Below are 72,089 nucleotides of genomic sequence, written 5' to 3'. Positions count from 1 at the left end.
TCTTGGTTAAATCCAAGTAAATTCCCTACTGCCACATCAAGATGGTTACTAAAACCCCAAATATCGTAGCATGTAAACAATCAATAAACCATCAAGAGAAAGGGGGCTCAATAAATCATCTCTAATATTGTATGTACATGTGCAAATCAATGCATTATAGCAGCGAAAGTTAAAGTGCAATAAGTGTATAAAAAAGTGCATAAGTGAAGGAATATTCTAAAAGGTACAATATATATATATAGTGTGACTAGTAATTTTTGACTCTCCACTATCCAAAATGATCCCTACTGTTGCACTCACTGGAGTGGGATAGTAATTTTTACCCCTCCGCTATCCAACACTTTCCTTACTGTTGCACTCACTGGAGTGGGAATAGTACATTTTACCCTTCTGCTAACCAACACTTTCCCTACTGTTGTACTCTCTGGAGTGGGAATAGTATTTTTCCCCTCTGCTATCCAACACTTTCACTACTGTTGCACTCACTGGAGTAGAAACATTTTACCCCTCAGCTATCCAACACTTTCCCTACTGTTGCACTTACTGGAGTGGAAATAGTAAATGTTACCCCTCCGCTATCCAACACTTTCCCTACTGTTGCACTCACTGGAGTGGAAATAGTAATGTTTGCCTCTCCGCTATCCAACACTTTCCCTACTGTTGCACTGACTGTATTGTGTAATATAGGTTTGAATATTTTTTAATAGTTTAATGTTTTAATTTATTATAGATATTTGTTTTTTCTTTTTTAAATCATTGATATATATTTAATTATTTATATAATTGTAAATTTTTATATAAATTAAAAATAATAGTTTAACTGTTTTAAAGTAAATATATATGTATAAACAATTTTGTTTGTGTGTTTATACTTTTTAATTAACTGTGTTATATTTTATTTAAATGTATTTTATTTCCTTCAAATTTAATTTAATATTTAATATATATTATTTTATTTTATATTTATATAAACGTCAATATTTTATATATTTATATTTTTCACATCAATATTTTTTAGTCAATACTTTTGTCCTTACCTGTTTTTGTTACATCAATATTTATTAAATCAATGTGTCAGTGAACCCCACTGCCCTTTGAAGAAGACTACCATCACTGTTACACTGCAATCATGAGAGAAACATTATGCACATTAACACTCTGGAAGGAAAGTGACGAATGGACAACTTGAAAAAAACATGAAATTATGTGTGACTAAAAATTGCTTATTCCCCCGCTCTAGCCCCTTCACTGTGTATCCAGTGCATGATTCCCTCAGCTCGAGCTCCCTCCCCTCACCGCACACCTAGGAGCGTGTGCGTCATGGCAGTGTGGAACAAAAGTTCTCTGTTGGGATTCACCCTTGACATCACTGAGGTATCGGGCGCACCACAGTGAAGTCATCACGCACAGTCAATCTGCCATTTTGGGTGAGGAACGGAGCAAGCAAATGGGCTGAGTATCACAACTCCATTACGAAGACATTGAACGTACTGCATTGTCATGGGACGTCAGTCTGCTATTTTTGTTTGTGCAAGCAAGAGAGGCCAAATACCACATTGCCATAGCATTTTAAATGATGATTGCCGCATTGGCTGCAGTAGTCATCCGCTGATTTTGAATTACTTTGACGTTGAGTGCCACCAAGAGCCGCCATCCTGGTGTGCTTTAAACAATTTTACCAGTTTCACTTCCACAGCAGTTCTCCGACACACCAAGGTACAGTACTTAACAGGAGATTTGTACTAAGATCTTTATCTTAACACAAGGCTAAATTAAAGGTAGTAGAACAACTTATCATGGAACTTTTCGTTTTAAAGTATTTCTTCCTATATAAATGGCAAGGTGTGCAGCATGTGATGAGTACTGTCTCATCGAATGAGCTTGTATACTTTTGAGACTTACACAACCAGGGCAGAAGTCTTCATTTTAGTTGTTATCAATACTGCACTGAACTGACATATTCCAAAAATGGCAGTAGGCAGAATGCCCCTGCCACCAGCTTCCCTATCAAAAAAGGGAGAACACATTTTTCCATGAAAAAAACATTTCAATTCTTACCTATTGACAATAGGTGGTGAGAAATTTTCAGCAGCAACAAAACAGGGAGTCATACTACACAATGTACTTGTGGAATGAAGAAACATGTATGACAGTTAGGAACCCATACCTATTGGTGATGCAGATAGAGAACCAAGACACATATATGAAATGTGTGTAACAATTTTAGCTAACCATTTCAATTCCAGATTGAATGTGGTTCTGGAAAGACACTTTTTGTTTGTAAGAACTCAAGACAAAACTGAAAGTGTTGGAAACTCTATTGCATATTTGCGTACACTTGCGTGCACATGCGATTTTGATTAACTTTCTGACTCTTTGATTAGGCATCAATTGATGCACTTCACCAACATCAGTCATGTACAGGAAAAACTTTTCGCGAAAAACCCTGATCTAAAAGCGGCTGTTGCCATAGTGGAAAACACGGGGAGTACCAATAATTGGATATGGGAAATTAGTTGAAGTAGTTCACGGGACAGTTCACATTCACTTACCATGGAAAAAGTGAATGAATGTGAGGCTGTACATAAGGTGAATGTGGAAAGCAAACCACCTGTGACTTTGAGAGACAAAGATATGAAGGTTTCTAAAATAAAGTGCTGTAGTTGTGGCAACCCTGGACATTCTGTGAATAGTCCTAACTTTTATGTTAGAAACTCAGCATGCAGAAAATGTAGAAAGAAGGACCAGTATGCCTGTGTTTGCAAGGACAATAAACTTCATGCTGTGGAAGCTGTGCCTGAGGGGATGAGCAACAAGGCTTTCAATGTCATGTCTAATGGTTGTAATGGCAAATCCTCTACATGTGTGGTTGACGGAGGTCCTATCCAAATACCCAGGTACCACATTGAATTGGTTGATAGATCAATTAAAGTCTTAGCAGACTCAGATTCCCCATACACATTGGTTGGAGATAAGAACTCAGAAATAGTGTTTGGAGATGCTGGGATTTCTGAATTGCCACCTGACAGCAATTCAGTGAGTTATGGTGGCACTAAAATGTATGTTCTTGGATACAAGGGTATGAGGATACAGTTTCAAGGCTACAATACAATTGGGAAGGTTTATGTTGCCAAGCATGGAAACAATATGTTGGGCTGGTACCATCATCATGATATGGGTATCATGTTGAACCCAAGTCTCTGCACCAAGTCATGGTAGTGAACAGCAAATCCGAACATGAGGATATTTATGATCAATTTCTCATAGCTTTCAGTAGCATTTTAGGTCTACTAAAACATTTTGAATGCAAAATCATATTTGAAAAATGCTATCACGTGTGTTCACAAAGTGAGGATGGTTCCTAACGTGATGTTGGAACCCCTCACAAAGGAGTTGCACAAGTTATTAGAGACAGGTGTCGTCGAGGAAATCGAGTCCCTGGAGTGGCTGGCACCAGCAGTTTTAGCACCAAGGATGGGGAAAACAAATCAGGGTGTGTGTAGATCATAGATATCTCAATAGACATATTTGGGTGGATTGCCAGCCTCTGCCTAACATTGCTGAAACTTTGTCAGGGCTAGGTCGGGAGAAGTATTTTAGTGTCATGGACCTATCTTCCTTATATCATCAAGTCATGTCACATGTTGAGTCTACGCAAGTTGCCATCTTTGAATCATCTTTGTGAAGCTGTGAAAAGGGAGGGTCACGGCGCTGTTTTGCACACATTCAAGGCAGTTAAAGCTCAAAATTAATCTATTTAAAATGGAAGCTGTGCATTCACTATTATGCATTTTGACATGTTGAGTCTAGTCATGTTGAATCCTTTGTCTCGCCTCTAGGAGCTTATTGGTTTTTTAAGAATGCTGTTTCGACTAGCATCTGCAGCAGCCTGCTTCCAGGGGATCATGATGGAGACGGTTTATGGTGTCGCAAATGTACTTTTCTTCCAGGATGACATATTTGACTTTGGGAATGACTTTAAGGTACACTACAGCACCCTGAGAGTAGTATCGAGTAGGTTGGCATCATTTGGTCTAATGTTATAAAAGGAGAACTGTAGATCCACAGCACCTCAGTCGCCTCCTACTTGGGGCATACCACCTCAGAACAGGGCACTAAACCAAAGCTAGAATTGGTTGACTCTTTAGTCAAAGGGCCGGAACCAAGGGACAAGGAAAGTCAGGTCATTCATAGGTTTGCAGAGTACTATTCAAAGTTCATTGCACATTTTTCTACTGTTGTGTAACCACCAAGGTCCTTACTAAAAGGGGTGGTAATTTTGATTGGACAAGTCAATGTATCTCTGTACATTCTGCCCCAAAGATATTGGGGCCCACTGCATTTATATTTGGCCAATCATAATGATTAGCAATGATGAAGTGCACTTTCTGATGATTGATTGTATTGTGCTGCCCGGGGACTGTACAATGGTGCATTTATGTCAGTCGAACTGTATAGAAAATATGAAAGAGCATGAACATGTAACCTGATGTTAAATTATGCTACTGTGAAGAAACATACTAATGATTGCTTGTAACACACTGATTGTACTTGCATTGGCTGGTTATAAATGAACACGAAAAAGGAGAAAGTGATTTTAAAACATCACTCATCCCAAATGAAGCTCGACTAGCGTATTGGTTGGTTTTTGTGATTTAGTTGCATAGAGAGGCTATGTAAATGGAAAACTTGAACTCTGTAAATGGCAGCATACTACCACGCTATGCTTTGGACGCAAATTTGGGAAATGTGCTCCTAACAATGTCCCACTGTACATCTGTTATTCCCCACCATTCTCCCGCCCAGAAGTGGTTCAGTTGTTGCAATTTTACTATGCAACATCGGATTTTTCACAATTCCTATGACTTTTGTGACATAACGTTGATGGGCAGCACCCCCACTTGGAAATTGTTCCATCACCACTGGGTCGAGGGCATCTGTCTCCAGCTCCCGGGATTTATGGTAGCATGCACTACAGGCAAGGGAGAGACAGAATGAGAGAGGTTGGATAGAAAGAGAAACTTTGGAAGAGAGAGGGGGCTGGTTTGAACATTTTAGCCCCTACGCCTTTTGGTTCTCATTCCGGCCTTGTTTTTGATTGGAAGAGGTAAAGAGAGTGAAAACTCCAAAGTGTCAGCTTGTGTTGGGGCTTAAGCAATGCATTATCGGTGCTTTAACCGGGCCAGTACTGTCAGGTACTAGACCATGTGCTTCTTTTATTTGAAAGACAGACATCTCGAATTTCTCGGCATGGTTACAAGTCTGTTACTTAGACACTTCCTGCACTCTTGCTATGATGCATGTAGCATCAAGAGAGTGAATATTTGCACTTTACTATTTCTATTTCATGGCCTCCACATGGGATAGCTTTCTCTTCAAACAGAATTTTAGAAAGGAGACAACTATTGAGAGTTTCGAGGGTAAAGTGCACTCTTTCTTGACCTTGGTATGTTTCTATCCTACCTCCAGTGCTTAATTTGAGCCAGTGATTTCCGGTGCTCAGCACTGGCACTTAATCATCAACATCGACGCTTTTCATAAGCCTTCATTTTATGGTAGGTACCAAAGAGTAGGTGATTTGCACAAAATCACCGTATGTTGAGCCAACGCAGAGACTCAAACCTGGTTCCCCAGCTCTGACCAATGCAACATATCCTCTACCCACTTTCATGGTTAGCAGTTGGTTCTGTTTTAGGTGGTGCTACCAGGAAAAATGGACTGGTGCAAGCTTCACCCTGACCAGAGCCCCGGCACTTATTTTTTTTATTTTTACAAATTAACCACTGCCTACCTCTAAACTCTCCCTTTTGAAGACTTAACACCCGGACTCATTTTTATCACCAGTAAAGTAAAATGCCTCCCACAGATTTCACTGGAATCCCCCTTCCCCTGAACACATTCCCTCTCTAAAACATATTTAATTACCCTCGGCCAACGTCTCTCTGCCTGTATGCTGGAAGTAAGATGCACAGTTTATGTTGTTTGATTATCGGCTGGATCTTCCCTTTTTCAAGTGCTTTTTTGCTATCACCAGTATGGAATTGGAAAATGTGTATTTATCAAGCTGCTTATGTATTCCAGGTATCTTTCTTCTTCACCGACTGAAGGGCAGTGTGATCATCTAAGTGGCATTCCTTTAGGAACAGTGTGAATGGTAAATAGAGCGTGTGGAATTCCATTCATGACCTCAAAGCTCATCTTTGACCTTTCCTCGAGTAATTTGTGCGCAAATCATGGTTGGATCCAGGTACAGCGTGGACCAATTACCGTGTTTACTTGAATGTAGCTTACTCTGAGTGGCCAGGTAAGGGTGTGCAATAATGAAAGGTGACGCCATGTCAGGTACTAATTGGCACAAGCGGGAAACGCCACCCTTAGCATCGCGTGTGCGGCATCCGTCATGACCACGAGATGCCATTTAAGAAAGCAGCGATTGATCCGTTCATTCAAAATAACATTCCAAAAAGCAATGATTTGGCCGTCTTGTACTTAACTAAGCCTCACTCATTTTTTTCTGGAGAAAGGAACAAAGAGAAATAAAAATTCGAACGTTCAAAATCTGCAGCACCGCCATTATGCAAGATGCTCTGTGTATCATTACATCATTCCTCGCAGGTTATTTTTAGTCAGTGAGATCAAAGGAGGCTATACTTAGCACTGACAAACCCCAAGTATCATCCTGCAGATAAAAGTCGCATACATTGAGCTAGATTTAATATTAACTTCAGCTTGTACAGTGCATGCACTTGGTAAGGTTTCCATGGAAACCGAGGCGCGCTGCTCGCACCGAGGTAGAAAGTGATCAGTCAAGAAGAAAACTTCTCAGTTCGTCCAAATAATTCGTGCTGTGCATGGATACTGCAATCATTGTTACACAGGGTTTATTGGAATGCATGTTTAAAAAACGAATATGCAGTTTAGGTTAATCACGTGTTCATTAAGTGCCGAAAAATGTGCGCGTGATCAAGTGCGTTTACAAGGGAGCAAGTAGCTTGCTATGAAAAGCTACTTACCTTTACACGACCCAACACCTATTCTCAAGGCACAGCTGATAAGAGGCAGGCTCCTCGCTGTACTGTAAATATATAAATAGCACACAAAAAAGTGAAATAGTTCAAATGTTATGACAGCACGATAGTCACTAATGGATAGTGAAAATTGCGACATTACGTTGACATAGCTGCAATGTTTTCATTTTGCTTATGTGTTTACGATCCTTAGGTGTGATATTTCAAAGCCTTTTGTACGACACTTCGAGTGACACTTTATGGCAGGCAGAACAAGGCAGTCATATACATGAAATGAAATGCGAAACAGAAATAACAACGTTCTGTACAATGTAGGGGGGGGGGGTTAGAAGTAGCTTTAAACATTTGAAAGACACCTATATTAATTATAAACAATCGCTAATCAAAATCCCTTTACACATGTTCACTCAGACATTTTCACATGCAAATATATATATTTAAAAAAAATGTATTTGTACTAAATACTCAGAAAAGGACCTGCAAAGGCGTGATTCTGGAATTATGGTTTCATTTATTTGTTTTTTTGGGAACTCTTTCATCACCTTTCTGTTCTCACTTTAAAATGTTATAGTAGTATTACATTGCTGGCTGGTTCATGCCTTATAAAACAGCGGGGTGGGTGGAATTCGCAGAGTTTAATTCTGTGGAATTCAGCTAATCTACATACGAATTCTGTGAGATCCTGCAATGGGGCAAAGTTGGCATTTGAGGCTATTTTATTAGAGGAAAATGCAACCTCGCATCCAAAATTGGATACGAGGAAGCCTTTTGCACTAAGAAATAGTGCAGACAAATACCAACTACACTGCAGAGCATACTCCTCAGCAGGCATAAGCCCTTTAAAAAGAAGTGGGGGGAGACTGACAAGTTAGGCAGCATGCAGGTGACATCATTGCGTGCCATCACAGCACATGATGTCACGACGCATTACATTCCACGTGGCATCACAGGAAGTGACCTCACTGGAAGTGACATCACTAGAAGTGGCATCAGATACTAAGTTCCCCATTAGGATGGCGGGCGGATCGCCCCCGCCATGCCAGCGGTAGCCACCGCCGGCCTGGCGGGTTCGATCCGCCCGCCATCCGTGCCAGAATGACCCCCTGCCATATTATTATGGCTGGGGAGTCGGCGACGGACAGAATGACCGTCCACCGCTTTTTCGCGACTGGGCGTAAAAGGGTTCTGTATGGTGGCGGTGTCTATTTTTTATTTGATTCTGCTTTGGGGGCCCGTTGTGGGCCCGAGGGACTCTGGGGTGGTGGGGGGTGCACATGGGGGGTACCTATGGTACCCCCCAGCATTTCAAAGAACAACGTGGCAGGCACCGCGCGGTGCCTGTCACGTTGTGCTTGTAATGCCCAACATATATTTTTACCATTGCGGCGGGCAGTGCTTTCAGTACCGCCCACCACAATGTTAAAAATACAGGATGCACCCGCCACTGTGGCGGGCGCAGCCTAATTTCCCCCACGGGACTCTGCCCTCCTGGCGGGCAGTCCCTTTCTACGATGGGATGGTGGGCGGGCAAAGTCCGCCCGCCATCCTAATGGGGGCCTAAGATCTCATACATATATTTATCTGGTGTATCATGAGTACATTTAAGTGCATTAGGATAATTAACAAATGAGATTTGGAGTTGGAGTGGTGCCATAAAAGTGACACAATCCTGGTGCAAAATCTGGGCCTCAACTAATAATTTTTTTTAAACCCTTCCGTAGAGAAATTTGGAACAAGGACAAACATGGTAGTAGATCTGTTCTGTTTAATTGGTTGCAAAGTCTGCATTATAAAATATTTTATGGAGTTAAGGAATATCTCTGGACGTTACACCTTTGTTGGAGAGATCTGTGTTTCGTGTGGGTCTCAAATTTGAATCAAAGATGTATAGAACATTAGTTTGTCTCCTGCAAAACATAATCACCCACTGTTCTGGGGGGTTGGAGGCGGGACGGGTTTGAGGATTGTTGAACCTTTATTTTGTTGCTACCTTCTTCGGGTTGGTTACTCAAAATATCGCAACACACATGGTGTGCATCTTATACAATGTTTTGAGCATAAATGTACCAGTTAATTATGCAATAATGCTCTGATATGTGTATGTTATAACATATGGCAACGGAAAATGCAATAAAACATTTTCTTTAAAGTTGTCTCCTGCAAAGCACATCATGTAACATGCAGATCACACATTTTTATTTTATGTAGATAGGTAAGTGGATTACTGCTTTAAACACAGAGATACTTTTGTTACTTGCTGTTCATAAATTGTAATCCTTGTAGTAGACCACAGTGAGCTATGAAGGGCATTTGACTCCTACACCTTGCAACCCTGACTGTCTCATGTAACACATCTTGAATATTGATTTGCACACTTACATGATTTATTTTGAATGTATAACATGTGTGCTAAGTAAAGCACTCTAACACTCTGTATTGGAATGAGTAGCGCTAATAAAGAAATAAAATAGTGCTATTTAAATTGTTATTTGCGTAAATACTGGGACAGACAAGCCTATCTTACATTCTTACAGGGCATGCACCTATATACAGGACAGAACAAAGTAAAAAGCATGCATCTCCTAATTACCTTTGAAGAGATAACAAGCTGTGTGCTTTTGTTTCCACTCCCTTGCATTTTCATTTAAGTGTGAGGTTCCAGGCCTCCTCGAGTCAGATACAAGATGAAAAGGAGGCCTGATGGCCCCTTAACTTCTGCCTTTGTCTTTCACCTAGCTGGAGGTGAAAAGAGAGCCCCCACCTGCCTGCACGTTGCTGCTGGTAATGGAAAGCAGTCAACGTGCAGGAGCTGTTGAATGTGTCCTGTGTCTGAAATTAAACTGGGCCAAGTTCAACATATTTCTGTGGGGCCCAACTTCTTGGCAGGGTGGACGTCCACCCTGTAAAAACAGTGGATGGACGCCGTGTACCAGTGTGTACCCCCGACTCATGTCCTGCTCTTCAGCTTCCTTACATACGCTGCAGTGATTACTGCAAAGTATGTAGAGCGCTGAGGGGTATGTACTGCTGTGTAGCGGTTTCTAAACAGGGTTGGAAGAGGGAGCAGACCCTCTATGTTTAAAAAACACTGCAGGTTAAAAGTAAAATAAATATAATTTAAAAATTAGTTAAGAAATTAAATAAGAAATTGAACAATTTACAATTCAATGAAATATCTCAAAATTAGGTTTAAAAGCCCATTTGAGATTAAAAATATTCCTCAAACTCACACATACCTCAGACAAATCTAATGCTGTTTTTTGTTTTACAAATTTAAAATATCTAACTACTCAAATATTTTTATTTGCAAAGAACCCACCCATTCCAATACAGTGCACAACCCATTGAAATAATTACATACACAAATATGTTTAATTATAATATTAATTAAAAAGAAAGGCAATTAAGTCCCAATTAAAAATGTGCACAAATAATACACTCTTCACTATTCATTTATAAATATATATTCACTGAAAAATCCAAAGGTTATAGGGCTGTTATAGTTAGACTGACCTTTCACTCATACAAAACCAGAGACATTCAGCAGTTATAGTTAGCTGAGCTATCTATAACTTGTTCCCCCAAAGCACTGCTTATGACCTCACATATTACATCACTCATTACATGGTCACTGACATCACTCATGGCATTACTGATGGCATTTGAAGTGACCTCACTGATTACATCATCCAGTGACTGAGTGGTTTTTTAAAAATATTTTTTATTTTATTTAAATTTTCACAGCGACAATACACAAAAACATTACAATAGAAGAAGCATAGATAATCATTCAAAAAAAATAAAAAAAAAGCCCAAGAGTGCAGCATACATGATATTGTTCGATTACATTTACAATAATCTTACAGAGGTAGTATACAAGAAAAGATGGGATACACAAGGAAAAATAAAAAAAAATGCATGAGTTGAGTAGAAATTGAACAAAAGGAAGCATTTTGTTCAATTTCTACTCAACTCATGCATTTTTTTGAAAATATTAATCCTCATAATAATCACGGAAGACTCCCCAGATTTTCACACCCAATTGTCTCTTCCTAGACTACTTTACAGAAAAAGCCCCCATTCCAACTTATATAAATTATACATTTTTGCTCGCCACATTTGAAAAGCAGGTGGATTTTCCTGTAACCATTCAGTTGCAATACACAGACGTGCTAACGTCATAGAAAAAAAATTGAAATACCTATGTTGATATAATACATCTGGCGAACTGTTTGTGGGTATTTTGCCCAATAGCAGCATGGCAGGGGTAATAACTAAAGGCGTCTTCATAACCATTGTCATAAACTTTTAAATGTCTGCAATAAAACTCTGCAATTTAACACACCACAAAAAAATATGTAAGCTATCAGCATCATCCTCCCTGCAACGAAAACATTTACCGTCAAACCCACCCCCCCATTTTGCCATTCGTACCGGGGTGTAGTATAGATCAAATAAGGTTTTAAAAAATTGTGCTTTTAAATTTGCAGACATTAAAGACTCTCTCGCCATATTAAGGATATATCCAACTTCGATATCGGCCTCCCCTAAAACAGTCACCCACTTCAGTCTAACCTTATTTAGATCATCTGGCCTACCCAAAAGAAGCATTTGATATAAAGTTCCAATTCTAACCTGCCTTCTTACCCCTTCCACCACCATATTTGTTTGTATAACGGCATTACGGTGGGCTAAAAAGTCACGAATTTGTAAAAATGAAAAAAATATGTGCTAGGAAAGGAAAACTGGGTCTTCAACTCATCAAAAGATTTACAAATCCCGTTGTCCATACATATATCACCCAAGTACCTAACCCCTTTCCTCTGCCAACCTAATGCTATACCGTCTGAAAATATACCTGGTAACACCTTGTATGCTTTAAAAGGGATATAGTATGTTATCTTCCCCATTCCAATTAATATTGAAGTCCATTTCCATACTTTAAATGCACTAATCAATACTTTAAAATGAGTATGTTTAAAGTAACTCACGTCCACTTCTATTACTAGGCACTGCTTAGCAATTGGTCCTAATAAAATTCCCAAAATTGTAGGAGCAGTGGCAGTGTTAGGGGCAGTCTCCCCGGTGATGATAACCCTCATTTTTAGCAAAAAACATATGACATAATACAGAAAGAAATCAGGCACCGCCATCCCCCCCCTATCCAGAGGAAGAGTCATGAGTTTCATAGCCCATCTAGGTCTCCCTGGACTCCATATAAATTTGCCACAAATCGATTGTAAGTGCTGTATACTCTTATTAGGTATTTCCAATGGTATTGACCGGAATATGTAGAGAGCTTTCGGTAAAACATTAATTTTGGCAATATTACATCTGACAATAATTGAACAATACAATCGTTCCCACCTATCCAATGAAGTTTTAACTCTAGTGATCAACGCTTTCCAATTAACATCCACAAGCTCATTCATACTTGCTCTAATTTGTATCCCTAAATACGTGACTTCTTTTACCACCCTATCATCCTGCCATACTAAGGTATCTGAGCATAAAATTTGCGTCTTAGATTCATTAAGCTTATAGCCCGTTACCCTGCCATATTCCTTAGCCAGCCTCTCTATTTCTATAATGGCAAGTGCGGGATTCTCTGTAACCACCGCGATGTCATCGGCGTATGCAAAAACAGAAAAACAATAATCAAAAGAACAAAATGGTGAAATAAGTGTGCTCTGTATTAATTGTTCAATAAAGGGATTAATATATAAAGCAAACAGAAGAGGGGAACAGGGGCACCCCTGCCGAGTTCCCTGTGTTATACACAAAGAGTCAAAAAGCATTCCCATGGCAGATATCTTAGGCTTAGGGGTTACATATAGCGACTGTAAAGCAACAATACGTTTCTGACCAAACCCCATTTTATCCATAAGTTGCCACATGCAGTCTCACTGAACACGGTCGAACGCTTTCTCTACGTCCAATAAGATAAGCGCTAACTCTCTTTTTTCCACCCCTGCAAGATCGAATAAAGTTATTACTTTGTTTACATGTTGCACCGTTCCTCATTTGGGTATGAACCCATGCTGGCATTGAGACACTTAGGGCGTTATCACTGTAGACAATCGGTTGGCCAAAATCTTAGAATATATTTTATTATCACTATTCAATAATGATATTGGACGGTAAGATCCAACCAAATCTGGAGATTTGCCCTTTTTACAAAATACCGCAATCGTGGCATCCAACCACGATTGAGGAGGATAACCTGTTCGCATTACCTTAAGCAGCTCATGCTTAATAATATTAAAAAACTGCCTATACACCTATCCAGGAATTCTATCAGGCCCTGCCGCCTTTCCTAGAGCCAAACTTTTCAGAGCGTTTTCCAATTCCAACATAGTTATCGGTGTATCCAATTCTTCTGATTCAACGGGGTCTAGTTGTTTCAAGCCCTCATCAGGTATTCCCATCGCATCTCCTTCCCCCTCTGCAGGGCTCTGCTCAATGTACAACTCAGAATAAAACTGCTTAAAAATTTGAAGAATCTGGAAAAGGTCAATGCCTGGATGTTCCTAGCAGGCTCTTTCATCCGCAATCGTACCGCCAGCCGTTTCCCAATACTTTCACCAAATTCATGGCTTTGCATCTTAGAAATTAAATATTTTCTAGCAATCTCTGTACTCCAGAAACCCAGAATATTTGCTCGCCCTTTTGCCACCTTATTCTCAAATATTATCCGTGCCTGCTGCTGTCTCCCTAGTTAAAGAAGTTTCTGCCTGACTTAGCTGCTCATAAAGCGTTGCTAATTCTTTTTTAGATTTCCTTTGTTGCCATGAACTAAAACTGATGCATTCACCCCGAAAACAGGCTTTAAAAGTGTCCCACACTGTACTGACAGATGCAGTCCCGTTATTGTTCCCAAAAAAAAACCCTGAATCCAACTATCCATATACTCCTTAAATTCCTTATTCAAAACTAATTTTCGATCAAATGTAAAATTAAGACATTTAGGTCTACTTAAAGACCCAACTAATTCAAGCACAATTGGAGCATGATCCGAAGTGATCCCTACGAGAGAGCTTAGAGTGACGACCGGTGCACCGACGGAGAGTGCGGTGCATCCACTACCTGAGCTCGTGCCAGGTGAGGTGGAGCTGTTCCTTCCCATCACGTGGGATGAGAAGATGATTATACATACACTTTCAGGTGATATGGTTTACGTTATTTTGATCTAGCAGTAGCACTAATGGTCCTGAAGAAGCAGCAGGAGATCTCTAGACTCCGTTTGTCTGCAGAAACATGTCGACCTTACATCTTTTTTAGTGGTCATTTGTTATACCACTTTTGCACTGTTTTTATTGATTTAGGAGTGTGAGGGTGTTTATTAAAATTGTTTTCCCGATCACTACCTAATTTTAGAGCCTTCTTCTTTTTCTTTTCACAACACACACTTTTTCAAAGCACTGCTATTCAGTTCTCCACCAGACACGCCATTCTTTTCACATCTGCAACAACACTGTGGTTTTTCCTGCGCATGGCGTATCCATCTGCCAGCACAGGTTTTTACCCCTGAATGTGATAGATATATGCACAAGAGATCCCAGATGATGAAGGGCGGTCTCGATGGTAGACTGATGGGAACTCGTTTATGTTAAAACTACTCCCTGTTGTTCTTGTATATTTGGGTACATTGTTTGTTTTTGGACTCACTGTTAATTTTAGGTTGGTGTCAATTCTGTTCAGGGGGCTTAACAGTTAGGGTCGATAAACTTACCCCTGGGACCTCCTTTGTGTTTGGTAATCCTTGGAAACAACCAAATTGTTGCCCCCTCTAATAATGAGACAGGTGAGAAAAAATAATCAAGTCTTACAAATTTTTTGTGGGGATAAGAATAGAAGGTAAAACCACTATCATGTTCTCTAATATTACCCCGCACATCCACTAGTCCTTGATCCCTAACTAGACTATAAAGTGCATTAAAGACTCTAGGTTTTCGCCCCCTGTACTTATCAGGGCCATCCTGCAGTGCTTGATTCGTCAAATTTATATTACTATCTCCGCACACTACCACCGGTTGTGGCCAGGTAGTCAGTTCAGAATTTATTTCATTCAAAACCCCCGCATTGTCCAAGTCAGATCCATATACCGTACAGAGCGTGACCTTTTGTCCCTCAAAATTACACTCTGCTATAGCCCACCGCCCGTTCTTATCCATAACTTTACGATCTACTTTAACAAAATTTCGTCTAGCCAAGATGGCTACCCCTCGTATCATACTGGTTTGGCCTGTTGCAATAATTAAAGAAAGCCCTAACTCCTTTAATACACCCCTCTTTAACCATGGAATATGAGTTTCCTGAATACATACTAAATCTGGGCGAATATATCTTAATTCTGCTGCCACCTTTTGTCTTTTTAAGACATTATTCAGCCCAGACACATTCAATGAACAAATTCTAACTCTTGTGGTTAACATTCTAATTCAAAAAATCCTAAAACAGAAAATCCTACCATCAAAAAAGTCAAATCTGCTGCTTAACTCACAAAACACAAGCTGCCCTCTAACATATGTACCAAGCTGATTTCTTTGTCGCTGTGAAATATTTTTCCCCATTTTTCACCCCGCCTAAGTGCAACCCACCTCCCCCATACCCAACCAATTCTTCCCTACCCCAGTCCCCTCCCTCTTACCCTCCCCAGACCCCCAACCTCCCATCACTGAGGCTTTAGGACCGCTGGTCCTGTAGATGCAAACTTAAATCTAGTCCTTTTGCGTTCCTCAATTGAGTCCTTACCTAAACACTTTTAAGACTGCTTAGAATGTACACAAAAGGACAGAGGGGTAGTGACCCATACTAATACCCCAGGAGAAGGAGCACAGAAAAGAAAAATACCGGTCTACTCACAGTAATTAATCTCAACATATATATCTCAACATATTTCAACATCATCATAATCTTGTGCTGCTCCGTAGCCCACTGACCTAGATTGAATGTACAAATTCAGTAGCTGAGGCAATGTTCGTAAAAAACCTGGTTTGATCCTTAGCTACAATTTTCAATTTAGCCGGGAACATCAAGAAAGCTGATGCCCCCTTTGCCTGGCACTCAGGAATTAGTTGACAAAATTGCCATCTCAATTCTACTGACTTCTGACATAAGTCTGGGCGGACAAAGAATTCAACATCACCAGCCTTCCCCTTTTTATCTGGTCTCGCAAGCTTAAACACCTCGTCTCGTGCCAGAAAGCTGTTAAATGCAACTTATATTGCCCTGGGCTTATTTTCTTGTACTTGACCAGGCCTTAACCGTATGTTAAAGGAGAATCTGTGCGCCAGTTCAACCTCACGTTCCCAGTCCCACTGAGTTACACCAGGAAATGCTGTTTTAAATAACCCAACCACAAAACCCCTTGGGTCTTACCCCTCTTTCCCTTCCGGAATTTGAAGCGCCCGCAAGTTATTGGGCCTGGCACGATTCTCATTGTCAGCGAGTTTCCACACCACATCTTCCTTTATCGAAAGGCTCTGCTCCACTACTGCCTTCTGCTGCCCAAAATTGTCTTCCAAACTCGATACCCTGGTTTCCATTTCATTAATTCTAACCAAAGAGTCCCCATGTGACTTCACCAAGCGTCTCACAGAGTTTTGTAATTTACAACATATATTTTGGACTCTTAAACTTTCTTCCTTGGTTTCTTCTTGGTGCTGCATGATAGATTTATAAATTAGCTCCAAGGAGACCTCTGCCCCACCAGCATCGCTCAAAACCCTTTGTACCTCTTGAGGCTGATTCTTAGCAGTAGCGCCATTCTCATGATTTCCTTGGCTCAAACCCAAGTCACGTTTTCTCACAGTTTGTAACTGTCCTTCCACCAATGCCTCAGGATCATCAATAATTGAGCTACCATCATCACTACAGTCAATCAGAGAGAGCTGTGCCGAGTATTGCTCAGCCAAATCCTCACAGGAAGTACCAGAATGCTCTGACATTGAATAGAAATCACCACACTCTTCTGTACTAGCCTCTACAGCCCCACCCTCGTTAGGAGCTGTCCCACTTCGAGTCCGGAGCTACTAGCAATGCCTTGCATAGAAAGTTCACCCCCGTCTAACAGTAGTGAGACCTCACCATCTTTATTCTTCCTCTTCTCCCTTTCTTTCTGCCTCTCCGCGGTTGCAGTGAAAAGCGCGGGTATTTTCTTACTACCTTCGACGCCCGTGAATTTCCCCTTCTCCAAACGAGCATCATCTCTCCTTTTTTGGGATTTATTCACGGCTGCACTTCCTTCAGCCCCCTGTGCAGCCCTTCCCTCCTCACCAGCCTCTCCAGGGACTTCAGCCGGTCCTTCTTCAATCCCTTTTTTATTTCATGTGCCCTTGGCGGCATCGTGCAGTCCTACACACAGCTAGGCTCCCTCTGTCCGTAGGGAAAATTCACATCTTCCACAGCCGCTTACTGGCGCTTACTGGCGGCCTCCTTACTCCTCGCTCCACTGTTAGCAGGACCGCAGCTGCGTTCTATACAAGTCGCCTCACGTTCACCGTATAACAATATATCGGCGTCTTCCAGCAAACACGTAAGCTGATACACTTTTCAAAGCGCCGCCTCCCGTCTCCACAGCCGTCCGCGATTTACTCGCACAGCCAGCCGCCACGGCTCCGCACCACTCCACTCGATGAGCTCCGCGAGCACATGGCACACGACACCTCCACCAGCTTTACTCCACTTTCTCGGCCCAAAATCATCACCTGTAATCAGCTGCTTTCTCGAGCCTTCGTTCCTTATCTCCTCGCGTTTCCACCGCGATCACCACAGCCTCCGTCCACCACTCTGGGCTCAACACATCAGGGTCCGGCAAGAGAGGTAAAGCTTACGCGTCCTGCACTGGCGCCATCTTGCCTCTTTCCGCTACACAGAGTGACTGAGTGTTTTAAAAGAGTTTATGAGTGTTAGATATATATACCAAGGTGTATTGGTGAATCAGTGGGTGTATAAGTGCCTGCATGGATGATTCAGTGGGTGTATAACTGACAGTGTAAGTGAGTGAATAGTTGTCTCAGTGAATATATGGGTGAGTGACTAGGTTGTGCAAATATCTTTATAAGTCTGTCAGTTGGTGTCTACATGGCTGTATGGGTTGGTGAGTGGGTACAGGAGTGGCTTTATGGGTGTTTGATTGGTTGTCTGAATACTTGTTATGAGTGTCTGTGTGAGTGGGTGAGAAGATGTGTGGCTGCCTGAGTGGATGAGTAAGTGGGTGCATCAGTGGCGTTATGGGTTAGTGAGTGCATCTGTGAGTGGCTGCATGGGTGACTGAGTCTGTGCATAGATGTGTCATTGAGTGAATGGATGTGTTGGTAGTATATGGTTGAGTAACTGCATAAATGAAAGACAGTATAGGTGAGTGTTGGAGTATATAAGTGACTGTATGTATGACTGAGTGATTGCATGAGTGGCCGTATGGGTGAGTTTGTGCTTGTGCCAGTGTCTGTATAGGTGAGTGAGTGTGTGTTAGTATCTCTGAATAAGTGAGTGGGTGTGTATATAACTGTATAGGTGAGTAAGTGGCTGTGTAATTGACTATATGTGAGTGAATATGTGTGCAAGTAGCTCTATGGCCCATAGACTATGGGTGACTGACAATGTGTGAGTGGCTGTGTGGGTGAATGAGTGGATATATCAGTGGCTGCATTGGTCAGTGAGTTAGTTATGAGTGGCTGTATGGGTAAGTGTGTGCTAGTGTGTGCTAGTGTCAGTGACTGTATATGTGAGTATGTGTTAGTATCTGTATGAATAAGTGTGTGTGTGTGTGTGTGTGTGTGCATAACTGTGTAGGCGAGTAAGTGGCTGTATAATTGACTTTATGGGTGAGTGAGTAGATGTGTCAGTAAGCCCTATGGGTGACTGACAGTGTGTGAGTGGCTGTAAGGGTGTATGGATAGATATATCAGTGGCTGTATTAGTGAGTGAGTTGGTGTATGTGTGGTTTCATGGTTGACTGAGGGGATGTGTGTGTTGACCTATGAATCAGTAGGTGGGTGTGTCAATGATTTTGAGAATGGTAGTGCGGAATTTGGAGTGGATGTATTGAAGGTTATATTGGGTTATGAGTAGGTGTGTCAGAGATTCTGTGGATGATGTCATCAGTGAAGTCATTTGAGAAGTCATCAGTGATGTCACTGACCATTTCATGAGTGATGTAATATGTGAGGTCATAAACAGCGCATTGCATGGGCGGGAGTTATAGTTAGCTCGGCTAACTATAACCGCTGAGTTTGTATAGGTTTGTATGAGTAAAATGTCAACCTAACTATAACGTCTATGTAACCTTTGTTTTTGTTTTCAGTGAATTTCTAAGGTTTTTGAAAATTATTTTTCAAACTATAATATCCCTGTAATCTTTGTTTTTGTTCAGTGAATTTCGAAGGTTTCTTAAATGCTAATTCCTAACTATAACACCCCTGTAACCTTTGTTTTGTCAGTGAATTTGCATGGTTTTAAAGTAGAAGTCATGTTTGCAGAGTGATGGAGAAAGGGAGAGGGTCCTCTGACCAGCTCTCAGGGATTCCACTGTGTAGGACTTACAGGAGGTACCAGGAAGGATTCCTGTCCCCCAAGGTCTCTCAGGAGTAAAGTGGACTTCATTCCCCAACCAATAGTGCACCAGGAGCCTTGGGGGACAATTACCCCTCCTGTTACTTCCATTAAGTTCCACACAGCAGGATTGCTGGAAAGTTGTCAGAGGCCATGCCCCTTTCCTCTGCATTCTGCGAACAAGCCTCCCGGTGGATTAGTAGTTGGGGGATGAAGTCCCCCTGGCTCTTCAGGGTCCTTGGGGGCCAACAAGCCATCCTGGTACCTTCAGTAAGACTCACACAGCTGCATTGCTTAGAGATCATCAGAAGCCATGCACCCTTTTTCCACACTCTGCAAACGAGGCTCCTAGTGCACTACTGCTTTGGGTGTGAAGTCCAATTTAGTCCTGAGGCCCACAGGGGACAAGAGGACCTCATCCCCTTCCAGCAGTGCACCGAGAGGTGCATTTGCAGAGTGGTGGAGAAAGGGGGCATGGCCTACGACCCCCTCTCAGAAATCCCACTGTGTGGAGCATACTGGAGGTAATAGGAGGTTTTCTTGTCTCCTAAGGACCCTCAGCAGCCAAGGGGACTACATCCCCCAACCATGAGCTCTCCAGTAGGTGCATTTGCAGAGTAGTGGTACACCTTTTTGTCAAACTCTTTTTTATTTTACACACTGAACTACATTTCCCATAATGCCTCATTAAGGGCTTAATGGGTGTTTATGTATAAACAGATGTAGGAAGGTGGATATCTGACTATGGTTACCCCCAAACTTTTTGCCTGGTGTTTAGCTGGTTTTTTGACATAGTTGGCCTGGGATCCTGCTATTCAGGGCCCTAGGCTGATTGCTCTCTCCTTAAAATGGACTCCATGTACCTTAGGTACATACACAATTGGAACTGGTTCACCTTATTGGCCCCTGTAACAGTGTACCCAGGTACCCAGGGCATAGGTGCTTCCAAGGCCTACCAGGGGCTGCAGCACGTATTGTGCCACCCCTGGCCTGGCCTCCACATTTGGCACAACTGGCTGATCACTCAGCTGGGGTAAGTCGGTGTAACCACCCCTTACTTAGGTGTAGTATGCCTATACCTAACCTAAAATGGACACATATGTTCCTATCAGCCACTCCTATGGAAGGCCTCACCAATCCTGGAGGCAGAGTGCTTGGGAATATGTGAGATAGTGCTCTGGCATGAACTGAGCCTGTCTGCAGCTTTCGGAACCATGTCCTTTAGCTGTTTCATGATACTGCCATACCATATACTCTTAAGTGCATTATGAACCGCGCGGTTAAATGCTATCTTTGGTTTGGCTTTATCAAAACATGTCGAGTAAGGTGTCATACGAATTGGAATACTACCCCCTCGCCAGTTCTGGCGACGGGGGTAGCATTCCACCCTTCTAGAGGGACACGACATGTACCTAACCTGAACCCCGGTTAAAGTTAAACAGAGCCTCAGCATCACAAAATGGATGCTGCCACCACAGACACAAGTCTGACCTCCTGCTGCTGGGAGTCCTTCCAGCGAGGGCAGTTTGGACAAAGGGTTTCCTGCCTTGGGAGGTGCTAGCAACACCCCAGACAGGATTTTGTGTATTGGGTAGGACAGGGCTGAATAGAATCAGACATGCCTGGGGCACACAAGGTGTCCCTGTGCATAGGCCAGTTCAAACCGGTGCTGGGGCCTTCCAGCCCCAGCCCTGGCACGAAACTGGACAAAGGAAAGGGGGTATAACCACTCCCCTTCCTGGTCCCACCCAGAGGAGGGACCTAGTAGGTGATCCGGCCCCCCAGATTCGAATAAGAGTGGGAGCTGTGTCCTGAGACTTCAGATCATCCTGAATCAACTTGAAACTAAGAAGACGACTGGACTTCGACATTCTGCTGCACAGAAGACTGAAGAGCATCTCCCTTGTGGCCTAGGAGTGGCCACCCTGTGAACACAGGCACCATCCAGCAACTCGACGTCTGCTTTGCCGCCACCTCCCGCCGGAACCCGAGCCCAGAGCCTGACAAGACCCAGACTCCCAGACTTTTCACAGCCCGATCCACAGTCCCTGCAAAGAAGGGACCCGTGGAGGCACCGAGAGACGTGGGGCCGGACCTCTTGGAAGACCCCCGAGAAGCTGACTGCGCAGCATCCGAGGCACTGTCGACGCTGTGCTTTGGGGTTTGAGAAGCCCCAACCTCGAGCAGCCCTTGCACCGAAGATCAGCCCCCCAGCATCTCCACGATCTGCGTGGGGCCCTTTTGCACTGTGCCACTAGACGCGCCATCCCAGCCATTTGCCACGTGGCTAGCGGCCATCTTGGCGACAAAAACGACAAACTACACCACTGGTCTGGTTGCTCCAGACTGGCCCTTGCTCCCCTAAAAAGGAGCACCCGCTCTGACCTTGCTGGTCCGAGTGAGAAGCTTGAATCACTTCCTGCGTGGCTTGCTTTAGCCAAGGCCTGTTTGCTTCAATCAAGTCGCCGACACCGCCATCAGCGAGAGCCTACGTGGGACAGCTCGTGACTGACTCCTGGACGTCCTTGACCTCTTCGTGTCCACGTGGCTGCAGAGACAATCTTCACGACATCACCTGTTTGCACCCGACATCGCCTGGTTCCTTCCTGGTTCCACGGTAGTCACTGGCTAGTGACTTTGAACATTGTCCCCTCTGCTTTCAGGTCTTCACCTCTTCAGATCCACCCTTGGATCCACCAGAACTCTTCACATCGAGCCGCCTGCACTATCTTCAGCTCCAAGCACCATCGACCTGCGTGACGAAACCCGACACTACTTCGACCCTGTGCACCCGCTTCCTGTGGGTGAGGTAACTCAGCAACTCCGGTGTTCCCACACTGGTATACACCTCTAGTGTCTGTGTCTAAAGTTTCATCCTTCTAGGTCACTCGGAAGGTTCCTTAATAACTAACTTTGTAACTTTTACGCACCATTGACATTGCATTGGTATTGCGTGCACTTTCCGCACTGCACCCGAGTCCCGCGGGCCTTTCCCGACTTCTTCACTGCTAGTCCCGAACAGCTCCAGCGATTCCCCAGGCCCTAGACCTCTTCACTTTCCCCATAGTGGTTCTTATACCACTATTTTAGTATATGGTTTAGGTGGCCCCTAGGGCTCATCCATAATTGTGCAACTTGTGTATATTTAAACTGTGTTTTGTTTTAACGCATTTGCTTCTGTGCTCATAAAGAGTATCAGGGTTATTTGTAGAAATAAATCTATATATATTTTCAATATATATCTGTGTGGTGTCCTTTCATTTGGTATTCAAGGGATTGTGTATGGTAAAACAGCTTGCTTCACATGCCTTTACAGAGTTTAGCCTAAGACTGCTTAGTCCATGCTACCCCTAGGATAGCTTGTCTATAAGGTTGACTTTACAACCTGCACCATAAGGGTTGCTTGGCATGGTACAAGGTGATCACTAGAACTAGTGAGCATCATATACCAGGCCAACTTCTCACATTGGTGAGCAGCGGATTGGGATTTGAGCTTGCTGTTGTTTTACCATTACAATCTTTGAGAGTATCATTTGACAGATCATACAGGTACCTGATAGGTACACTAAAACAAGACTAGTATACTTAAGTTCTACTGAACTTAGTGGTTGTAGAGGATAGGGAGTAGCACACCCTGACTACAACTACTAGATAGGTTTTGTAGGAAAACACAAGTGTAGGTAGATTGCAACACATCCACCACACTAGAGCAATGTCTGGAGCAGAGGGATCCACTGGACCCATCTCTGTTGAGAGTGACCCTCCAAGGGCACCATCCAAATTTGCTATCTTTCCTTTTAAGGAACTGAGGCAACTGTGTTACGTGAGAGGAATCAAAACAGGTCCTACTCCTACAGCAGGACACCTCAGAGAGCTTTTAGACCAGTCTGAAGCTCTAAAGAACTCTAAACCAGGCCCCTCAGGGACTGGTGATGGATGTTCTCCTTCTGAAGACGAAAACACTGATGCCCCTGCCCCTGTTATCCACATAGATGAGGAAGACCAGGTCACCTGAGATACTCAGCCAGAGGATGAGGAAGAAGAGGAGGAGGAGGAAGAAAGTGGGTCTGATGATGAGAGAAATAGCCAGGTGTTAGTCAGCAGGCTTAACCAGGCTAACTTAAGCTTATTTGGGACTGAAGGTGGGTCCAACCCATTCAGACCCCCAAGTGGACTTAACCAGGAGCATAGGAGGAGGAGGAATCACTCAGGTGAATCCAATACTTCCCATGTTTCTAGAGGTTCTCATGGCAACTCCAGAAGGGGGTTGACTAGCCCTCAGAGAAGGGAACATGAGGCCAAAATGAGAGAGGCTGAACTTAGGATCCAGAAGCAAGAATTAGAAGTTGCCCTGGCCAAAGAGAAACTTGCTAGAGCAAGGCAGCCTAGAGAGAGTGGATTAGGATCCACTGGTGGCAGCACTATCCCTAAGGATAAAGACAGGTCCTATGACAATAGAAACCTGAGTAAGATTGTCCCCCCTTACAAGAGTGGGGATGACATCCACAAATGGATGACTGCACTTGAGAGAGCTTGCAAAGTACAGCAGGTCCCTCAGGATCACTGGGCAGCAATCTTGTGGCTCTCCTTTGAAGGTAGAGGCCGAGACAGACTCCTCACAGTTAGTGATGGGGATTCTAGAAACTACCTGGTCCTGAAGAGTGCTCTGATTGATGGGTTAGGCTTAACCGCTGAACAGTACAGCTTAATGTTCAGAGATACCCAGAAGACACAGACTCAGGACTGGTCTGAATTTGTTGAATGTGCCACTAAGGCTCTGGAGGGCTTGTTGCTGGGAAGTAAGGTTACAGACTATACAGGATTGTATAATTTAATTATGAGAGATTAAATCTTAAGTAATTGTCAAAATCAGCTTCTACATCAGCACCTGGTGGACTCTGATCTGACCTCTCCACAAGAATTGGGTAAGAGGGCAGACAAATGGGTCAGAACCAGGATCAGGCCTAAGAACCAGGGTGGTGATCAAAAGAAAGAGACTACCAAGCCTCAAGAGAAAGGTGGGGATAAAACCAAAGAGGAAACTTCCCCAGGGCCCCAAAACTCCAAGGATGGGGGTGGGTCCCAAGGCACTTCCTCTACACAGAAAAAGCCTTACTGCCATAACTGTAAACAGGTTGGTCATTGGAAAACAGACAGCTGTTGTCCAATGAATGGTAATAAGGGAAACATACCTCCAGGTAAAGCTCCAACACCTCCTGTCACTGTTAGCAGTGGTCCCCCAGGTGGTGGGAGCACCCCCAAGAATTTGGGTGGGTTTACCTTTGGAGCTCAGGTGGATTCTGGCCTAACCAGGTCCCCTACCTCAGATACTCTTGTCTATGAGACTGGCATGGGGTTTGCCAATTTCACTGATTGCCCAAATACTTTGAGCAAGTATAGACAAGAACCCCTCATCAATGGGTTGAAAGTTGAGGCCTACAGAGACACAGGGGCTAGTATCACCATGGTGACTGAGAATCTAGTCCCCTCTAGGCAACTTTTACCTGGTGCCACATACCAGGTGACAAACATTGATGGAGTTCAGAAAAATCATCCCATAGCAGTGGTAAATCTCAGCTGGGGAGGAGTCACTGGCCCAAAGAGAGTGGCAGTGTCCTCAAACTTGCCTGTAGATTGTCTACTGGGGAATGATTTGGAAATTCAGCCTGGGCTGAGGTTGAACAACAAACCCATTCTAGAATGGTAAATCTCCATGGAAAGGTTAGTGGGGCTGTGATGGCTACAGCCCCAATCCAAGATGTCCTTCCTGAAAAGGTTGGTAGGGCTGAGCAAACCTCAGCCCCATCTTTAGCTAACTTCCCTCATGAAAAGATTAGCAGGGCTGTGATGGTAACAGCCCATACCCAAACTGAGTCCCTTCCTGAAAAGGTTGGTGGGGATGTGATGGCCACAGCCCAAACTCAAACTGATACATGTGTTGTGAAGCCTGAAAAGATGGATCACTCCACACAAACAGAGAGCATTGAGGAGGAAGAGAAATCTCCCTCCCACCAGACTTTAGGAAAGGATCAGCCTCCTCAGGGAACTGATCTTACCCCTGGTGAAGGAACTGCCCCAGAGGTGGTTAGGCCTAGCCTGACAGAGCCCCTGATGTCAGTGGACCCTTCTCAGGTGGGACCCAGTCTGGAGCAGGTAACCTGCCCCTCTCTACCTTGCCTTAGTCAGCCCAGGGCTGCAGATGTCAAGAAGGACAGTGAGCCCCAAAGGGCCCCCTGCCAAATGAAGCACCCCCATCAGCAGATCAGGGGCACCAAAGCTAGCAGCCCTAGCCAGGTGAAAACTTTAAAACCTCCTGAGGGATCCCCCTTAAAATTAGTTAGGGACCTCCCACAGATGGATTCTGTTGGGCACAGCCAAACCTGGGACCCAAAGGGCCCAAACCTGAACTGTCCCTCCAGTAAGCCAACCAAAGGGACCCAGCCTCCAGCTTTAGGTAGCCAGAGGTTGACCCTGAGAGCACAGTGCTACTCAGTCAAAGAAAGAAAGGCCTACATGGTGGAGAGTGATTGGAGGAAGCTGAGTCCTAGAGAGGAATCTCACTTCAGTACTCCATCTCAACATCAGCCTTTAACTTTGCCAAGACACACCACAGGTAGAGATTCCCTATGGTGGAGACCCTCAGATACCCTTAGGGTGAGGGATTGCTTAGTGGACCATGAGACAGGGGGTAACCAAGCCAGAGCTGGTACTTCCTTATATGGCCACTTAGGCAATATAGGCTTACCGGGTCAAGGATAGCCTTATCTCCTTTCGTTTGGGGGGGGGTTGTGTAGGAAGGTGGATATCTGACGATGGTTACCCCCAAACTTTTTGCCTGGTGTTTAGCTGGTTTTTGACATAGTTGGCCTGGGATCCTGTTATTCAGGGCCCCAGGCTGATTGCTCTCTCCTTAAAATGGACTCCATGTACCTTAGGTACATACACAATTGGAACTGGTTCACCTTATTGGCCCCTGTAACAGTGTACCCAGGTACCCAGGGCATAGGTGCTTCCAAGGCCTACCAGGGGCTGCAGCACGTATTGTGCCACCCCTGGCCTCCACATTTGGCACAACTGGCTGATCACTCAGCTGGGGTAAGTCGGTGTAACCACCCCTTACTTAGGTGTAGTATGCCTATACCTAACCTAAAATGGGCACATATGTTCCTATCAGCCACTCATATGGAAGGCCTCATCAATCCTGGAGGCAGAGTGCTTGGGAATATGTGAGATAGTGCTCTGGGATGAGCTGAGCCTGTCTGCAGCTTTCGGAACCATGTCCTTTAGCTGTTTCATGATACTGCTATACCATATACTCTTAAGTGCATTATGAACCTCGCGGTTAAATGCTATCTTTGGTTTGGCTATATCAAAACATGTCGAGTAAGGTGTCATACGAATTGGAATACTACCCCCTCGCCAGTTCTGGCGACGGGGGTAGCATACCACCCTTCTAGAGGGACACGACATGTACCTAACCTGAACCCCGGTTAAAGTTAAACAGAGCCTCAGCATCACAAAATGGATGCTGCCACCACAGACACAAGTCTGACCTCCTGCTGCTGGGAGTCCTTCCAGCGAGGGCAGCTTGGACAAAGGGTTTCCTGCCTTGGGAGGTGCTGGCAACACCCCAGACAGGATTTTGTGTATTGGGTAGGACAGGGCTGAATAGAATCAGACATGCCTGGGGCACACAAGGTGTCCCTGTGCATAGGCCAGTTCAAACCGGTGCTGAGGCCTTCCAGCCCCAGCCCTGGCACGAAACTGGACAAAGGAAAGGGGGTATAACCACTCCCCTTCCTGGTCCCACCCAGAGGAGGGACCTAGTAGGTGATCCGGCCCCCCAGATTCGAATAAGAGTGGGAGCTGTGTCCTGAGACTTCAGATCATCCTGAATCAACTTGAAACTAAGAAGACGACTGGACTTCTACATTCTGCTGCACAGAAGACTGAAGAGCATCTCCCTTGTGGCCTAGGAGTGGCCACGCTGTGAACACAGGCACCATCCAGCAACTCGACATCTGCTTTTCCGCCGCCTCCCGCCGGAGCCCGAGCCCAGAGCCTGACAAGACCCAGACTTCTCACAGCCCAATCCACAGTCCCTGCAAAGAAGGGACCCGTGGAGGCACCGAGAGACGTGGGACCGGACCTCTTGAAAGACCCCCAAGAAGCTGACTGCGCAGCATCCGAGGCACCCTCGACGCTGTGCTTTGGGGTTTGAGAAGCCCCAACCTCGAGCAGCCCTTGCACCGAAGATCAGCCCCCCAGCTTCTCCATGATCTGCGTGGGGCCCTTTTGCACTGTGCCACTCGACGCGCCATCCCGGCCACTTGCCACGTGGCTAGCGGCCATCTTGGCGACGAAAACGACAAACTACACCGCTGGTCTGGTTGCTCCAGACTGGCCCTTGCTCCCCTAAAAGCCCCAGTTCATCTGACCCAGACTTAATGATCACTGTTCCCAAAGGCTTCTCTATCCAGAGATTAGATAGACAGCGCAAGAAAGGTGGTGGTATTGCAATTATCCTACGTGATGATTTGACCGTGAGAAGTAACCCAATATCTTCTGTATCATGTGAGGCATTGCAATTTTTCATTAAGTTGTCTCCCACCTACAACTTTAAAGGGATTTTACTATACCGACCCCCGGGATAAAGGACCGGATTCATACCGGATCTTAGGGCAACCCTTGAAACTTCCGCCTTGGACAACTCCTTAACTGTCCTCTGCGACTTCAATTTTCATTTTGATAACACCAAGGACAAGGACACAGCAACCATCCTGGCTGACATGACCACTTTTGGTCTCTCCCTGATGGTCAGAGCCCCTACACATGAGGGGGGCCATATTTTGGACGGCATCTTTACCAATTTACCGGAGCTACATGTTGACCAAATTCTTCCCATAACATGGTCAGATCATTATGTCATCCTGGCATCGCTGGCAATTCATGACTCCACCTCCCCCAAATCACACTCCCATTCTCTACAGCAGTCTTTCTCGGTTTGGAGTGATATTGATGCCACCAGACTAAAAACCCTTTTGTCCACCTCCTCCCCCTCTCTCTCAGATGATCCTAACACAGCCACCATACAATTCAATGAGTGGGTAGGCTCCGCAGCTATTTCTCTAGCCCCTCTAAAACAACGATCCCGGAACAGATCTGTTCCATCGGCCCCCTGCTTCTCAGAGGAGCTAAGAATTCAAAAACAGCAGTGCAGGAACAAAGAAAGGCACTGGTGGAAAGACTACACCGCCGAGGCTAAAACTAAGTATAAAGAAATGTTGGTCAGATACAAATCTATGATTCTCGAGGCTAAGAAAAAATATTTTAGCGACAAAATTGAACACGCAAGAAATTCCAGTAAGGCACTGTATGAAACTACTAAACAGTTAGCCGGCTGTTCTCCAAATCTAACCCCTCTACCCTCTCAGTCGCTATGCGACTCCTTAGCCAAATTCTTCTATAGCAAAGTCAACGATATCTACGCTGCCTTTGCAAACAACATCAATTCCCCTTCTAATTCATTGATTACCCCTCGGACTGGACCTATTCTTTCTCAGTTCAAAGACATTTCCAGCTCTCAGGTAGAGGATCTTATATCCACCATAAAATCAGGTTCAGCTCTGGATCCATGTCCTCTCAAAGTCTTACTTCCTGTAATTGAAGTGGTGTTGCCTTTCATCACTTCCATTTGTAATTCTATGTTTACCTCAGGTATTTACCCAACCTCTCTAAAACAAACCCTCATTAAACCCCTGCTAAAAAAACCTCATCTCGACATGGACGACTTAAAGAGCTACCGACCAATTGCCAATCTTCCAATCCTGGCAAAAATAGCCGAAAAGGCCATGAACCTACAACTGTCGGCCTTTATAGAGGAACACCACCTCCTCAACGATTCCCAGTTTGGTTTTTGCCAATATCATGGGACGGAGACGGCTTTGATCAAAGCTGCGGATGATATAAGATCCATCCGGGATGCTGGGGGGACCGCAGTCCTAATACTGCTTGACTTGTCGGCTGCTTTCGACACGGTCGATCATGTCACCTTGATCGGCCGTGTCGAAAACATTGGTGTCCAACATAACGCCAAGAAACTGTTGGCGTCCTTTCTGGCCAATAGAACACAGAGGGTTACACTGGGATCATTCCTTTCCCCCACTTTGTCACTACCATGAGGAGTTCCACAAGGCTCATCCCTTAGTCCGACACTCTTTACCATTTATGTGTCGGACCTGGCCAATACCATTCGTGCGCACGGGATGAGCCTGACCACCTATGCTGACGACACACAGTTGGTTCTTGCCATTAAGAACGATGGACACAAAAAAGCAGCTGACCTCAATCAAGGCATGGTGGCAATTGGAAGCTGGATGGCTTCCAATTGCCTAAAATTAAATTCCGACAAGACGGAGGTAATCATTTTCGGTCATTTGTTACCGGAATGGTCCTCTTGTTGGTGGCCCGCGTCATTGGGCCTCCCCCAAAGCCCGTTAGCAAGGTGAGGAACCTCGGAGTCATTTTTGAAGACCGCCTTACTTTTCTCCCTCATGCTAATCAGATAACTTCTGCTGCCTTCTACAAACTGAGACTAATTAAGAAAATCCTTCCTTTTCTCCCAGACTCTGCCGGCAAAACATTGGTTACCTCTTTGGTATTGTCGACTCTGGATTATTGCAATGCCCTGTTCTTGAATGCTCAAGAAGGAGTCTTGAACAAAATGCAATTAATCCAGAATTCAGCAGCTAGGCTCCTGGGCAGAATCCCCAAATTTCATTCTGTTTCTGGTACCATCAAAGAACTGCATTGGTTACCCATAAGGAATAGAATAAAATTCAAAGTTTTATGCATAGTGTTCAAAGCTATGCATAACATGGGACCTGCATTTTTCACTCAAAATTTGACCCCCTATTGCCCGCCCAGAACCTTACGCTCTTCCAGTCTGAATGATCTGGTGGTTCCACGCAGCAAATCTGTCTCCTGGGGAGACAGGAGATTTCTTGTCTCAGCCCCCAGACTTTGGAATACTCTGCCTCCCTCGATTAAATCAAGTCACTCACTCTGGTCATTTCGTAAACAACTCAAGACTTGGCTTTTTAATCAGTAGACCCTCTCTTCCCCTCCTTGGTTGAATTTCTGCAGATACTACAGCGCCGAGACGCCCAAGGGCCATTGTTCGCGCTCTAGAAATTTCATTAATAAATAAATAATAAATAATAAATAAATAAAAAGGAGCACCCGCTCTGACCTTGCTGGTCCGAGTGAGAAGCTTGAATCACTTCCTGCGTGGCTTGCTTTAGCCAAGGCTTGTTTGCTTCAATCAAGTCGCCGACACCGCCATCAGCGAGAGCCTACATGGGACAGCTCGTGACCAAATCCTGGACGTCCTTGACCTCTTCGTGTCCACGTGGCTGCAGAGTCAATCTTCACTACATCACCTGTTTGCACCCGACATCGCCTGGTTCCTTCCTGGTTCCACGGTAGTCCCCTTTGCTTTCAGGTCTTCACCTCTTCAGATCCACCCTTGGACTGGGAGAGAGAGGGGAAGGTCGAGGAGACATTCCCCCCCCTGGCAACTGTTCAGCGTTGTAAAGGCAATCCCCTGGCCGGGTCCCGCTGGCCTCGGCCTCTCCTCCGGCTACACCCTACGTTAGGATCTCCTGGCCGAGGCGTGGCAGCAGGACCCGCCTTATATGGGCTGCTCCCGGCTGGGCGTAGCCGCAACCCTGCCCCACCTTGGAAGTTTCCAGAGTGGGGGCGGATGTTCTACTGACTTGCATTTTCCCTAGTCTATCGATTTTTTTGGCGTGGCAGGCGGTGGGACAGCGAGGGGTGATTTGGTTTCTCTTACTGTTTTTCTGGTCTCTCACCACTGGCATATTTTAACGTTTTCTTGTTTCTAGGACATTAATAGGTTTTATCATTACGTTATGTTATCGTTTCTTTGTTCGTTGTTTAATAAAAGTTCATGTTCATCAGTGGCCTACTGATTTTCGTTTTCCTATTCTTTTCTTTCCAGGTTGTTTCATGCTAAAGTTTCTGTTAACAGGATACAGTGATCACTTCGTTATTATTGCATATGTCCTTTTCACTAGGGGTGCTCTCTGGTCGGGCCAGATGACGTATCTCTAGTAAATGGTCCGGGTGAAACAGGTGCATCAATCAGTGGGGAGTAGATAGGCATGACAGATTACAACGGGGGAGAAAGGTCCGCATTACGTACCCTTTCACTATTTGCAAAGATTTTCCTACGTATATTTGCAAACAGGGAATACCTCCAAAAAGAACCAATTCCCAAACAGTCAATGTTTGGGGAAACAATCAATCAATGAGGAACGAAATAGGCACGACGTGTTAAAGGTTTGCGTTACCTACCCTTCACTATCTGCAAAGGGAGAGAGAATATTCCTATTCTTCCTCGTTTGCAGGCAGAGAAGATTCTTAAGAGAATCAACTTCGAACAATTCAATGCTCGATTCAAACAATCAACAAGGGGTACTGTGAACACAAATGAACGCCGCTTATGTACATACACATTGGTATTATCAACAGGTTGTTCCTAATGTTTCTATTTTAGGGAGGTCAAAAAGAGATCCCATTAGTGGCCTACTGATTTTGCTCGATTCCTTTTGTTTTTTTACACGATTTTTCGCTATCTGCAAAGACTAAACAGAGTATTGCGACTCTGTGCTTGTTTGTAAATAGAGAATGAACCAAAGAGAACAATCAATCAAATGGAGAGAGAAGCAGGCACGACGGATTACAACGGGGGCAACGGGGGCAAAGGCCTGCGTTAACTACCCTTCACTATCTGCAAAGAGAGAGTACTCCTAATAGAAATGAGGGGTGGGGGGCAGCATTCAAAGCAGATCAGTGTGCATAAACACGAAAATGTTTTTACTTACCACGTACTTGACATTCGACAGCTTATGATATTTGCTATTAAAAAACCATTGAAATTCACTGAAAAAACCATAGGTTATAGACCATATATTTGTCTAACTGGGTGTATCAGTGTGTCATTTGAGATGTCATCAGTGATGTCATCAGTGATGTCACTGACCATGTCATGAATGATGTAATATGTGACATGATCAGCAGTGGATTGCGGGTGCGCGATATATAGTTAGTGCAACTAACTATATATGGAATTTCAATGGTTTTGTGTGAGTAAAATAAGGTTTTTTAAATGCTAATTCCTAACTATATATGGTCTATAACCTATGGTTTTTTCAGTGAATATATATATATATATATATATATATATATATATATATATATATATATATATATATATATATATATATATATATATATATCTCACTAAAAAAACACAGGTTACAGCGATGTTATAGCTAGGCTCAGGTGTCACTCACACAAAACCAGAGAAATTCAGCTGTAATAGTTAGCCGAGCCAACCGCAATGCACTGCTTATGACCTCTAATGTTACATCACTCACAACATGGTCAGTGATAACACTTATGACATCACTGATGATATCTCAAATTACATCACTGATGACATCATCCTGTGACTGTGAGTACTTTTAAAACGTTTATGTGTGGTAAATATATATACCAAGTTGTGTTGATAAATCGGTGGGTGTATGACGGCCTGATTGGATAATTCAGTGGGTGTGTGACTGACTGCATAAGTGAGTGGCTAGGTGGCTCAGTGAATGTATGGGTGAGTGAGTGACTGGTTGTGTGAATGTCTGAATATGTCAGTTGGTGTCTAACTGGGTGTATCAGTGTGTGATTGGGCATGTGAGTTTCTATATGTGTGAGGGTTTGGTTATCTGAATACCTCTATGGGTGTCTGAGCTTCTATGTGGATGGATGAGGGGGTGTGTGACTGCCTATATGGATGAGTAAGTGGGTGAATCAGTGGCTCTATGGGTTAGTAGGTGTGTGTGTGTGTGAGGGCTGTATGGGTCAGTCAGTGTGTAGATGGCTATGTTGGTGAGTGAGGGCATATGTCAGTGGTAAATGAGTGAGTAACTTGGTATGTGAAAGGCAGTGTAGGTGAGTAATGTGGTATGTGAATAACAGTATGGGTAAGTGAGTAAATGTGAGAGTGTCTGTATGGGTGAGTGTGTGGTTGTCTAAGTGACTGTATAGGTGAGTGAGTATGTTTTAGTATCCGTATGAGTGGGTGTGTAAGTATGTGTTTGTAACTGTATGGGTGAGTAAGTGGCTGTACGATTGACTGAATGGGTAAGGGAGAAGGTGTGTGAATAGCTCTATGGGTGACTGACTCTGTGTGTGAGTAGTTGTATAGGTGTATGTGTGGATATGTATGTGGCTGTTTTGGTGAGTGGGTGTATGAGTGGCTGTATGGGTAAGAGAGTGGATATTTGTGTTAATCTATTCATCAGTGAATGGCTGTGTAATATCTATTATGTGTGGGTGAATGGATTTGAGAATGGTAGTGCAGTAGTTGGAGTGGGTGTATGAAAGGGTATATGGGAGTGTGAGTGGGTGTGTCAGATATTCTGTGGATGATATCATCAGTGAAGTCATTTGAGATGTCATCAGTGATGTCACTGACCATGTCATGAGTGATGTCATATGTGAGGTCATAAGCAGTGCATTGCAGGGGCATGAGGCATAGTTAGCTCAGCTCACTATACCGGCTGAATTTCTCTGATGTTGTACAAGTGAAACTTGAGCTGAACTATAATGTCCATGTAACCTATGAATTTTTCAGTGAATTTGCTAACTGTGCAGGGCTTACTGAAGGTAACAGGAGGTCTTGTTGGCTCCTAAGGACCATCAGCAGCCATAGGGACTTAATCCCACAACCAGCAGCATGCCGGGAGGTGCGTTTGCAGAGTGGTGGAGAAAGGGGGTGGAGCCTCAGAGGAGTTGCTGGCTTTTAACTTTTTGGTATTTTTCTACTTTTAAGGAAGGGAGCCATGTGGCCCCCCTTCCCTGGACCATTTTAGGCCCCTGGGACCCAATCCCCCGGGGGCCTGACCTTTTATAAAAAAACTAATTTAAAAAAAGGGAAGGGGGTTGAGTAGCTCCCCTCCCAGGCCATTTCAGCCCGGGGACCACCATCCCAGGGGGCCTGCCTATTTAAAGTGGGTGCCTCTATAGAGCCATGGGGGGAGTCTGAACACCCCGTGGTCCTTAAAGTAGGTGGCTCTATAGGGTAATGGGGGAGCCTGAACACTCCTGTGGTCTCTTACAGCTCTCCACCTCCTGTGGAAGTTGGCATTAGTTTGAGATCCAGGAAGCTGCTGACATGCAGCTCCCTGGGTTCCAAGTAAAGTTCTCTTTTCAAGCTTGCTTCAGAGCAAGCAGGGAAACAGATATGCTCTGCTTTATCCGCACTTCATTAAAAAAAACGCAGAAAGTTGTAATTCCAACATGACTCCTGATTCATTTTCTTTTCAATTAAATGCTTTTCGGCCCCCCCCCAAGAGGCCTGGGGGTCAGGATTTCTCCGCCCGGCCCCCTTTTCTTTTTAAGAATATTTTTCCTTGTGATTTCCTGGTTTGAAGTGTTGACAGCCAATCAGATCTCAGGCACAAGATCGGGAGGGGTCATGGATCCACCGTGGCCTCAACTGTATATCTGAGAAATGTTTACATTTCTCAGAAACTACTGAACAGATTAATAACATTTTAAAAAAGGGCACGTTCTGGACCACGAGCTACCTTTCTGCTAAATGTTTTGTAATTCCATTCAGCAGTTTCGGCTGTAGCTGTGTCTAAAGTTACCTTTGGAAATTAACATGGAGAAAAAGCATTTTGTGACCCCCTTTTTCTCGGCCCTCAACTTTTCAAGGCTGCAGCTGAAGTGACTGAGCCATTAGTTTTAGAAATTTTTGAGAATTCGTCAAACGACTTCAAACTTATTGACACATGAAAAAACAATCTTCCCATGAAAACTACATCCTAACTATAACTACCTACAAGCGGCTGCCAAAAAAAACAAAGGTTACAGACATTACAGTTAGGCTCCGATTTCATATTCAAAACCAATGAAACACTGGAGTTATACTTTCCTGAGCTAACTATAACTTACGCCCCCGCAATGCACTGCTTATGACCTCACATATTACATCAGTCATGACATGGTCAGTGACATCACTGATGATATCTCAAATGACATCATTGATGAAATCACCGATAACACCATCCACAGAACAACTCACACAACCACTCACAACCCTATTCAACCTCCCATGCACCCACTCACACCCCCACACAACCATTCACGTACCCATTCAAGACCCCTACAAGTACTCATACAACCACTCACTCATCCATAGAGCCACTCATATACCCATTCACACACTCATATAGCCATTCAGATACCCAGTTGCTCACCCATACAGCCTTTCACATAGCCACACACTCACCCATATAGCTATTTGCACACCAATTTATTCACCTATACAGCCACTCTCACAGCCACCTCCTCACACATACAGCCTCTGAACACAACTACTCACTCACCCATACAAACACTCATACACTCACTCACACACCCACACAATCAGTTACATACCCATTCACACATCCATACATACACTCACATATCCGTTCATACATCCATACAGCCCTTCACACACTCACTCTCCATTACAGTCACTTACACATCTTCGTACTTAACCAAACACCAACTAAAACAACCAATCCTTTACTCATACAGCCACTTACACACCCAGGCACTCACTCATACAGCCATTAAGACACTCAGTCACTTACCATTAAAGTCACTTAGACACACACTCACCCACCTATAAAGCCATCTTTCCTCACACTCACACACCCATACAAGCACTCACAAGTGTACGTACTCACCCATACAGCAACTCACATAGATACTTATTCTGCAACACAGCCACTCACACAACTAATCAATTAACCAAACACTCACTCAAACAGCCACTCAGTCACCCATACAACCACTTACACACACAGTCATTCACCTGTGCAGCTATTTACACACCCACTTAGTCATTCATACAGGCACTCGTACAGCCACTTGCTCACCAATACAGACCAATACAGACACTCTAACTCCCAGTCACTCATCTATAGAGCCACTCACATACCCACCAATTCACCCAAACGGACACTCAGGCACCCCCTCACTAATCAATGCAGTCTGCCACACAGTTACTCCCACATCTATACAGTTACTCACATACACAGTTATTCACCCATACAGGTACTCCCAAATCTAATTATTCACCCATTGAGCCACTCAGACATCCACTCACACATGGATACACACAGTAACAAAGTCACTCACATGATATTAGAAGGAAATACAATCACTCACTAGTAGTATACAAAAGATAGTAATTTAACTTTTGTAGTACCTTAGTATATATTATTATCATTCATAAACTTTTAGAAAACACTCACAATCACTGGATGATGTAATCAGTGATATCATCAGTGGTGTCATTTGAGATGTCACGAGTGATGTCATTAGTGGCATTACTGATCATGCCATGAGTGATGTAATATGTATGGTCATAAGCAGGGCATTGTTGGAGCGTAAGTTATAGTTAGCTCAGTTAACTATAACTGCTGAATTTCACTGGTTTTGTAAGAGTGAAATGTGAGACTAACTATAACAACTCTGTAACCTTTGTTTTTTTTAGGTACCTATAGTTAGGACCTAGTTCCCATAGGAAAATCATCTTTGGGTTTGCTTATTACTTTGAGGCACTTTGACGAATCTACTCAAACCTTTCTTAAAAGAGTGCCCTCCTGAGCCTAGTTGTGCATGGAATTTTTCAGGGTGATCTGACAAGTAGGGGCTGAGAAAAAGGGGAGGGTCAAACAAAGCGTGTTTTCCATGCAATTTACCATAGCGATTTTGAACAAGACTAAAAGCTGAACTGCTGGATGGAATTACACCACATTTGGCAGAGAGATAACTGTTTGTCCAGAAAGAGCTATTTTTGTAATTTGATGTAAATCCGTTCAGTAGTTGTGGAGTTAATAAAGAAAATAAAAATATAGGGATGCAGACCCTCCGCGGATCACCCCATATGGATCCGTGAAGTCATACTCCACAAGCAATGCTGTGATTGGCTGATCAGAACCTGACCTGTAAGAGTGGTATCAGGCCTCAAACGTATTCTGCAAATTGATTAAAGTGGTCAGGACAGAGATACTTTTACCCCATGGCTGTGTTAGAGGAGTGTGAGAGGGGCCTATGTTGGGTACAAAATTGAGTTATGCTGGGTTTTTTCCACTTCAGGAATATGCGGATAACCTGCGATCGTTCAAACCGGCCCATGTAAAAATTTGCGGTACAAAAGGGGGTGGTGATGGACAGAGCATCTGAATCAATCAAACACTCACACCCAGTCAAAAGATCTGGGTTGAATCCATCACCGTTCTTTAGCCCACTCTGCCACCCCAGTTCAGACACGGCTATATGCAAATCAGTCTGACCTTGTGCCTCATGGGAACAGTCCAGCCCGAACTGCCAAGCCATGTCTTCCCTGGACCGGAAACAAGCTTCCGAGGACCGGTTTCTGGCATTCCAGCCATCTTCAGCCCGGCTTGCTTGAATCCAGTGGCAAAGTGAGCAAGGGACTCACGTCTGAGCATACCCTGCCACACTTATGGCAGCCAAAAGCGGTACAAAAGGGGGTGGTGATGGACGGAGCATCTGAATCAATCAAACACTCACACCCAGTCAAAAGATCTGGGTTGAATCCATCACCGTTCTTTAGCCCACTCTGCCACCCCAGTTCAGACATGGCTATCTGCAAATCAGTCTGACCCTGTGCCTCATGGGAACATTCCAGCCCGAACTGCCAAGCCATGTCTTCCCTGGACCGGAAACAAGCTTCCGAGGACCGGTTTCTGGCATTCCAGCCGTCTTCAGCCCGGCTTGCTTGAATCCAGTGGCAAAGTGAGCAAGGGACTCACGTCTGAGCATACCCTGCCACACTTATGGCGGCCAAAAGCGGTACAAAAGGGGGTGGTGATGGACGGAGCATCTGAATCAATCAAACACTCACACCCAGTCAAAAGATCTGGGTTGAATCCATCACCGTTCTTTAGCCCACTCTGCCACCCCAGTTCAGACATGGCTATATGCAAATCAGTCTGACCCTGTGCCTCATGGGAACAGTCCAGCCCGAACTGCCAAGCCATGTCTTCCCTGGACCGGAAACAAGCTTCCGAGGACCGGTTTCTGGCATTCCAGCCGTCTTCAGCCCGCTTGCTTGAATCCAGTGGCAAAGTGAGCAAGGGACTCACGTCTGAGCATACCCTGCCACACTTATGGCGGCCAAAAGCGGTACAAAATTTGCAACACATTCACAAATCTTGGCGCACTTTGAAAAAAAAGAAAACACTTTCAGTCCCACTCAGAGACCCACACAGGTACTCTTACACCTACTCACAGACCAATGTAGGTATTCACACACCCACTCACATAGACATGCAGTCACTCTGAACCCCACTCACAGACCCAGATAGGCACTTCTACTCATAGACGTATGCAGGCATTGACAAACCCTCTCACAGACCCACTCAGATGCACACACCCAGTGACAGACTTACTCACACACTCACAGATCCACACAGACACTCACACACCTTCTCACACAGACACTCACTCAGAGGTCCAAACAGGCACTCCAACAGCTACTCAAAGACCCACTCAGATACTCATAAACCTGAACAGAGACTTACAGACCCACTCACAAACCCACTCAGACACCTTCTCACACAGACACTCACACACTCACTCTCACACTCCCACACCAACTGTTACACCCTCTCAGACAATCATACACCAACTGATAGACCCACTCAGACACTCTCATACTCACTCACAGACCCACAGAAGCCCTCACTCCCCACTCACAGACCCACACAGACAATTACACACCCACACAAACACTGAGACACCCACTTGCAGCCCTATTCATACACATAGACCCAGTCACAGACACTCAGACACTCACAGACCCAGTCACAGACTAACTTAGATACTCACACCCCCACTCAGAGGCCAAAATCTAACCCTGCAGAATAGGTTTGTGGATGATCACTGTAAGAAGTATATAAATGTATGTATTTTAGATGCCATGGGCACAAAGTCTTCTTCTGGTGACAGAATCAATTTTATATATTACGAGCCTCTGCCTTGCTTAGTTGCCGGAGAGTGCAAGCTTTCTTAGTACAACCAAAGTGTAAACTTTATGAGTGCATCAAGAAATCACTAACAGAAGCAGGCTGAGGGAAATAATTGTTGGGATTTAGTGCAGGGCAGCCCAGTAAGTCACCTTGATGTGCTGCCCTGCGTCAAAGTGAAAGGGCAGGAATGGTCCGTATCTATAGCATATCGTGAATTCCTGTCTTTTCCCCCTGCATTTGTGCCATTTCAATAGCCTAGCACAAATGTAGGGACCCTTGCACCATGGTGCATGGGTGCCTGGATTGCATACAGGATTGCTTTTGTCCAAGAAGGGGCATCTTCCTGCACAAAAACAGCCCTGGAAGGCCTTTTCCTCTTTCTATGTGTGCTGCTGAATTCAGCACACATAGAAAGGAAATAACAAGAAGAAATATAGTTATTTCTCCTACTTGTGCCATCCCTGGAGTGGCATAAGGTTTTATTGTATCCCCATGATCAAATTGTCTTGTAAATCTGGGGATCACTTAAAATCCATGGGTGTTGCTTGGGAACAGCCACCGCAACAACCATGGAATGCCTGCCTAGTGCAGATTAAAGTGAAGCAGTGATTTGTGCTGCCTTGCCTTACTCCATAGCTATGAGAGCATTCAAACTGATGCAAAGTGTCTCTCTGTGGACTCATCAAAATGAGTTGGTTGTTTGCACTGCCATTACGTCACAAAAAGTAATGCTATTGCGGTGCAAGGGGCTCATAAATATGCCTGAGTGTTAATGTGTTTGTGTGTTCTAACCAGTCAAAAAGAGGGTGTATGTCCTGCTGCCTTTGCATGATTCTTATGTGGGCTCCTGTTAGTGTTGAGCTAATATTGGCAGACTGAAGACAGTGCTATATAGTGAAGGTGAAACATAGCAAGAAAAGAAGAGGGTAATAGTAAAAGAGATTGATGGGAAATTAAGACTGAAATGAGGAATAAACAATGAGCGTGATAGTGTAAAATAAAAATAAGTAGTGACCAGAAGAGACAGAAAAGAATAAAGAGTGCATGGATTGACAAATTGAATATGACTAATATCATAAAACTATCTGTATGTTGCATACTTTTCAAAAGAGGCTTATGACGTTTGATGAGGGTTATGTCACAGAACAATAGGGAGGTGAGACATTGGAGCCAGTACATGTATCATTAGTGTTCATGCTGCAGGTCAGAAAGGAAATACTTTGAGTAAGGTGTGTCCGCTGGCCTGGATTCCTGCCATTAATTTCATAGACAGTTTTGCCAAGATAGCTAAGCCATGGCTTATCACACTGCTATCAATAGGACCCACTTACCAATCAATCAATCAATCATCCAGGTTTGGTAAAGCGCAACTATTCACCTGTGAGGGTCTCAAGGCGCTGGGGTTGGGGGGCGGCTCCACTGTGGTGAATCAGTGTACCACAAACATGATATGCCTCAGTCCCAGCTATTCCTCTACAAAGATGCACACAAATGCACGTTTTACAGTGAGTCTTAGCCATGTCAGGCTATACCATTACAGGCACCTTCCTTACTCCATAGCACTCCACTTATAAACCTGACGCTCACCCACACTCATTCTTCCTTTTGTATATCCATCTGTCACATACTCTCCCCCTCTCTCAAAGCCTCATGTTCCTCATAAACCCTTCCCACATGTGGACTTCCTATTTCCTCCCACAGACCTTTACCTCACTCAGACCCTGCCTTCTCTCTTTCAGGTCCCTTTTTTCAAATTTTTCTGGTTCCTACATGCACTTTAACTTTCTCACTCATACAGACATAAACATGTAAAGGATGGCTGTTACCTATGCTATTACTTATTACAGTGCTCAATGCAAATTTTTTAAACTTACACTGGTGAAAGCAAAGCAGAGCTCAACAATTAAGGCAGGATTAACTTAGAGGCTCTGCAGTTTATGTCTGTGAAGCAAATATTGTGTATGACTATAGACGTGACTCAGTGGTATGATGACTTCAAGATGAAACATGAGTAGCTAGCTGTAGAAAAAAAGCAAAATAAAAGCTTGAGGATATTTAGAAACTGCTAAATGTCAATTACTTAATTTTCTATTAATTGAAATATAATTATGGAGCTGAGAGTCAATGTTATAGTGCTATGTGGAGCAGACCAGTTACCTACGAAAAAAGAAAACAGAGTGCAGTCTGATAGGGTTTAGTGGTAGTTATGCCAGGGGCCCCTGTGGAGCCATGCCCCTTGTGCCGGGGTTCCTGCCCCTATCCTCTTGAGTTGGGGGATAGGAGACAGGAAAACAAGGACATGACTATTGAATTACTTCCAGTCCCAATGTTGTGAGGGCATTGGGGCTATTGAGGCAGGGCTGCAACTTGGTACCTCTCTCCCAAGCTCAAAGGATAAGCATTCAGATCAGTCACAAACTGAGAGGGGCTGTGTTAACCCCCAAACACAACCATGCAGTTACCTCCTAACAGTGGCAAGCAGGTTTCAAATGGGGCTGTGCCACCACCAGAAGACAGATCACCTCCATCTGCCCTTTGGACCCTACATCAAGGGTATTGTTATCCTTTGATCACTTACTTTCCCAACTGGAGGAAACTCTGGGAATCCCTCCATTAGTTCTTCCTTGACCACCCCATGGGCCCCATCTAGCACAGTATTTTTTACCATTGCAGATTTGAAGAAACAGGTGACTGCCATTACAGCTGAATGAAAGAAGAGGGTGAACAGAAAAAAGGGTAAGGCAGGTGAGGATGAGGTGGCTGCTGAAAACAAGGATGTGCCCAATGAGGTGGATGCAGCACCGAAAGGTGAGGGGGCTACAGAGAAGGGGGCATCTACTCCTATAAAGGGAATAGGTGGGGAGGAAACAATTCTTTTTTAACCAAGGCAGAAGAATAGATCTGGAGAGGGGGGTACTTTTGGAGGTTTTCTGAATTGAATGAAAAGGTGGAAACTTGAGAAAAGTGGGAAGGATGGGAAAGGATTAGCGAATGAGAGTAGGCACAAGGTGGAGGAGAACATTGCTAATGCACTAATTGGGTGTAATGTATACTGTGTTGTTAGAAAAGAAACTAGTTTTAGCGGCTTCATGACATTATAGCCCAAATAATCCTTAGGGCTCTTCATGTGTATGGGAGCACAGCATGGCTGGACCATAATCAAGACTACAGGTGGGCCAAGATTGAGGATCTCAACATTGACAGGGATCAGACTGAGGGGAATGTGTGCACAAAAAAAAGAACTTGTTGGGCCTTCAACAGAAAGACATGCACACGTCCAACAGGGATGTTCAAATTCAAAAATGTGTGCCTCTTATGTGGCCTCCCATCACACCCAGAATCTAATGGTATCAACAATTCCAGAGAAGGACAAGGAACTGACAAAGCCTCTACTTTGGGCCTTCCCCTCACTAGTAATGGTTAATAAGCTGCAGCATTTTATTTCATTAACTTGTTTTTTTCTCACAGCCCTAGATTCTAGGTTCCCATCGACGTGTGACAAAATGTCAGCAAAAATTCACCTGAGGAGGTAAAGTTCAGTGGGCAAAGCTGCAGGTGGTGTCCAGGGAGGAAGCATTGTAAAAGCCAGATCTCATTTCAGAAGCATGCTAATGTGATTGCTCCGAAATATCTCAAAGAAACATCTGTAGGTAGTATGGCTGATGAGGGGTGTCACCCTGAAACCGATCCCAGGATGCTTGTTTCCGGTTAAAGGAAAACCTGGGTTGGCAGTTCAGTCTGGGCTGTTCCCATGAGGCACAGGGTCAAGCCTGATTTGCAAATAGCTGGGTCTGAAGTGAGGTGGCTAAATGAGCTAAAGAACAATGATGGATTCAACCCAGATCTGTGACTGGGGGTGAGTGTCCGAAAAGTTTCAGCACTTCGTCCATCATCTCCTTGTGTTTGCTTTGTCCGCTCTAAGTTGGCAGGGTATAGCCAGACGTGGGTTTCTTGCTCACTTTGCCACTGGATTCAAGCTCGCCTGGCTGGTGAGGGGTGTCACCCCGAAACCAGTCCCACGTGCTTGTTTCTGGTTCAGAGGTGACCTGGCTTGGCAGTTCGGGCTGGTCTGTTTCCAATAGGCACAGGGTCAAGACTGATTTGCATATAGCGAAGTGATGTTAATGAATAATGATGGATTCATCCCAGATCTGTGACCGGGAGTGAGTGTCTGAAAAGTTTCAGTTCTCTGTACATCATCTCCTTGTGTTTGCATGGTATAGCGGGACCACCATCACCCCCTTCGCAGAGGCATTTGCATATTCACCACTTAGCATCGTGCCCAGGAAAGAACCAGGACACTTCTGGCTAATCCATAACCTTTACACCCCCAAAGGGCCGCCAGTCAATGATGCGATAGACCCAGAGACTTGCTGTGTAAGATGTGCATGCTTTGACCACGCACTGACAAGGTTAAGGTGGTTGGAACCTGATGACATTTTCACCAAGACAGACATAGAGTCTGCCTTTCGGCTTCTTCCTGTCCACCATGACCTGAAGTTTACCATCTAGATTTCCTTTTCAGAGGTATGTTCTATTATGATATGTGCATGGTGATGGGCTGTTAGGCATTCTGCACCTATTTCAAACAGTTCAGTTCACCACTAGAGTGGGTATTTGCTAAGCAAATGGTGTTAAGAAGTCATTCACTAGTTTGATGACTTCCTCTTTATGGGTCCATCCGATTCCACTCAGTGCGGGCAGGTGTTGGGAGCTTTGGTTTCACTGCTCCAGCATCCAGGGGTTTCTCTCACTGCTGTCAAAACAGTTAGAACATCTACCTGCATTACTTTTCTGGGCACTGAGATTGACTCCGTGGCCAAAGAGTGATATCTCCCACAAGAAAAGGTGAGGGCACTTATTGAGTCAATCGATACAAAATACTTTTGCACAAGACAGTGTCAGCATGTGTCACCTATTGCTTTTGTTTTTGTAAAACTGAGAGGGGTGCAGGACATGGGCAATAGCTTCCTGGTAAGAAAGACTGTGGCTGTTGGTCCAAGCTGAGTGCTGGGCTTATGGATGGTAGGAGGCCACTTGATGCACGTAGGCTTACTCCAATTTTAGATAGCCTAGACAAAGTATGCAGCTTGCCATATGAGATGGTGTTGATTGTGGCTGCATCAGCTTCATGTCTTGGTCTGTCAAAGTAATTTTTTTACTAGGATTATTCCCTTTACTCGTCCATTCTCAAGATTTATAACTAGATCAATAACAGGTCTTACGAAGAAGAACCATCATGCTAAATTAGGGTATGAGGACAGGGAAGACTTAAAAATTGGGTCAGATGAACACTTCAATGGTTCTGTGGTCTAGCCACCACCACCCATATCCAATCGGGCTCTCTGTCTATGCACAGTTGCAGTGGGCAGCATGGATATTGGTTTGGTCTTAGGCACCCAGTTGTGCAGGGGGATTGCTTGCACTCCGTGCACGAGAGAGGCGCAACCAAAAACATTGCCTTCCTAGAATTATTCCCTATTATTGTGGCAGAAACTATCTGATCTGAAGGCTTTAGGAACAGAAGTGTAATATTCTAATCAGACAAGATGTCAGTGGTTGATTCCATTAACTGGTAGGGGCCTCCTGCAGGCGGGTGCTGAGGCTACTGAAACACTTGATACTCCTGTGCCTGAAACTTAATGTATTGGTTAAAGTCACGCCTGTCTCCAAAATTCATAAATATGCAGCTACTGCTTTTCGCAATTTCCATCTGCATACAGTCAACAACACTATTAAATTCCCAAAAGGTCTGTGGAAGACTGGTGTTCTAACGCATCTGGTTTGGTGGAAGTTTGCCTCATGAAGCCCACACATATGGCCTATGACAACGTATTTCAGAACTATGAGCCCCTTTTTGTGGGACACTTATCTGTGGCTCACCCTTTTCAGTTAGCTCCTTATGCTTTTTTCTGGTGGGTGCTACGGTAACAGGGTAGGTCAGTGTCCTACACAAAGTCGCATGTGTCACTTATTGCCTTTATTTGCAAAACTGAGAGGGGTGCAGGACATGGGCAATAGCTTCCTGGTAAAAAAGACTGTGGCTGTTGATCCAAGCTGAGGTCTGGGTTCATGGATGGTAGGAGGCCCCTTGATGCACCTAGGGGCTTACTCCAATTTTAGTTAGCCTAGACAAAGTTTGCAGCTTGCCATATGAGATGGTGTTGATTGTGGCTGCATTTGCAGTAGCCTTTTATGTTGCCTTTGCGATTGGTTAATAGGTTGGCAACTTCAAAAAGGAGGATCACTGTGGTGGCCTGCAATGGGTGGATACTCACATTGACCATGAGAAGCTGATCATTAGGCTCAGGAGGTCCAAGATGGACCAGTTTGGTAAACGGCTCCACTTCGAACTCCAACTGGTGACAGGTACTTCTATTTGTTCATTGGCCTGCTTGAGTGCCTAACTTGCATTATGGCCAGCACTGAGAATATCAGCATTATTTATTCATTTAAATGGAGATCTTCTTTCATGCTACCATATCTTGGGGGTCTTTGCCTTAGTCCTCAGGTATATTGGGCTGAACCAACCGGGCAATCCATTCACTCCATCAGAATAGAGGTTGCGACATTTGCAACCAGTCCAGGCCTTTCACAGCAGGAACCTAAGCGCTTCAGACAGTGGTCATCCTCTTGTCTCAAATGCTACATCTGCCCTGCATTGATAGAGTGTTTGTTACAATGATTATTCAATGTGTTCAACTTTGCTTTTCTATCTGATCTTTTTTTTTCGTGCGGGTCATCAGTATCTCCTTTGTGCGGCGTGCTGGGTACCGGTTGCGGTACAAAAGGGGGTGGTGATGGACGGAGCATCTGAACCAATCAAACACTCACACACAGTCAAAAGATCTGGGTTAGATCCATCACCGTTCTTTAGCCCACTCTGCCACCCCAGTTCAGACATGGCTATATGCAAATCAGTCTGACCCTGTGCCTCATGGGAACAGTCCAGCCCAAACTGCGAAGCCATGCCTTCCCTGGACCGGAAACAAGCTTCCGAGGACCGGTTTCTGGCATTCCAGCTGTCTTCAGCCCGGCTTGCTTGAATCCAGTGGCAAAGTGAGCAAGGGACTCACGTCTGAGCATACCCTGCCACACTTATGGCGGCCAAAGCGGTACAAAAGGGGGTGGTGATGGACGGAGCATCTGAACCAATCAAACACTCACACCCAGTCAAAAGTTCTGGGTTAGATCCATCACCGTTCTTTAGCCCACTCTGCCACCCCAGTTCAGACATGGCTATATGCAAATCAGTCTGACCCTCTGCCTCATGGGAACAGTCCAGCCCGAACTGCCAAGCCATGCCTTCCCTGGACCGGAAACAAGTTTCGAGGACCGGTTTCTGGTATTCCAGCCGTCTTCAGCCTGGCTTGCTTGAATCCAGTGGCAAAGTGAGCAAGGGACTCACGACTGAGCATACCCTGCCACACTTATGGCGGCCAAAGCGGTACAAAAGGGGGTGGTGATGGACGGAACAGAATAGGGGCTGCGACATTTGCAACCAGTCCAGGCCTTTTACAGCAGGAACCTAAGTGCTTCAGACAGTGTCATCCTCTTGTCTCAAATGCTACATCTGCCCTGCACTGATAAAGTGTTTGTTACAATGATTATTCAATGTGTTCAACTTTGCTTTTCTATCTGATCTTTTTTTTTCGTGCGGGTCATCAGTATCTCCTTTGTGCGGTGTGCTGGGTACCGGTTGCAGCAGCTCCGTTAGCGCCTGCTGCCAGCATTGAAGAAAGTTTTACTCAGATGGTGTGGAGTTAGAGGTCTCAAAATCTCATAGCTGCGAATAATGGTGGTAGAGACAAAAGGCTGCAAGGGACTCCAGTTCCTGGTCTCTCTAGTCATGCTTCTGAGTTGTAATGATCCAGCAAAAATGAGAGCGAAAGAAAGTGAGGAAATCTATACTGACAGAGTTATCATTGTTGAGTTGGTCATTCCCAGATGCCTAGTGTCATTTGGGGTGAACAAAGAAAAAACAAAGGTGGTGATGGACGGAGCGTGGACAATACAAACACTCACCCCCAGTCAACTGATCTGGGTTTAATCCATCACCGTTCTTTAGCTCACTCCACCACCCCAGTTCAGACATGACCATATGCAAATCAGTCTGACCCTGTGCCTCATGGGAACAGTCCAGCCCGAACTGCCAAGCCATGCCTTCCCTGGACCAGAATCAAGCTTCCTAGGACCGGTTTCTGGCATTCCAGCCATCTTCAGTCAGGCTTTCTTTCCATGTGTCCCCTGGGTACTATAGAGTTGTGTTCCGGGTTGCCAATTTACCTGGTTCTCTGGGAAGGTTGAGAGGGCAGGTAAGGAGCTAGTCAGATTTGGGCCCATAGGTACTGATGTGGTATGGGGACTCAGTCCCTACATTCTCACATCGTGTGATCCCAGGCATAGGTCAGTTTCCTAACAGAATCCCTGCAACAGGGGTAGCATTCTCAGTGGTTGTAGTGCAGTTGAGGGGTTCTTTGATTATTATTGTGATTTCTCCTTCTAGTCTGTGTTCATTGTCCTGATGTATGATGTTGTATCCTGATGGGATGGCCTTGCCGATATCAGTGGTCAACCAGGTTTTGAGAGGTCCAGGGCAACCTTTTTCAAGATGTCCCAGATTTCCCAGATTTCTGTGATGTGTTTGCTAAGTGATTGGGTGTTGAATAGGATGCACAAAACTTTGTCCTGGGGTGTGTTTGTGGGTGCAGGGAGTGTGCTGTGAGTGGTTGTTGTTGCACAGAAAGCAGCAGTAGTTGCAAGAAAATGCTCCCTTTGTGTTGTGTGGTGCAAGGCAGCAGCAGGGAGGGGAAGGGCACCCCACTGGAGTCAAGCTATCCTGGCTGAAGACGGCTGATAGCTAGAAACCAGTCCTAGGATGCTTGATTCCGGTCCAGGAAAGACATGGCTTGGCAGTTCGGGCTGGACTGTTTATTTATTTATTTATTTATTTATTTATTTATTTTTGCAATTTGTTAAGCGCGAACGTTTGCCCGAGGGCGTCTTGGCGCTAAAAACTTAACTCATATCTCTTCCCATGTGATTGAGGCATGGTTTACTGGGCAAATAGCCATGTCTTCACATCTTTACGAAAAGCGTACAAGGAGTGGCTTTGTCTGATTGAGAGCGGGAGTGAATTCCACAGTCTAGCTGCCGTAACTGAAAAACGTCTGTCACCCCAGGTGACTGTCTTGGTGCGAGGCACCATTAATTGGTGCAAGGTCGTAGATCTTAATTGCCTTGCCGGAAGATAGAGTTGGAATTGACTCCTAAGAAACTGCGGACCTTTCAGGCAGGAATGGCATAATTTTTTTAATCAGTTTTAATTTGTAAAAAGCTGTAGCTGCTGTCTGGTTAGCATGAGCGGAGAAGTTGAGATGTTCATCAAACATAACTCCCAAATTTCTGACTTTTGAGACAGGGTTGGGCAAGGTTCCAAATGATGCAGGCCACCAGACGGAAGACCAGCGAGGGGAGAGTTTTCTGAAGATAACCACCTCGGTCTTCTCGGAGTTCAGTTTCAAGCAGCTTGAGGACATCCATTCTCCTATTGCTTGCATACCCTGCTGAAAACGCTCCGCTACCTCTTCCCCGTCGTTGTTAATGGCGAGGACTAGCTGGGTGTCATCAGCATAAGAGGTAAGGCCCATCCCATAATGCTTGATGACTCTAGCTAGGTCCGACACATAGATATTAAAAAGTGTCGGACTCAGGGATGAGCCTTGTGGAACCCCGCAAGGTAATGACAACTCAGCTGATTGAAATGACCCAAGCGTAACTGTCTGAGTTCTGCTGGACAAGAAAGATGTTAGTAGGCTTATGGCTCTCGATTGAAGGCCCATCCTTCCGACACGGTCGATCAGAATGGAATGATCGACCGTGTCGAAAGCCGCAGAGAGATCCAGCAGTACAAGTACTACTGTGCCCCCTTGGTCTCTGATGACCCTGATGTCATCGGCGGCTTTAATAAGGGCGGTTTCCTTCCATGGTATTTTCAGAAGCCAAACTGGGTATTGTCCAACAGTTGATGTTCCTCCAGGTACTCAGACAGCTGCTGATTTATAGCTTTCTCGGCTACCTTGGCCAAGAACGGGAGACAGGCTATGGGTCTAAAAAATTTCGGCTCATCCATGGCCAAATGCTGCTTTTTTAAAAGCGGCTTTACAAGAGTGGTCTTCAGAACTTTAGGATAGCTCCCTGAGTTAAACATACTATTGCAAAGTTGCGTAACTATAGGAACTATTAAGTCCAGTACAGGTTGAAGAACTTTAGGAGGACAAGGGTCTAAGGCCGATCCCGTTTTTATGAATTTGATGATATCCATGATTTGTTGCTCAGTTATTTCTCAGCCTGTTCCCATGAGGCACAGGGTCAAGGCTGATTTGCATATGGCCATGTCTGAACTGGGGTGGTGTGGTGTGCAGAAAAACGATGTATTTAGGCCCAGATCTCTGTACTGGGGTGAATGTATGACATTGTTCTGCATTCTGTCCATCAACTGTTGGTTTTGCTTTTGTCATTTGGGGCAAGGCAATTAAGTCAAGGGCTCTCAATATTTTTGTCAGACAACAAAATGTGGAAATAGCAATACTTTGTCCAGGACCCAGGTGTTTAAGGCATGTACCACACAAGTTGATCAACACAGAGCAGATGTTTCACTGTGATGAGATGTGCCTATCGGCTGTTGTTAACACTGACCCATTCACTCAAAACTGTTTTCTTGGTGGGGGAGGTGAAGCACCTCATTGCCCTGATAGCCTTTTGGTGGAATTGCACATTCAACACAGACCCCTCCCAAGCATAGGGGGACTTTCCACTAAATACTTCCTAGGACAGAACTGAGGGGATGGACAGCAATCCTTATTCTGCAAACGACATGCACACTGGCTTGGGGAAAACACTCTCACAGTTAACCAAGGTAGAACAAGGGGCTTTAAGCCCTGCTTTGACATCCTCTTGCTCGTTTTGCAGCATGGTGTTGGCCGGGGGGGGGGGGTCAAGGTAGGTGGTCAAGTGCACAGAGAGTTGGGACTGCCTCTCAGGGATAAAGACGGTTTCACCTGTGTGGTCTGAGTTTGATGAAGGTAAACCAGTCCTTAGTACTATGACACTGCGGAAAATGCCTCTTAATAAATGCATGCATCAATCATCTCAATATTTACTGTAAATTTTCGTCGTTGTGATATACGTAGATAGCGTAAAAATTATTATTTGTTAATCTTTGTCAACTTCTGTAAATGATTACATTTGCTTACATGTTATGACCGACATGTTTGTGTTGTGCTGTTAATAAACATGACCTATTACCCATGGCAAAGTTTAGTAGTGACCTGTAATTCAGTGGGTTGAGTTGGAGAGCAGTGTGATCCAGACTGGTTGTCTCCGGGCACTATATTATCCAGTGAGGTACATGTACAAACGCTTCTTGAAAAATATTTTGAAAATGCGTGCCAGGCAAGCATTAGCACTGGTGGCGCCCGGTGCAACCATCTTTTGTGGTGCCCCCTCAATGACCTCCTTCTCTACTAATTCCCTCATTACCACCCTCTAACAGTGTCTGTCATTTTTCATAGCCCTTTCTCACATGCATTTCAAATATTGTATAGCGCTACTCATTCCAGTGTAGGGTCTCAGTGCACTTTTAATCTCACACACATTATACAGAGACAATGATTCATACTGTGTAAATGAGTCTAGAGCAAATAGTACATAAGACAATGAGGATTACAAGGGGATGTATGACATTACAACGCATGCTTTTACATCTCATGCCTTTACAATGCGGTTTTTACAACGCAAACCTTTACAACGCATAGCGCTTTGGGGTGCTTAATAGTGTATAGTTTAATTTACTATTCCAACTCCAGTCCCCGTGGACACTAGGGAAGGTGTTGGATAGTAAATTAAACGTATTCCCTATCCTAGAGCACCCCCCAGCGCAATGCGTTGTAATGGTTTGCGTTGTAAAAGTTGCGTTGTAAAGGCACTGCGTGGTAAAAGTTGCGTTGTAAAGGATGTTTCCCATTACAAGGTGTAGGAATCACATGTCATCAGTAATATATTTTTTGAGTATATGATCTGGAGAAGCTTAAAATCAGGATTTAAAGCGTACCACATTGGTTGGGGTTGGCTTTACTAATAAAAATTTAATTTTACCCAAACAAACCCTATTTAATAACATTAGGATACTTAAAGTCCTGGGGGAAAAACATTACATTCTAACCTATACCGTGCACCTCTTTGATGACAGTTCATAGGTCACTGTGCTATATTAGGATTGTAACCCATTAACTGCAAGTTACAAAATGATCTCTGTGACAAAAGCAGTACCAGGATCCCTGTCAAAAAAAGCTGTAACCCAGCGCGCTACCCGCATGAAGTGCATTTCTGTGATCCGCATGGTACACGTTCGTTGCTTCAGGTATTTTAACCCTATGCACTACATTAGCATGGCCGAAAACTGCCACTGGACAAAACTCTGATCTCTCTCCAACAGTAACAATAATAACCAGAGTTATCTTTATATACATTTAAACCTGCGGCACTCACGTGGAACTCTGCAGCAGGTTCTTTTAAATCCATGGTATTTCTAAACACATCGCTCAACAACACCTAGCTCATCGCCCCCACCCCCAGGGTAATTGTCAGGTGTGGCTGCATGGTCGCACCGCCCTAAAGCCAGTCTTGTGTGGGTGCACTGTGCAATCTATCACAGGAGGGGGCCGGGAAAAGAGGGAAAGGACAATAATGAATTCCCTTCAAAATCAGGGAAATTATGACATTACATCCTCTAACGCCACTCTCAAATGACATTACTGAGCACTTGCTATGCTTTATTGGACTTATGCCCTGCACAAGTGCAATGCTCCTCAAAACTTCTATGAGCACTGAGAGATGCTGCATGTGGTCCTTTCAGTGCTAAATTTATGAAAGAAAGATTGCCGGTGCCCAAAGCTATGTTCAATAGCCGGTTGCCAGTGCAATTACACGTCGGTGCACCAAACAACAATGCTGCTAGCCTAAAATCCACTGCCAGGCGCTCCTCCCCCTTGTTTCCTTCTTGCCGTTTTCTACTTCTCCTTTTGGGACGGTTTTCCCGTCTTTCCCTTTCTTCATATTTGCAATTTGTGTTTTTTTTACTCTTTCTTGCTCTTGCATTTGATGCGGGACAGCAGTTTCTTTTCGCGCTCGCGCCTCGATTCAAATCTAAAGCCTCCAATGACCTGGGTGACCGTTTACATGAAGGATTTACATGAAGCCATACATTGCCTCAATGGTCACAGGAACTCAGCGTGCGTAATATAATTATAAATCACGACTTGAGGCTTATTTCTGATACACAGTACTTCCCTTTTTTGAATCTGTGGAAATGACACAGTTTTGAAGAAACCTTGCATATTTTCCAGACCTTTAAGCCTAAAAGCCTTTTCTTTCCATCGCACTCAATTTCGTAATTGTGTTTCCTTGATACTTGCTTCTGACCCGAGTGTTCTCTCTTATTGTACCAGTGCAATCAAGAACATATTACCTTGACTCCTTGTGTTATTGATCCTTACTTTTTTTCCAAATAGCAATTGCGGACACATTTCTGCTCAATTGATACTAATTGAGATTACATCTCGGGAATCACTTTGGCTTTTTACTGAGCTGTTAAAGCATTTTACGAAAAGCTTATTTAAAATGTTCATATCTAATGATTGATAGAACCCTTATTACTTAACAGAGTACGTAGTGAAGAAGGTGTAGCAGCCCAATGCTTGTTATCATTTAAAAAGGCGAAAGAAAAGTGTTTTACAGTCCATACAGTGTGGCAGACGTTTTTCCGTACACCAGATAGAATCTTGTATTATACTTATTGAAATATCACAGACAAGATCGACCTTAAAGGGTTTCAGTTAATAAGAAATAAGGAAAGGGGTCATTTGAGCCAGTGGTTGCATGTGGGTGGCACTGGCACTTAATTATGGGGACCATTATTTTATTTTTTACCAATCCTTGTTCGGCAATTCCCTTAATGGCCAAACTTATTTCATGGGCAGATATCTCCAGGGCGTCAGGCTCTAAGCTTCGTTCTATAGACACATTTTTACACCACCTTAGGGTTTTCAAGCTCCACCGACCACTCTATATACACAGAGCTTCTATGTTGCCCCCATGCCCATTTATTCATTTTTTGGGCCCGTGAAGTCTCCCCTCTGCTTATATAGACTGGAGAAATGAGTAACCCAATCACAAGCTGGAATATTGGTTTCAATGGGACAAAACCCATCCCTGCTACCAGAGGACACCAGATTCCAAAAGGAGCAGTGATCATTCATTTTAGCAGCAGTTAATAGGCCTTCCTATTTTCTCCACTCCCAATCTCTTTTTGCATCTGTTATTGTTTTTTTGTAGGTCCTCCCGGTAACTTGAACCGGGAATCTATCTTGCTTTTTTATTGCGACAATCAATGCTGCCTTGGCAACTCTGTATTGTTTGTTAAATCAAGTGGGGGGTGCTTCCACTCCATTGACCACCTAATCTCAATGTAGCAGTTGTTCCTCAAATTATCGAACATCTGGTTATGCACGTTGCAAACAGCCCCCGGAAACTCACAAGATTTCCCTGCCAGGTCCAGCGATAGCAAGTCCTCCATCCCATCAACAACTAGTCTATGAATCTCACTGAGAAAGTTCTTAGAGTGTTTCATATTGCTCCATTTCCCCTACGTCTATTATTGGTCATTCTCAGTCTTCTATCAAATGGCTATACCCAGTTGCAGGTTTTAGGATTAGTTGGTATACCAAGGGTAAGAACTAGGGCTTTATGGTCACTATCATGATGGGATATTATCATCATGTCAATCAGATACGGCCATTACTTTATGTCCATCATTATATAATCAATACGATTGGTGTTACTTATATCATTAAATGTGTGATTGCCAATTTTGTCAGAACTTGATCTTCCATTGCAGACACAAAACCCCTTGTTTAAGGTGAGTGCGCTAATTTGAGCTGCCATAGGTGTCCATTTCTAAATGAGACAGCTTTCTAGTTCTGGAATTGATCAAACAGTGCCCTCACCAACTGTAAGGGCCAGGCTGTCAGCATTGAAGTGTTCGAATTGGCAGTTAAATGCCCCACACATTTTCCTCACTTTGGCTGGCTAGAGGAGCATTTGAGAGATCTATAACTGAGGACTCCATTTTATTCCCATTGGGTCAACGGGAACACAGTCAAGCTAATGCACAATATATCTGGGGAATCCAGCTTGATCTCCCTGAGTGTGCCTGTTAGGGTAGTTATAGCCCAGGTTGCAAGCCCCTTGATGTCCTGCCCTTCCTTATAGTTACAGCTTCCTTACAGAAATTTACATAACCTACTCAAGAGAGGGGCTATATTGACCAAGTATCCTGAAAAATACAAAAGTCATATTCATCAATACATTTGCACCATTCTGAGCATTTTTATTTTGCAGCCAGATCTGCTACATTCCATGAAATAAGCTTAGTTAACAGACTTATTGCAGGGGAGGCAACCCTTCCCTCATCAATGTTTATTGGTGTTTGACAAACTGTCTCTACTACTTCTGACTTCTGTGGTGAGGTTTGATTACCCATTTTTCCCTAGGCAATGGTATGTTTCCCTGGCTGACACTGGATTCCTCTTGTGTTGTTGGATTATTTACAACACATTCGATCTTTTTTCTCACTTCATTTGGGATCAAACCAGGGCATATTACACCATTATTATGCAGTGGATCTATGCTAAGGGACCATAGCTTTAGCAAGCATGGGCTAGTAAAGGTTTCTGCCGACCTTTTCATGGCAGACTCCCCGCAGTTAGAAGGTCAGCAGAAAGGCAGTTCAGAATAGGTACGGCAGTGTTGGCATCAACACTGCCTCCATTCCCTGCCACTTACCCCACTGCTGTAGGGTCCAGGATTCCTGGCCGTCCGACCACCATTGCCGTAATCGGTCAGTGGGACCATTGAGGAGGTCAGACCTTCATCCCCTGCAGGGCCCCCTTTGTCTCCTCGTGCAACGATTTTCATAGAGGTGAAACCGCCATTAAAAATGTGGCCGAGAGGTATATCGTAATATGCTTGGTGAGACTGCCACAATGCTCAATGGGATAAAATGCCCTGGGGCCCTCTTTGGGGCATTGTGGCTGTCCCGCCAAGCATATTACGAGTTTTGTCTCGGCCATGGTTTTCACCTCCATGAAAATTGTGGTGCAAATGAAACAAAGGGGTCCCGACAGGGCCCCCTGGTGCCTCACACCATGTGGATGCACGCACGGGAACTCAACATGTGTCCCCCTGTGAGCATGCCTACCAGTTCCCGAAGTGCATATACTTTACAGGCCATGCCATGCAGGAACTGTTTTTGGCATTCCCATTGCTGTGCCATTTTTAGAGGCCCAACATGGAAACGGCAAAAGCCAGCCCACCAGGCAGGTGGAAACTCCTAATCCGGAGGACGGGCCGACCACAGCTTTGGCGCAGCGGGAGCGTGGCTGTGGCATAACTGCCGCTCCTGCTGTGCCAAAGGTCAGAATCGGGCCTATTAGAAATGGTATCCCTGGCTGGCCAGGGCTTGCGCCAAAGTCAGTCAGAGACCACCACTCCTAAGTCAGGGCAAGGGAGTTACACGCCAAGATAACCCCTGCTCACCCTCTAGGTAACGTGGCGCGAGCAGCAAGGCTAAACTTGGAGGCGATGTGAGTTAAGTGTTTGCGCATGCACCCCCAGTAACAACACCCAAGGCCCACCACAAAGGAAACTCCACACAAGGTTATATATAAAAATAGCCTTTGTATTACACCAAAACACATTAGATAAAAACACACACTTTACAATGTGCCAAGAGGCACGGGCAGAATTTACAGGGGATATGTACAAGACAGGGCCACATGGACCACTGTCAGGAATCAACACTTTTAGAAGTAACACTTTTAGAACATAGCGTAGAAAATCACTGTAGCAAAAAAATAGCACACAACCAGTAACCACTGGTAACCAGGACCTCACTAGCACCACCTGTACTAGGAGAAAAACAACCACCTAAGTATCACAATACCTGTAGGGGTAGAAGCACATAACACATGATGCATAACATACATTCAGAGGTGTAAAGAACAAGGCACATGATGCATAAACAACACATTCAGAGGTGCAGGGAAGGAAAACACATGATGCCTAAAAACATTCAGAGGTGTAGCACAAGCAATTGTGCAAAAATCACATTAGTCACCACCTGTGACTGCCCCTAGGCCAACTGGCCTCGCAGGGGCTAGGATGCCCTGTGTCCCCGTGTCAGGGGCCTAAATGTGGCAGCTGCCCACGAAGTGCTGGGTATCTGGAAGTCTCCTCTGGGCTCCTAAAAGAAACAATAGCGCCAAAAGCGATGTGGGAACCTTGCTGGCTCTGAAACAACCAACTGGGCCCTCAGGAGTGTTGGAGTCCCCCCTCCTCTGGGGACTCGAAATGCAAAAATGCCCCCTGAGCCTTGTGGGCTCTAAATAGCAATGTGCCCCTTCGTTGGAGCCCCCTCCTGGGGACTCGAAGCAACTATGGCCCCCAAGAGCCTCTCAGGGCTCTTCACCATGGAATGTCACCTTGAGCCCCTCGTGGCTCTCCACAGTGGGACCTCGCAATCGGTGGAGTCCTGCTCGGGGGACTCAAAACACTGGTAATGCCCCTGGAGCCTCTTGGGCTCGTGAACCAATGCTGCTCGCAAATATCCAACTGCCCCCTAGAGCCTCTCTGGGCTCTCAGCTCACGCAATGCCCCGAGGGCGAATATCGGGCTACGGGGGTGGCGGACACCGGCAATGTGTCCTGACGCCCTCCCTCTCTTGCCAATTAACACCACGGGCCCCCACTCACCTGGACCTGTGGCGGGGGCTCCCCTGGCCGGTCCCGTGCTCTGGACCTCTCCTTCGGGCCGGGTGTCCTCTCTGGCGGCGGGCGGGGCTCTCTCACTCGGGAGAGCTGTTGGACCCGGCCTCGTGGCGTGGTCGCCTCTGTCCCTCCGCACCCCGTGAGCGTAGTCCTGTACCCCGCATCCCCTGCGCAGCCCCCCTGTTAGCGTAGCCTGCACCCCGAGCCTGGTCGCCCTACTCCAGTTAAGCCTAGATCCCCCTAGCACCCCGACCAGGCCTGCCTTTTCCGTCCCACGCCCGGCTCCGAGCCCTTAACATTGCATGCCCCACAAGGCCCGGACACCATCTTCCCTTCCGACATCCCTGCCTCCCTGTGCCTAGCGTGACCCCGGCCCCCAGCGAAACCCAGACTCCAACGGCGTGCCAGTCCCGGCTGGGGGGTGAAGGGCCCTGAGTGAGATAAGACCAAGAAGTTTCGATTGCACCTCCGGCCTCTCCGGGGAGCCTGGTTTCTCTCACACCTCTGGCCTTCCCTTGTGGGCCGGATTCGATCGCACCTCTGGCCTCCCCGAGTGCTGGCTCCAGACCCGCTGGGCGTCTGGGAATTCCCGGACCCATCTTTTCAAAGGATCAAAGAACCAACCGCCGGACCTCGCCAACGACCAGCCCCCAGGGTTTGCAACCTCCGCCTGCGAGGGTCCGGACATCAAAGGGGCTAACGGACTATATCTGGGCCCACCTGACAACTAGCGGGCAGTTGTATCTTGGACCTGAAGCCTGCTGATCTGATCACGGCTGACCCTAAGAAGAACTCATCGGGAACCTCTGAGCCCTGCTGACGCTGTCGCGGCTCGACCTCTAAGCCCACCGGAGCCCTGCTGACGCTGTCGCGGCTCGACCTCTAAGACCATCGGAGCCCTGCTGACGCTGTCGCGGCTCGACCTCTAAGACCATCGGAGCCCTGCTGACGCTGTTGCGGCTCGACCTCTAAGACCACCGGAGCCCTGCTGACGCTGTCGCGGCTCCCCACGAACTTCTCCAGATCAATCCCTGCTGACCTCGTCGCGGCTCGAGGAGCACTCTGGTCCGGCTGGACCATCGAGACCCCCATCACGACCGAGCCGACTCGACGGAGGTGAAGCAGCCAGTACGACCATTCTCGCCCATACCCCCCGGCTCGAGGATTGAGAGCTGTGTGTAGGGTACGCCCCATACTGCCCCAGAGACTAAAAGACTGTCCCGCTTCCCCCTTCCTGAACCCTCAACGACTTCGTGATCGGTCGATCACTGTGTACATATGAGTGCTGCCTTCTTTTATTTCTTATATAAAGAACTTGTTACTAAGAACCCAACGGTGTGGTGTCTGTTCGTAAGTGTGGTGTGAGCTCAGTGTGTACGATCCTAGACTCGAAGTCCTCCCCGGTGAGGACCTCACGATAAGACTCGGCAAGATCTGTGGGAGAGGTGGGTCTTGGGGTGTCCGGGTGAGCATAACCTGGCCCTCTGAGATTGCCTCTTCTAACATTGGTGGCAGCGTCGCGATAAGAACCTACGTCTAGGGATCGTACAGTACTGACACACTACCCGAACAAAGAAGAACCACCATGAGCATCGCGGAAGACGAGACTACCTTCCGGGTGGAGTTCCTGAAGGACTATACGCACCGACAAATGAAGCAGTTCTGCAAAGATCTCCGCATCCCGACAACGGGATTAAACACTAAAGAAGACTTTCATCAAGCCCTAACCGCCTGGGTGGAGGCCGGAGCACAACCTCCAGCACCGACAGAAGCCGATGGAGGGGGAGCACCCCTGACCGAAACCCACGCCCCAGAGCAAGAAAGAGCACAGTCCCCGACGCGGACTCACAGCACAGAGAGAGGTCTGTCTCGAGAAGAGATGACCGACCGAGAATGCAACCGAACCCACGAGCTAGAACTAGCCCGTCTAAAGATGGAAGGGGAACTCAAGCTGGCCGAGAAGAAGCTAGCCATCGAGCAGCTGCGGCTGCAGGGAGAACTGGAGGAGAAGAAACTCCAGCGAGAACTGGAGGAGAAGAAACTCCAGAGAGAACACAAAGGGAAAAGACTCCAGCTGGAGCACGAGCGCAGCATGAAAGAGATCGAACTAAAAGCCAGGACCAAAGACCACAGAACATCGGTGACCCGAGAGTCCGTTCCCCCGCCGGAACCCAAGGTCCACATCCCCAAAGATGTGGTCAAAGAATATTATAAAAACGATGATATCCAACAATGGTTCAGGGCCTACGAGGTCGCCATGACCTCCCACCGAGTTCCGCAGAAAGATTGGGGAGCCGGGCTGTGGGGGCGATTCCTGAGTGAGGGGAGAGACACCCTGCTCGATCTACCCTCCGCCGAACAGACCTCCTACAGCCACATGAAGGAGGCCCTCCTCACAAGGTACGGACTCACCCCTGAAATGTACCGCCAACGCTTCCGAGAATGTAAGAAGATCCCCGGCACCACATGGGTGGAATATGTCAACTTCTACAGCCGGGCCCTGGAAGGGTGGATCAAGGGCAGCAAAGTATCCACCTTCGAGGGGCTCATCGACCTCATTGCCTACGAACATTTGTCCCTGAACTGCTTTGTGGAACTCCGACAGCACCTCCTGGACAGCAAGTTGGCTGATCCCCGTAAGCTGGCCGTCGAGGCCGATCGCTGGGTGAGCACCAGAGTACCCCGGGGGCCCGGGGGAGACTCTGGCCGTAACAAACATGGATCTTCCCGCCAGAGGGGAGGGGGGAATCAGAACAGACAGAGAGGGTCCCAGGTAGGGTCCCCGCGCAGTCCCCCCAGAAACCAGCCAGGCACCTCGCCTCCCACAGCGCGCGCAGGGTTCCCCCCAGCCAAGCGAGGGCCCCGAGTCAGCCAAGCCTGCTTCCATTGCCAGCAACCAGGGCACTATGCCAATGACCCTCGCTGCCCTTTATTCAAGAAGCCCGCCGCTGCAGGGCCCCCCGTGCGCCACATCACCTCGGTAGCCCTAGAAGAGGAGGGGGAAGAGGAGTTTGAAGGAGCTGACCCCGCAGCCATGATGTTAGTCTCCCTGGGAGATAGGGAGATGGTCCCGGGAGCCCCCCTGCCCGACAACACCGAGAAGTACCGACAGCAGGTGACTGTCAATGGCAACCACATAGGGGCGCTCCGGGACACCGGTGCCAGTATCACCGCAGTCAAACGACACCTAGTCACTGAAGCCCAGATTCTTCCCCACATCTCCTGCCGGGTGATCGCAGCGGATAACTCCGTTCGCACCTGCCGGATCGCTCAAGTCCCGTTCGAATGGGGGGGCGTCTCCGGAGAGTTACGAGTGGCGGTCCGTTCAGACATGCCCGTGGACTGCCTGCTCGGCAACGATCTAGAGAGCTCCCCATGGCAGCGGGTTGAGAAAAGGACCCACTTGGAGATGGTGGGCCTGCCCGAATGGGCCTGTGTGAACACCCGGTCGATGACCGCCCGAGGGGCGACCCCCGAGGCAGCACCAGCTACCCCCGAGGACCCCGAGGTCCCTGCACCCTCTGAGACCCCTGAGCTGTCCCCCGGAGAAAGCTTTCCACCCGATGCCGGCCCCCTCGGCTCGGCCGTCGAACCGACCCCGAGCTTGGACGACCTTCCTGAGCTGGCCCAGTGGCGCCAGGAAGGAGGACCGTCCCGAGAAGAATTCTGCCTAGAACAGACCTCCTGTCCATCCTTGGTTGGGCCGTGGCAGCAGGCCGCCGCCCAGGCCGCCGGTGACCAGTCCGGCTCCCACTTTGTCTATTGGGAGAACGGCCTCTTGTACAGCGAGCAAAAGTCTGCCAAGCTAGGGTCAGCCCGAGTGCTGGTGGTACCCCTACGCTTCCGCAGCTTCCTCCTGAACCTGGCGTACGACGTGCCCCTGGCGGGACACTTGGGCCAAGATAAAACGTATCACCGCCTAGTCACCCACTTCTACTGGCCGGGCATGCGCTCCGATGTGGAGGCCCACTGTAGGTCCTGCCCCACGTGTCAGTCCAGCGGAAAGAGCGGAGGGAAGCGCAAGGCCCCCCTCTAACCCTTCCCCGTTGTCAGTACCCCCTTTGAGCGGGTGGGAATCGACATCGTGGGCCCCCTCGACCCCCGGACCTCCCTGGGTCACCGCTTTATCCTTGTCCTGGTGGACCATGCCACCCGCTACCCCGAAGCCATTCCCCTCCGAACGGTGACGGCCCCCGTAGTGGGGCGGGCCCTCATGGCCATCTTCTCTCGGGTGGGATTCCCCCGAGAAGTCGTCAGCGACCGAGGGACCAACTTCATCTCGAAATACATGAAGTCCCTCTGGCAACAATGTGGGGTGACGTACAAATTCACCACCCCATATCACCCCCAGAGTAACGGTCTGGTGGAACGATTCAACCGGACCCTCAAGGGAATGATCATGGGTCTCGAAGAGCCCCTGAGGCGTAAGTGGGACGTCCTCCTTCCCTGTCTCCTCTTTGCGTACCGTGAAGTCCCCCAGAAGTCCCTGGGGTTCAGCCCCTTCGAGCTCCTCTACGGGCACCCTGTCAGGGGACCCCTCAGCCTGGTTAAGGAAGGGTGGGAGACGGCGGCCCTAGAGCCCCCTCCCGATGTGTTTCGATACATCCTGGCCCTCAGGAACCAGACTAGGAAGTTCCGAGAACTGGCCGAGGCCAACCTCGAGGCTAGTCAAGAAGAAATGAAACGGTGGTATGACCAGAATGCCACTCTGGTCGAGTTTCAGCCCGGGCAGCAGGTCTGGGTGATGGCCCCCGTGGAGCCCTGTGCCCTACAGGACAAGTGGACAGGACCCTTTAAGGTGGTGGAACGTAAGAGTCAGGTGACATATCTCATTGATGTGCAGTCCCCCCGGAACCCCTTGAGGGTCCTACACGTGAACCGCCTCAAGCCCCACTTCGCCCGGTCCGAGTTGAGCTTGCTCCTCGCCACGGACGATGGAGAAGAAGAAGAAACGGAGCCTCTCCCCGACCTCCTGTGCGTGAAAGAAAAAGCAGCTCCCGAGCAGCGTGAGGACTGTCGCCAGTTACTGGGACAGTTCTCGGACCTCTTCTCCCTCATCCCCGGTGTCACCAGCTGGTGCGTCCACGACGTGGACACCGGGGATAGCCCGCCAGTACGGCATAGAGCCTACCGCGTCCCTGACAGAGTGCGGGCCTGCATCAAGGCCGAAGTCTCTAAGATGCTAGCTCTCCGGGTGGTCGAAGCCTCTGACAGCCTATGGGCTAGCCCCGTGGTCCTGGTTCCAAAGGCAGCCGCCCCCGGCGCTGTTCCCGAGCTGAGGTTCTGCGTCGACTACCGCGGGCTCAACGCAGTCACCAGAACCGATGCACATCCCATCCCCCGAGCAGACGAGCTCATTGATCGCCTCGGGGCTGCTCGCTTCCTTAGCACGTTCGACCTGACCGGCGGATACTGGCAGATCACCCTCACCGAGGGAGCTAAGGAAAGATCTGCGTTTAACACCCCAGACGGTCACTACCATTTCCGGGTGATGCCCTTCGGGATGAAAAACGCCCCCGCCACCTTCCAAAGGCTGGTAAACCAGGTACTGGCGGGGTTGGAAGAGTTCAGTGCTGCGTAGCTGGATGATATCGCAGTTTACAGTTCCCACTGGCCCGAGCACCTCTGGGCGGTGCTGACGGCCCTGAGAAGGGCCGGTCTCACCATTAAGGCAAGCAAGTGCCAGATCGGACAAGGGTCCGTCGTCTACCTCGGGCACCAGGTCGGAAGCGGCCTCGTAGCTCCCCTCCAGCCCAAAATCGATGCAATCGTGGCCTGGGAGGCCCCCACGACCCAGACGGAAGTACGGGCGTTCCTAGGGCTCACGGGGTACTACCGAAGGTTCATCAAAGGGTATGGCAGCATCGTAGCCCCCCTCACGGAGTTAACATCCAAGAACCAGCCGAAGAAAGTCAGCTGGACCCCCACCTGCCAAAAGGCGTTCGAAACTTTGAAAGACGCCATGTGCACTGCCCCGTCCTACAGGCCCCCGACTACTCCCGAGAATTTGTCGTTCAGACGGACGCATCCGAGCATGGCATCGGAGCAGTTCTATCCCAGGTGAACGAGAGCGGCATAGACCAACCAGTAGCATTCATTAGCCGGAGGCTACTCCCTCGAGAACAAAGGTGGAGCACCATCGAGCGGGAGGCCTTCGCGGTGGTTTGGGCCCTGAAGAAGCTGAGGCCCTACCTGTTCGGTACTCACTTCCGGGTCCAGACCGACCACCGACCCCTCCGGTGGCTAATGCAGAGGAGAGGGGAGAACCCCAAATTGCTGCGCTGGTCCATCTCCCTCCAGGGGATGGACTTCACTGTTGAGCACCGGCCTGGTGCTGACCACGCCAACGCAGACGGCCTGTCCCGATTTTTCCGCCTCAGCGAAGAGAACCCCCAAGAGGATGGGTAGTTCTCCCCGCCTTCAGCTGGGGGGGACGCGTGTTGGACCCGGCCTCGTGGCGTGGTTCGCCTCTGTCCCTCCGCACCCCGTGAGCGTAGTCCTGTACCCCGCATCCCCTGCGCAGCCCCCCTGTTAGCGTAGCCTGCACCCCGAGCCTGGTCGCCCTACTCCAGTTAAGCCTAGATCCCCCTAGCACCCCGACCAGGCCTGCCTTTCCCGTCCCACGCCCGGCTCCGAGCCCTTAACATTGCAAGCCCCACAAGGCCCGGACGCCATCTTCCCTTCCGACAACCCTGCCTCCCTGGGCCTAGCGTGACCCCGGCCCCCAGCGAAACCCAGACTCCAACGGCACGCCAGTCCCGGCTGGGGGGTGAAGGGCCCTGAGTGAGATAAGACCAAGAAGTTTCGATTGCACCTCCGGCCTCTCCGGGGAGCCTGGTTTCTCTCACACCTCTGGCCTTCCCTTGTGGGCCTGATTCGATCGCACCTCTGGCCTCCCCGAGTGCTGGCTCCAGATCCGCTGGGCGTCTGGGAATTCCCGGACCCATCTTTTCAAAGGATCAAAGAACCAACCGCCGGACCTCGCCAACGACCAGCCCCCAGGGTTTGCGACCTCCGCCTGCGAGGGTCCGGACATCAAAGGGGCTAACGGACTATATCTGGGCCTGCCTGACAACTAGCGGGCAGTTGTATCTTGGACCTGAAGCCTGCTGATCTGATCGCGGCTGACCCTAAGAAGAACTCATCGGGAACCTCTGAGCCCTGCTGACGCTGTCGCGGCTCGACCTCTAAGCCCACTGGAGCCCTGCTGACGCTGTCGCGGCTCGACCTCTAAGACCATCGGAGCCCTGCTGACGCTGTCGGGGCTCGACCTCTAAGACCATCGGAGCCCTGCTGACGCTGTCGAGGCTCGACCTCTAAGACCACCGGAGCCCTGCTGACGCTGTCGCGGCTCCCCACTAACTTCTCCAGATCGAGCCCTGCTGACCTCGTCGCGGCTCGGGGAGTACTCTGGTCCGGCTGGACCATCGAGACCCCCATCACGACCGAGCCGACTCGACGGAGGTGAAGCAGCCAGTACGACCATCATCGCCCATACCCCCCGGCTCGAGGATTGAGAGCTGTGCGTAGGGTACGCCCCGTACTGCCCCAGAGACTAAAAGACTGTCCCGCTTCCCCCTTCCTGAACCCTCAACGACTTCGTGATCCGTCGATCACTGTGTACATATGAGTGCTGCCTTCTTTTATTTCTTATATAAAGAACTTGTTACTAAGAACCCAACGGTGTGGTGTCTGTTCGTAAGTGTGGTGTGAGCTCAGTGTGTACGATACTAGACTCGAAGTCCTCCCCGGTGAGGACCTCACGATAAGACTCGGCAAGATCTGTGGGAGAGGTGGGTCTTGGGGTGTCCGGGTGAGCATAACCTGGCCCTCTGAGATTGCCTCTTCTAACAAGAGCCTTGCGGGGGACCAGGCAGCTTCAGGAGGCTTCTCATGTGGGCAGCGCGGGCTCCTCTTCCACAACGGAGCCCCGCCTGCATCTTCAGTCCCTGTGCTCCTCTTCAAGGCACCAGAGCCCTGCCTGCACCCTCGGACGACTTCCTCTCTTCGGGCTGCGGGGGCGCAGCGATTGGCCGGCCTGTCAGCTGCTTCCGGGTCGCCGTGGGCAGAGCGGTGGCCCGGCGGAGGTGAAGACTTTACTGCCAGAATCTGTGGCAAATGCCGGGTGGGCACCGGCTCCGTTTAAAATAAAGAATAGATCGAGGTGGGCACTCGATCGGGGCGGACAATGCCGGGTGGGCACCGGCCTCAGCAAAATAAAGCGCTCCCAGCGCTAGGCAGCATACAGCGCTAGTCAAAATCAAGCGCTTCCAGGCGCTAAAGCAAAAGTAAAGCGCTCCCAGCGCTATAGGACAGCACAAGTCCAGGAAAAGGTCCCTCTGCTGAGCAAGGCAAAGGGGGGGGGCAAGGCTGGGCCAGGGGCCAGCTCACTGGGCCCTCCAGGCAGGAAGGCAGTCCCAAGTGGCGGTTCCTCCTGGCACCAGCAGCAGCCCCCCTCAAGTAGTATCAGGAAAGAACAAATTGTAAGGGGACACAGCCCCTTCTTATACTGTAAATCCCTTTGTCTGTAGGTGCAGGGTGGGGGGAAACCAGTCACAGCTGGTTTTGGAGCAGCCTTGATGGCTCAACCATCCCTTTCATTCACTAGGGAGGCTAGGGTCGTTAGACGCACCACAGGGGGCGGAGCCAGCATTGTGTGGGGAAAGCCCAGCCCCATTCAGGAACCAGGTGCAGCCCCTCCCTCACATCACTCGTGCTGATCTCTCCACTCACTCCTGGGCAGACCCATCCAGACTTCCTGGAGCCAGGCTTGCTAGCCATCTCCAGCCAATCACGCTCCAGCACGCTCACTGCACACACACATCAATGCCTAGAAGTGGCACTTCCCCACTAGACACATACACGCCGCACATACCATTGCGCCACATTCACTCTCACGAGTTCGCACATACCAAACTCGAGCATGCACTCCCCACACATCAGGAACTAACATGGACACACACATTCCCCATTCTTTCCTATTGGAGGGCAGGCCAGCCTCACTACACGCACGCACTTTTACTCTGGGACACAGGGAAAAGTGTGCAGAGACCCAAAAATCCCTAACACAGATGACATACTAAAAGCAAAAAGATTAGGGGTGAACCCGCCAGAAGGGCCAAGTCCAACACAACCCCCTTCCAGCCAAAACGCAGGGTAGACCAATCACCACCGTGATGGACTTCCTTGCTTTGGGCGATAGAACACGGACGCGGGCCCGCAACTGCAGGGACACCCTCCTGTTCTACGCCACGGCGAACCCCTAGGGTTCCTTCTAAAGCTACTGTAAGGACTAACTGGGCTACCCCACTGGTACTCTCCAGCTGTCCGCGGCCAGGACCAGGCCATAGGCCACCCAAGTGCCACTGGTTCCTGCCTACTCTCAAAGTGAGGGTAGTAACCCCTGGCACATAGTAGCCACTCTCCACTCTTCCTGTCTGCAAGACAGGGTTAGACTGCCACTGGTTCTCCAGCCTAGGGTCTACAACCTCAGGCGGACCAGGAGTCTCAGGGAAGGCTCTCCTCCCCTTACCTCTTCTTCTAGGGTTCCTCCTCCTCCTGCGAGGGGTACCCTCAGAACACCATTCTCCCAACCTAGGGTTTAACCCCTCAGGTTGCACCGGGGTCAGAGGTGGGCTCTCCCACCCTCTGCACCCCCTTCCAGAGTCCTGCTCCCTCCCAACCGGGGTGGTACCTCTGGAAGAAGAACTGGTCAGGACACTGATTACAGTAGTCCCACCCTTCAGGTCAGGCTGAACCTGAACCTGGCCTCCCAACCTCCGGTCTAAAACCTTTGGTGGAATAATTGCCTGGCACTCCAGGACTTCTGGGGACTCAAATACTCTTCCCCAATCACTCCTTGCGCTGGACTCCTGTACCCTCCCTACTGGAGCGGTACTGCCAGACTCTAGAACCACAGGAGCTCTGGTTACAGACGCTCCAGGTCCTCTACTCACTAGGAGATCTTCCTCAAATGGACTAACAGGACAGCCTAGGTCCCCAACCTGGTGTTCCCTCAAGAAACCACTCAGGTTCTGAGACAGGGCTTCGGGCATCTGGGGACTCTCAGCCACCCACTGACCCCTGCTCCACTGAGCCAGGTAGTCAGCCTCTCCACCCTTCTCACTATACTGGGACCTAGCCGGGTCACTCTGACCCTCCTCCACCACGCTGGGCTGGAGGACACCTGACCCACTATTGTTGGAATCACTCACTAATGACTCCAGAGGACCTCTCGCACTGTCCCAGCGACCTGCTTCCTCTGCAAGCTCATATGCTGTAGATCAGTGTTTCCCAAACTGGGGTCCGCGGACCCCCAGGGGTCCATGACACATTCCCTGGGGGTCCGTAGTCAACAGTTTTAAAAGCACAGAAATGTTTCTTGTATAATTAGCAGCTTTCCAGCAACAATAAAAGTGTCAAGATCATGCCAGTGATTTAATGTACCTGCTGGAGCGTGAGGAGAGTTTTGTTCAGTGGCAGCTTTGACTTAACTAATGTAGCACAGAGGGTTAATGTGCCTACTGCAAATAACGTGTAACATGCATTTTAAAAAGCAGTATTTATGTGCATAGGTTTGTGGTTACTGCTTTTGTCACAGAGATTCTTTCGTTACTGTGCACTTCACACAAGTGACAATTGTAATGTAGCAGAGGGACCTATAAACTGTCATCAAAGAGCTGCTTGCAAACTGCATGGTATCAGATAGTAACTTATGTTTTTCCCCAGTTATTGATTATCCTGATGCTGCTAAAAGGATTTATTTGGGTAGAAATACATTTTTAATGTTAAAGTCAGTGCTTGCCACTGTGTTATGTTCTGAATCCGGAGTTTGTGCTTTTCCAGACCAAGCACTCTTTAAACATTTTATATACACACTGATTTACATGTATGATTCAATGTCTCTATATGTGTGTGATGTAAAGTGCTCTGCCATCCTACAATGGTATGAGAGATGCTATAAAAGAAATGAAATACATGTGTCAGAGGGGCTATTACTTCAATATAAAATATTAAGGGCCAGATGTATGATCCGTTTTTATATGTACTAACGGGTTCGCAAACCCGTTTGCGCATGCAAAAACCTATTGGGCTATGTACATTGCCTATTTCGCGACTCGCTAAATACGTTTTGCAACTTGCTATTTGGAAAGGGCATTTCCTTCCAAATAGTGAGTCTCAAAACCTTGTACAAATGTTTTGCGGTCGCAAAACATTCGCAATTACCACCTACTTCAAGTAGATGGTAATGCATTTGCAAATAGGAAAGGGTCCTCAGGGGACCCCTTCCCCTTTGCAAATGCATGCAAAATTATTTTTTAAGGGCAGGCAGTGGTCCCAGGGACCTCTGCCTGCCCTTAGAAAATGAAACGAAAAATGAAACGAAAATGTTTCATTTTCTTTTTCTTTAAATGCATGGTAAACGGGCTGCATTTTCTTTTTAAAACTGCTTTATTTAAAAGCAGTCCCAGACATGGTGGCCTGCAGAGTCCAGCAGGCCACCATACCTAGGAGGGCTGGCATTTCCAATGGGCTCGCAAATTGCGAGAGGCTCATTAATATTAATGAACCTCGAAATTTGCGACCCCATTGGAAATCCCAAACAGTGTTAAACACACTGTTGTACATTTCATTTAGCGACTCGCAATTCGCCAATTGCGAGGAGCTAAATGAAATGGTCGTACATCTGGCCCCAAAATCCTTAGGACTTTGAGTATTTGTTTTGTATGCACACGTGTACTTTTTCGAATTACTGTTTTAATATTTGAAATTTAACTCATACAAATTGCTTGGGGGTCCCCGGCTTCCAGTGGTTACTCAACGGGGGTCCTCAGGAGTCAAAAGTTTGGGAACCACTGCTGTAGATAATCCACACCCCAACAGGTGTTGGCGCAATCCTAGCGAACAACAACTGAGCAGGTGCTCTTTGACAATCATGCCAAACAATTGCCCCAAACATATTTCGTGGGACCCTCTACCCAATCAGACAGTGCCCCACAACAGTCATCCTCAAAATCTTCCCAAGACTGGTGAGACGGTTTCCTAAGGTTGCTGAATTTCAACCTTAACTCCTCTTCTGGGGAAAGAAGAACCATACTCGGGGAACTGAGAGTGGGACTTTCTACACTGAAATTTAAATAGCTGCAACCACTGGACTCAACCCTCCCTGGGGGATCCAGAAAATTAAGACTGCGGTCAGGGGATAACCTATCCTCTAGGGCTATCTTCTCCCTGGCCAAGGCCCTCTCAGCCTCTGCAATCCGCTCCTGCACACCCAGCTGCGCCATCTCTCTGGCATGCTCTAACCTGAGCTTCTACATAGCCAGCTGGTGCTCCCTCTCTTCCCTCCTATCCAACCACTCCTCTGGGGACAGGGAAAGGGATGGGGTGCTGCATCGGACACTGGACCCAGCAAGGGACTCCCTATCTATGGGGTCCTCGCTCTCTGCTGGCGCCCATTCACTGTCATCCTCCTCATCCGCTTCAGACTCTTCCGGGCTCCCCTAAGACCCACCACCCTCATGGCGTGTGGCCCGGGCCCTCTCTTTCTCACTGTGCTCACGTTCCCAGTCATCCTTCTGCCATAGGATCATGTTATCCCTAAGCTTGGACTGGGTGTCTGACTTATTCACTGTGATGGCTCTCTCCTCACAAAACCGTACCAACTCATGCATACTGTACCTAAACAGGCCACAGAGGTTAAAAGGAGATTCCATCTTGGCAGGATGCTCACAGACACGTGCAACACAGGGGACCTAACAGTCTGAAGTAAGAGTACAACATTTACAAAAAATTCAGCGAGCTCCCTATCACAGAGAACTCACACTCACTTGTCTAGTGCCACACACCATTCATCCACACACAACCCCCACCCTCGGACTAGTAAGGCAGTTTCTACCACCCCTGATTACTCAACCTGACCACACGTGACACAGGTACCAGACTCTGGGCGCAGGGCGGGGAACAAATGTACTGGACAGTATTACGCTGCTACCACTGGATCCCACCCTCTGGTGAATCCAGAAATTCAAACTGCACTTAGGGGATAGAAAACCACCCAGAGCTAGTGACACCTAACTCACAGTGCACCAGAAACACATTTCCAAGAAATGACATTCAGAACAATTCAGAAACCATAATCCCCAAAATGTGATTTATCTAAAATGCAGAGTTTTGTAGTGCGGCCAGTTGCCACTGTGGTACAACGCAAACACAAATCCTTATCCCACCGCTGCCGCCAATGTTAGAAATGGGATCCCTGACTGGCCAGGGCTTGCGCCAAAGTCAGTCTGAGACCACCACTCCTAAGTCAGGGCAAGGGAGTTACACGCCAAGATAACCCCTGCTCACCCTCTAGGTAAAGTGGCGCGAGCAGCAAGGCTAAACTTCGAGGCGATGTGAGTTAAGTGTTTGCGCACGCACCCCCAGCAACAACACCCAAGGCCCACCACAAAGGAAACTCCACACAAGGTTATATATATAAATAGCCTTTGTATTACACCAAAACACATTAGATAAAAACACACACTTTACAATGTGCCAACAGGCACGGGCAGAATTTACAGGGGAGATGTACAAGACAGGGCCACATGGACCACTGTCAGGAATCAACACTTTTAGAAGTAACACTTTTAGAACATAGCATAGAAAATCACTGTAGCAAAAAAATAGCACACAACCAGTAACCACTGGTAACCAGGACCTCACTAGCACCACCTGTACTAGGAGAAAAACAACCACCTATGTATCACAATACCTGAAGGTGTATAAGCACATAACACATGATGCATAACATACATTCAGAGGTGTAAAGAACAAGGCATATGATGCATAAAAAACACATTCAGAGGTGCAGGGAAGGAAAACACATGATGCCTAAAAATATTCAGAGGTGTAGCACAAGCAATTGTGCAAAAATCACATTAGTCACCACCTGTGACTGTCCCTAGGCCAACTGGCCTCGCAGGGGCTAGGACGCCCTGTGTCCCAGTGTCAGGGGCCTAAACGTGGCAGCTGCACACGAAGTGCTGGGCAGCTGGAAGTCTCCTCTGGGCTCCTAAAAGGAACAATAGCGCCAACAACAATGTGGGAACCTTGCTGGCTCTGAAACAACCAACTGGGCCCTCAGGAGTGTTGGAGTCCCCCCCCCCTCTGGGGACTCGAAATGCAAAAATGCCCCCTGAGCCTTGTGGGCTCTAAATAGCAATGTGCCCCTTCGTTGGAGCCCCCCTCCTGGGTACTCGAAGCAACTATGGCCCCCAAGAGCCTCTCAGGGCTCTTCACCATGGAATGTCGCCTTGAGCCCCTCGTGGGCTCTCCACAGTGGGACCTCGCAATCGGTGGAGTCCCGCTCGGGGGACTCAAAACACTGGTAATGCCCCTGGAGCCTCTTGGGCTCATGAACCAATGCTGCTCGCAAATATCCAACTGCCCCCTGGAGCCTCTCTGGGCTCTCAGCTCACGCAATGCCCCGGGGGCGAAGATCG

This window comes from Lissotriton helveticus, chromosome 6, assembly GCF_964261635.1.
Source record: "Lissotriton helveticus chromosome 6, aLisHel1.1, whole genome shotgun sequence".
NCBI lineage: Eukaryota > Metazoa > Chordata > Amphibia > Caudata > Salamandridae > Lissotriton > Lissotriton helveticus.
The sequence above is the reverse complement of the archived record's forward strand: the minus strand, read 5'-3'. Positions refer to the sequence as shown.